The sequence below is a fragment of the Oncorhynchus keta genome, chromosome 27, assembly GCF_023373465.1.
Source record: "Oncorhynchus keta strain PuntledgeMale-10-30-2019 chromosome 27, Oket_V2, whole genome shotgun sequence".
NCBI lineage: Eukaryota > Metazoa > Chordata > Actinopteri > Salmoniformes > Salmonidae > Oncorhynchus > Oncorhynchus keta.
This window is the reverse complement of record NC_068447.1, coordinates 22498554-22567442: the sequence shown is the minus strand read 5'-3', so window position 1 is coordinate 22567442 and position 68889 is coordinate 22498554. Positions and strand designations below refer to the sequence as shown.

Here is a 68889-nt window from a genome sequence, read left to right as displayed (position 1 = left end):
GGTTGTTGGTGTCTGGGCGGTAAGAGGAAGTGAAAGGAGTTGCTTCTTCCCTATACACTGAACACTTTATGTGTCACTGTTTCCCTCCCTCTTATCCTCTATACTCCCTGAAATGCCTTGATGACAAGCTCATGTTGTGTGGGAGAGAGATGGGTTTTGCTTACAAAGACATTTCCAGGGCAATAATATCTTTCATGGTGGACCTGCCACTTGTTTATTGTTTTTAAAACCCTCTCTTTTAACAGTGTAGCTAAATAATGATTCATGTTCTCTCTCTCTCTCTCCCCCTCTGTCTCCCCCTCTCCGTCTCTCTCTTTGTGTCTTTAATAAAGTTTGTTGCTTGCTGAATTCTCTTTGACTAAATTAGACTCCATCCTCTGACATTTGAGCTAACACTTTTTTTCTCATGTTGTTACTCTAAAATCACTCCAACTGTCACTCCTGGACCTTAGAGCTTTTTATGTCTCTATTTTGGTTTGGTCAGGGTGTGATTTGGGTGGGCATTCTATGTTCTTTTTTCTATGTTTTTGTATTTCTTCGTTTTGGCCGGGTATGGTTCTCAATCAGGGACAGCTGTCTATTGTTGTCTCTGATTGGGAACCATACATAGGTAGCTTTTTCCCACATGGTTTTTGTGGGTAGTTATTTTCTGTTCAGTGTTTTGCACCTTACAGGACTGTTTCGGTTATTCAATAAAAAGCATGAACACTTACCTCGCTGCACTTTGGTCCGATTCCTCTTCTTCAGACGACGAAAACCGTTACACCAACTAGCTGAATCAGACAGCCGATCCCCATAAAGCAACACTGATGACGCAAAATACACAACTGTTCCAACAGATGTGCCCATTGCCAATAACATTTATCACAGACATGGCTGAAGTAACACATAAAAAGTACTTGTGTACTTCATTACTAACTCTCCTCTCCACCTCACTACTGTAGTGATAGGAGTGAATGCCAACACAGCAGCTGTGCCCAACTCTCCTCACCACTCATCATATCTGTCTTGCTGGATACCTGGAAGTGTGTGTGTGCGCACATCTATCCGTATGTGTGTACGTGCGTGTGTGTGTGTGTCGGTGCTTGTCAAACATGATCAACATTTTGTTTTGATATCCTACTTTTGTTTGTCTAACGCCACACTAAACGCTTGAAGGTAATGTTTAATGATAACTAAAATAACATCTTGTTCATTCCTGTTTGTCATCCATCAAAAAAATAGAACTTATTGAGACAATGAAACCAGAGGAGCAAGTATTATGTTCTTCATTGAGGGAAAACCCCTCCCACTCCAGAGCTGTGTGTGTACAGTATGCGTGTTGGTATCTGTTTAAGAAAGAGAAAGACCGAAAGAGAGAGCGATTGAGTGTACTGCGTTCGTAAGATTAGACAGTGGGATGGGTAGTTTTGAATAAGCAAAGCTCACACACCTGGGAAATACACTCAACATTTTCAGTTTGGCTGCGTGAAGCCGGTGACAAGAAAGGCTACGGCAAACTGCAGATGACAGCTGATCTTTAGTCTACCTGCGAGATGTACGGTAGCCTACCGTGTGTAACGTATGTAACTATTCTAAACTAGTTTTCATGTGTTGGTTATATCGGTAACCGCAGTTGTCTTGGCCAGCATGGACAGTGAAGCAAGGGCGAATGGGGAGGACATCACTCTCAACAAACTAGACGACATAGAAGTAAGTTAAACATTATATCGTCAAACCTCAGGCTACTGTGGTGGGGTCCTAGCACGTTTTTAACTGTGTCATAAGCAACTAAATAGGATGTTGTACATTTTGACTGAAAATTCGGATTTGGGCTACAAGGAGATAAGTTGCAGTTATGACCCACTGGGCAAAAAAATGGTTGTCCCCGATTTATATTTACTATGTTACGTCTACCCCCGAGTCCAGGTTGTGTTTTCACATAATTTAAATCAATGTGATGACGTTGAATCAACATGGAAAACTGATTCGATTTGATGAAAAATCATCAACGTATGTAGTCTCTTTTCCACCCAACCTTTAACCTAAATCAGATGACATGGTGAATTTTTTGTTGTTGATTTCACATTGAATTCACATTAGTTGACAACAAAATGTACATCAAAATGAACTGACGTCTGTGCCCAGTGGGGACTGTATAACTCCTACTGGTATGGACACTTCACAAAGTATTCCCCCACAATACAATATCATTTACAGCTCGTCGTCTATTAGCTTCATTAAAGAGCATTCATAGCCTATAGTGGAGACATGAAGCGTTCAAACCTTTTGACTACGGAAATCATTTCACTGTCTGGCTCCTCGCCATATTTCTCGCCTCCGCGAAGAGCTGACTATGCCCTTTGTGTTTCGGAGTGTCGCACCCACTTGTGACATCTCGTATTTACCTATATCCGTATTTGACAATTCCCAACCCCACCTCCGTGAGAAGATGTGGACACCCGTGTGTGATGTCGTTGTAGAACACACCCTTCTGCCATGGAGGAAAGGCAGTGCCTTTAGTTAATCCACTGCATTCGTGTGTTTGAGTGTAGCAGTGTGATTTTGTTCTCCTAGATTATACACCGAATTGCACACAAGGACCAATTCAAATAGGCCAGGTCAAGAGGGGATGTTAATAATTTGATAATAATAATAATAATTCAGTTTCTTTAAAAAAAAATGTAATTACAGCTGCATAGCTAATGTTATTCTTTCGTGTACAAGCACTTTTTCATATCAATATTCTACATACATGTGATTGTAAAAGTTGTGTATATTTTGGTTTGGCCCATCGCGGGTTACCTGTATTTCCGTACCCCCTTATTGTTCTCTTTTGCCTGACCTTCGGATAGCAAGGTGCCTGAGAGCTAGGACTGCGCCAAGGGTTAACATAATGTGTGTTGTCTCTTCGTGTGCAGGGCAAATAAAAATAATTCCACTAGCAGACCTTCAGTTGTGGCAGCGTCCTAATTAAAAGTACACAATTCAGAACGAACCACGCTACATGAGCATGTGTGACCTATACGCCTGATGGTCTACCCTCTAACCCACAGGCGAACCACGACCGTCTCGACCCCTCTGGAAAGGTGTACCGAATGATTAACATGAATCACTATGCCACTAGGAAGAGTGTAGCTCAGAGTATGCTTGATGTGGCTCTACTCATGGCTAACTCATCCCAGCTAAAGACTGTTCTATACATGGAGTCACAGTACAGATTCTACAAACCTCTCATAGTACTGCTGTCCATGTCTATTACGCTACAGGTTGTTGTGGGACTACTGCTGGTCTTTATAGGTTAGTAATACACTCTGTCACTCATTCACACATACTAACATATACGCACGCACACACACACACACACACACACACACACACACACACACACACTATATGGCTATCTGTAAACAGAAAGGTGAACATGTTGAATAACCTTCCTACTCTCTCTCTCTCTAGTGAAGTATGATCTGAATGATGTGAGGAAACACTCAAAGCTGAACATGATGAACAACACAGCAACAGTATTTGTTTTCTTCACAGTCATCATCAACATCTTCATCACTGCGCTAGGCTTTGAGGGTGCTGTGATAGGACTTCCAGAACCCCAATCCTTCCTTCTGACCACTGAACAGAACCAGACCGGAGGCCTCTAGACCACAACCTCAAATCATCCTCAGGCAACTGGCAGGTTGTAGAACACAAGCTTAGCACAAGCTGGCCTCAATTTAACCAGAGGCTTGTACAACCTGAACACAACGTCAGCAGAAATCTGGAACCTAACCCCAACCTACAGTACTGTCAATTATCTCTACAGTGACAGGGCAGTGCAGGTGCCAGAGGTCTGCACACTCAAAAAGTTCTACAGCTACACCATCGAGAGCATCCTGACCGGTTGCAGCCCCACCTGGTATGGCAACTGCTCAGCATCTGACAGTAAGGTGCTACAGAGGGTAGTGCGTACGGCACAGTACATCACTGGGGCCAAGATTCCTGCCATCCAGGACCTATATACTAGGCGGTGTCAGAGGAAGGCCCTAAAAATTGTCAAAGACTCCAGTCACCCAATTCATAGACTGTTTTATCTGCTACCACATGGCAAGCGGTACCGGGGCGCCAAGTCTAAGTCCAAAAGGCTCCTAAATAGCTGAACAGTCAATCAAATGGTCACTCAGACTATTTACATTGACCCCCTTTGTTTATACACGCATGCTACTCGCTGTTTATTAACTATGCATATTCACTTTACCCCTACCTACATGTACAAATTACCTTGACTAATTGACTCGGTACTGGTATGCCCTGTATATAGGCTCCTTATTGTTATTTTATTGTGTTACATTTTAGTGTTTGTATCCTGTAAATAGGCCTTTATAAATGTGTTGTTGTTCAGTTGTTTGGTACTCAACAGAACACAACTGCTGTTACCAAATAAACAACTCTGTGAATAAACAGCAGGAATTTCTGGACTTAATACACTACTCTCCCTTGGTCAGAGCAGGAGTGAAAATGAAAAGGCAGTGTGTGTGTGTGTGTGTGTGTGTGTGTGTGTGTGTGTGTGTGTGTGTGTGTGTGTGTGTGTGTGTGTGTGTGTGTGTGTGTGTGTGTGTGTGTGTACCATGTTACGATCACTCACCAGTTCTTTGTCTGTCCGGCATTGAAGAAGTCCTGGTCTCAGATGGGGTCTGATGGGTATGACTGCAGAAGGTTGAAGGTTGAGACCTGTGGGCGACTCGTTGGTCATCTTCTCCCGATTCTGCAGGAGGGCCATTGGGATCTGACACAGGGAAGAGGGTTACAAATGCATGGTAATGCATGGTGCCTACTCTACACTGGTTCACCAGTCTGGACACAGTTTTGGCCTACTGCACCATGCCTTATGCGAGAGGTATCTGCTGAGCGACAGTCTGAAGTATGGATGGCAGGTCTCTAGGCTGACGACCTCACAGATCTTCTCCAAGCTGGACATTCTCACTTCTCTCTCTTCCCTCCTCTCTTCCAGTCCACCATGAATATCTATCCTCACAACTAGTGTTTGTGTGTGTGTGTGTCCAAGAACATGTGCTCCCTCTGATAAATGTATCTCTTCCTGTTATAAAACAGGGCAGTCTGAAGTGAAATCCGGGATCCTTGGGACGTCCATACCCTAAACACTAACCCCTACCTAAACCATTTAAATGTAAACTTCAGTGGGTTAGGGACGTCCCGAGGTTCCCGGATAGCACGGTCGCAGACCTAGGGTCATGGTTCCTTTTGGCTTCAACGTGCTTTTTGTCCATTCTCACTTCCCGTCTCGGCTGTATGCTAATCACATGACGAGACTATTGACGGTACCACCGTACAGTGTGTGACTAGACCGTTTTATTATAGCTCGGTGGACTAGACTGCTAACTTTTCACCCGCGGAGAGAGCGTTGCAGCTGGAGATTAGCAACGAGCTGTCAAATATTCATACATAAACTACACCGTTAGCAGACTTACATTGCGATCTGTAAGTAAATACATCTGTATTGGATTGTTTGTGTCATTGGAAACGGTGTGCGCTTGGTGCTGGCTAAACGTCAGAACCAGAACTATAGCTACCTCGTTAGCCTTTTGCTAACTTAGTCAGCTAGCTGTTTTTTTCCATGGTTGCTTTATGTGTTTGAATTGTTCAGTAGCCAGCCAGCTGCCTGGTTATATTATCTGTCTGTCTGGACTGGATAGTTCTACTCAAGTGATTTCCCTTCCTACTGACAATGTAAACACAGCCTACTGCTCTCGTTGTTAGCTAGCTAACTTTATTATTTCTAACACTATACATTTAGCCATGCATATGATTTACGTGAGTAGTAAGCGTTCAATGATCAAAGACCGTTATGTCCATGTCACCTGACTAGTCGTTGCTGGATGATTTTAGGGTTGTCATTCAGTAAACCATGACTTCCATAAACAACGATCTGGACTTCTTACCTAGGGTGTAATCATTAGTCCAAACAGTGCAACTAAAACGAGAGTTAATATTGGACACGTTCAGGTAGGTCCCTCCCCATTACCTTCCATTTGCTTCCGTTTAAGAAATGTTTTACAACAGAATCGGAGTAATATGCCCCTGTATGTTATTGTCAGAACCCTTGACCCCCTCTACTGCTTCAAGCTGTCCGTTTCTGCCTCAGGCTTTCTCCTGGTGTATAATGAATCTGATGAGGGGTGGGCGTCACACCAAGTTGGGCGTGGCATGAGACAGGGACACACCGTGGGTGTCACTGCTACCACCCTGCACCCCCCCATCAACATGGCCTCCAGCTACCTGCCCCCCTTTGAGGGCACAGGGGAGGTGAAGGAGGGCTTCCTGTGCCCGCTTTGCTTGAAGGACCTGCAGTCATTCTACCAGCTGCAGGAGCACTATGAGGAGGAACACTCTGGGGATGACAGACATGTCAGGGGACAGCTCAAGAGTGAGTCTCTTAATGCTTGTCTTTCCATTTAGGTCAGCTAATAATGCCCCAAGAGTGAGTCTCATAGCCGGGTAGCCTTGCCCAGTTCATTGAAGTAATCACTACTGTCATCCTGTTGTCTGCAGGTCTAGTCCAGAAGGCTAAGAAAGCCAAAGACAAGCTGCTGAAGAGGGATGGAGAGGACAAGCCAGAGATGGACAGCTATGAGTCCTTCTACTACGGTGGAGTAGACCCCTACATGTGGGAGCCTCAGGAGCTGGGTGAGACTGGGAGCAGTATGCAGAGGGGAAACTGGGAGAAGAGCAAAGTGGTGGGGTGGTAAAGGGCTTTACATCTGCTGCTCCAACAATCCACAGTTAACAAGAAATGTATTGGTCTGGTCATTGCATGCTACTGAGTCATCTCACCTGAATTGTAACTAAGAGTGTTGTTTTGTTATGGTCTCTAGTTTTAGAGACTGCTTCCATCCAGTCTGATGGTGTCCCCTCTTCTCCTCCGTAGGAGCCACCAAAAGTCATCTGGACTTCTTCAAGAAGCACAGAGCTGCCAGGATCGACCACTATGTCATCGAGGTCAACAAGCTAATTATCAGGCTGGAGAAAGTGAGCACACAAACAATCACAAGTCGTTTCCCCCTTGGGTTTGTTGATGTGGATTTGACACATACAGTAGCAGTTACACACCCTTTCTGTCTGGACATGACTCACCATGTATCCTGTCTTGTGTTTCAGCTGACCTCATTTGACAGGATGAACATAGATGCAGGCAAGATTAGAGGTGGGTTGAGAGGGGGCCATGTTGCAGTATATTTAGTTTTTTTCATTATCACATTATACAGGACCCACATTTGTTCTTATTGAGTACAGCTCCTCCCTGTGTGAATTTGAACGTCATTTTCTGTGTGAATCCTGAAAATCCACTCCTCTCTCCAGCGATTGAGAAGTCTGTTGTGTCGTGGGTGAGTGACTCTGATGTCCCGTTCTGTCCCGACTGCGGGAACAAGTTCAACCTCCGGAACAGACGACACCACTGCCGTCTCTGTGGCTCCATCATGTGTAAGAAGTGCATGGAGTTTGTGCCCCTGCCTTTGGCTTGTGAGTACACTGTATACACACTTACAGTGATATTACACCCATATTTAACCAGAAAATCAACAGTGACATCAGTGTTTCTCAGAATTAGTTAGTTAGTGACTCACCAACCAGTTCTCTTCTCTCCAGACAAGCTGACCAGTGGGACACGGGAGGCCCTGAGTGTTCCAGGCAGCCCGGGCCAGTCTCAGTCCCCTCCAACAGGGGGTGGTGGGGGCAGCATCAGCGGGATGGGCTCCAGGAGAGGCAGCATCAGCAGCCTGAGCAGTGTCACCTCCATTCTGGAAGAGAAGGATGACGAGAGGATCCGTTGCTGCTGCCACTGCATGGACACCCTGATGAGGAAACAGCAGAAACTGGAGGAGAAGGACCACGTGCCTGACATCGTCAAGCTCTACGAGGTAACACACTGTTGTTCACTGTGTAGTGAGCTTGCTGTCATTCACCATTCATCCTCCTGTCTTCCTTCCAGAGGCTGAGGCTGTGCATGGACAAGGTGGACGAGAGAGCTCCAGAGTACATCAGAATGGCTGAGTCTCTTAAGTAAGACGTAGTCTGTCTGAAATGACACCTCGTTCTCTATATAGTGTGCTACATTTTACGAGAGATGTATGTTGCTGTGGTTCTGTTTGGTCAAACTTTAACTTCTCACAGTGCTGGAGAGACCACCTATAACCTGGACACGGCTGGTGGACTGAGAATGGAAGTCCAGAAATACTACGAACTTATCGATGCACTGAGGTACATACTATATACAGAATGTGTTACGTGTATGTAGGGTTGGCGATATTTGAGGGACACCTCTTCTATGATATGCTACTCTAAATATCACAATATCCTACACTACCATTCAAAAGTTTGGGGTCAAAGAAAAACACGTTTTCTGTCCATTAAAATAACATCAAATTGATCAGAAATACAGTGTAGACATTGATAAAGTTGTAAATTACTAAATTGTGTTAGCTGGCTAGCTAACTAGCTAATAAAAGTACTGAGTCAGAGCAGATGTAGCTAGCTAATACAGCCTGATACCAGTGCTGGTGGAGGCTTAAATCAGCATGTTGTTTGTGTGCAACAGTATCTTCTAAGTCAAAGAGGAACAGGCGAGGCATGAATATGTTGGCTACATGAATAAAGATTTCATGTAGCCAAAGATTATAGGGTCCCCTAGGAAACACTGAACATCACTTTGGTTCCTACCCTGTCACTTTAACTTGTCCATGGCATTTTCATTCGTTGTCATATCAAACAACACTGTATTCAAAGTGTCCACTTATTTATATTCTAACTATAGAATTGGAATAAACATTCTATTTCCATGATTCCAAAAGTTAATCAAAGTGTTTTGATCTGAATTGCAATTGCAATATTTTGTTAAAAATAAGGTCTTGTTTTTTTGCCCATATCGTGGCAGTGTGGAAATGATCTCAAATGAGTGCAGGAAATGTAGAAATTGATGGAAATGCAGGAAATTATTTTAGGTTGAAGTTGAATTGAACAGTATAAAACAATCAGAATGGAGAAAGTCCCATTGAAATAATGTAGAAATAATTTAGAATGTATGTGTTGCCACCCTAGGGTCACGCACTGCTCATGAAGCAAATGTAGGTATTTCATCAATCAAAAACATAAAATACCGTCAACATTTTGAAAAATACCATGATATGATATTTTGGCCATATCGCCCAGCCCTATTATAGTCACATTAAATAACCTTAGTATGGGGATAAAATAAGGCTTAGTTCATTAATTCAGACTTCATTTTCAACATATTGATACAGCCTAACTGATAGCAGTTTGACTTGTAGAGTTCAAATATAGTATAGTCTTGCAGTTCACGATATATCGTCAGTCAAATATCATGATATTCGATTTCATCATACACTATATGTGGACACCTGCTCGTCGAACATCTCATTCCAAAATCATGGGAATTAATATTAAGTTGGTTCCCCCTTTGCTGCTATAACAGCTTCCACTCTTCTACGATGGCTTTCCAATAGATGTTGGGACATTGCTGCATGGACTCCCATTCAGCCACAAGCATTAATGAGGTCGGGCACTGATGTTGGGCGATTAAGCCTGGCTCGCAGTCAGCGTTCCAATTCATCCCAAAGATGTTCGATGGGGTTGAGTTCAGGGCTCTGCACAGGCCAGTCACGTTCTTCCACACCGGTCTTGACAAACCATTTCTTCTTTGTGCATGGTGGCATTGTTTTGCTGAAACAGGAAATGGTCTTCCTCAACTGTTGCCACAAAGTTGGAAGCACAGAATCGTCTAGGGGTGCCCTATCTACTGGTCGATCGCGGCATGCTTGCCAGTCGATTGTGAGATGATTATACATCTACTAAAATCCAGCCACACAAATCAATTCCTATAATCTCTTTCACGCTATTTACATTCGACAGTCCTTCATTCATAGCAATGTCTGAAAAGTCACGTGATTTACATAAAATATGACCAGTCCCTGCCCACTTATTAACGTATGCCTAGTTAGCGTGGTCAGATGCCGCCCTCCAACGCCAAGTCGAGGTAGTGATGCCAGGCAGGGAGCTAGCTAGCTAACTTTGTATTCAGATTCATTCTTAAGTTGTGTGGTAGACAGCAGCAATAATGAGTGAAGGGAACGATACAAAAAAACAGAAAACGTATCATTTCCACAAGAATGGGAGGATGATTCTTTTTTTTATCATGTCAAACTCAAAATGTGTGTCTCATCTGACATAATGGCATCGCTATCCCAAAGAAAGGTAACATAGAACGACATTTAAAACCACACACAAAATCCAGGAAAGAGATTTCCCAGCAAAGACTGAATTACGAAGAGGAAAGGTACAAGAACTAAAAAAATCAACGGGCAGCACAGCAGTCAATTTTCACAAGGCCTGTGACCGAAGGGAAGGCGGCAACCGTAGCATCTTATCGTGTGAGTCACGTTCTTGCTAGGCATAAAAAGTTGTTCAAAGTTTGGGAGATCAAGGAAGCATTTATTGAGGCTACAGCCTCTCTGGGGATTTTAAGAAAAAGACTGAATTGATGGCTTCCATCAATGACATTCAGTTGTCTAGAAATACGGTGACAAGATGTGAGGGAATAGCGGAGAATCAACTGAAGAAGGATATTGCAGTTTGACGAGTCCACAGATATGATGTGGCACAGTTATGCATTTTCATCAGAATGTTTTTTGACAACATGAGTACAAAGGAAAAACTACAAACTACTTGCCATTTTGCCACTGAAAGGACATACAAGGGGCAAATATATTTTTCAAGCTTTTATGGAGTTTGCTAACAAATTCCAGCTGCCCTTTTGTAAGCTTGTTTCCATTACTACCGATGGGGCACCCGCTATGGTAGGCCGCATTATTGGGTTTGTTGCATTGTGCAAACGGGACGATTGTTTCCCGGACTTTCTTAGTTTTCACTGCGTAGTTCATCAGCAAGCTTTGTGCGGGAAGATGTTAAACATGAAAGAGGTGATGGTTGTTGCGATTGTGTGTTCTATTCGAGCAAGAACCCTACGGCGGAGGTTATTTCACGCTCACTTAGAAGAGACCGAAGCGGAACACACAGAACTGCTGCTGCTCACGGATGTGCGGTGGCTGAGCCGAGGTACATTTTTAGGGAGATTCAGTGAGTTGTTGCCTGAAATCAAGGAGTTTCTCAAGGTCTCCAAACATGCAGAATATGCACAGCTAGAGGACACACAGTGCTTCCTGGATTTAGCTTTTCTCACTGACCTAACTTGCATGCTTAATGAACTGAATGTAGAGCTGCAAGGAAAAGGCAAACATGCAATCAACATGACCAGCTCTGTGAACACTTCTAAATGCAAACTACAACTGCTCACAAGAAAGCTGCAACGTAAGGACCTGCACTTCTTTCAACACATGCATTCAGAACTTGAATGTCAGGGCAAGGATACAGCACAGTTTGACAGTGCACGTTACGTGGAGCAAGTTCAGAGTATCTTATCTGAGTTTGGTAGGCGTTTCCCTGATTTGCATCACTTGAGCCTATTGCTACTTATAAACTCAGCAAAAAAAATAAATGTCTCTTTTTCAAGACCCTGCCTTTCTAATATAATTCATAGATCTTCATTGTAAAGGGTTTAAACACTGTTTCCCATGCTTGTTCAATGAACCATAAACAATTAATTAACATGCACCTGTGGAACGGCCATTAGACACTAACAGCTTACAGACGGTAGGCAATTAAGGTCACAGATATGAAAACTTAGGACACTAAAGAGGCCTTTCTACTGACTCTGGAAAAACACCAAATGAAAGATGCCCAGGCTCACAGCTCATCTGAACGTGCCTTAGGCATGCTGCAAGGAGACGCATAAGACAGCTCTACAGGGAGACAAGACGGACAGCTGATCGTCCTCTCAGTGGCAGACCACGTGTAACAACACCTGCACAGGACCGGTACATCTGAACATCACACCTGCGGGACAGGTACAGGATGGCAACAACAACTGCCCGAGTTACACCTGGAATGCACAATCCCTCCATCAGTGCTCAGAATGTCCACAATAGGCTGAGATATTGTGGACCGAGGGCTTGTAGGCCTGTTGTAAGGCAGGCCCTCACCAGACAACACCGGCAACAACGTCGCCTATGGGCACAAACTCACCGTCGCTGGACCAGACAGGACTGGCAAAAGGTGCTCTTCACTGACGAGTCGCGGTTTTGTCTCACAAGGGGTGATGGTTGGATTTGCGTTTATTGTCAAAGGAATGAGGCCTGTACTCTGGAGGGGGATCGATTTGGAGGTGGAGGGTCCGTCATGGTCTGGGGCGGTGTGTCACAGCTTCATCGGACTGAGCTTGTTGTCATTGCAGGCAATCTCAACGCTGTGCGTTACAAGGAAGACATCCTCCTCCCTCATGTGGTACCCTTCCTGCAGGCTCATCCTGACATGACCTTCCGACATGACAATGCCACCAGCCATACTACTTGTTTTGTGCGTGATTTCCTGTAAGACAGGAATGTCAGTGTTCTGCCATGGCCTGCGAAGAGCCCGGATCTCAATCCCATTGAGCATGGCTGGGACCTGTTGGATCGGAGGGTGAGGGCTCAGGCCATTCTCCCCAGAAATGTCCGGGAACTTCCAGGTGCCTCGGGGGAAGAGTGGGGTAACATCTCACAGCAAGAACAGGCAAATCTGGTGCAGTCCATGAGTAGGAGATGCACTACAGTACTTAATGCAGCTGGTGGCCACACCAGATACTGACTGTTACTTTTGATTTTGACCCCCCCACCCCCCTTTGTTCAGGGACACATTATTCCATTCTGTTTGTCACATATCTGGAACTCGTTCTGTTTATGTCTCAGTTGTTGAATCTTATGTTCATCGAAATATTTACACATGTTAAGGTTGCTGAAAATAATCGTCTTGTTTCTTTTTTTGCTGAGTTTGTGCTTTCCGTTTGGCACAGACAAATGTGGAAGTCATTGCCTCCAAAATGGGATCACTTTTTCAGTTGGACACAACTATAGCAGAAACTGAAATTCTCACCCTTCAAAATGACATTAAGCTGAAATCCAGGGCAGCCACTGAGATGAAGGAAGAGTTCTGGGAGCTACTGCTAGAGGAGAAGTATCCCAAATACGACGTGCTTTCAATTTATCAGACCTTTTTGGATCAACCTACCTCTGTGAGTCTGCATTTTCTCACATGAAGATAATTAAGTCCAAGTACAGATCTACTATGACGGATGACCACCGTGTGGCCTGCATGAGACTTGCAACACGCTGCTGCAGCCCTGACTATAAAAAACTACTTGCCTCCACCAATGCCAAAAGTCACACTAAGGTAGGAAATTAAATGAGTTGCACTTATTTGTGTAAAACATGTTATTGGTCCACATTATATTTGGGTATTATAGCAACAGGTTCATACTCAGTGGTGTGTTGCGTTTCATACATTTTGTTGGTTGGTTTAGATTTAGAGACTGGTACATCTCATCAGGCTGGCAAATGAAAAAGTAGATCTCACTTCAAAGAAGGTTGGGCACACCTGGTCTAGAATGCCATTATATGCTGTAGCGTTAAGATTTCCCTTCACTGGAACTAAGGGGCCGGGCCCAAACTAAGAACAACAGCCTCAGGCTATTTCCTTCTCCACTAAACTTTACAGTTGGCACTGCATTGGGGCAGACTGTCAGATGGTGAAGCGTGATTCATTTATCCAAAGAACATGTTTTCACTGCTCCAGGGTCCAATGGCGGCAATGCATGGTGATCTTAGGCACTTGGTGGTCCCGTTCTGTGAGCTGTTGTTGCTCCTAGACATTCCCACTTCACAATAACAGCACTTACAGTTGACCACGGCAGACATTTGACAAACTTATTTGAAAGTCACTGAACTCTTCAGTAAGGCCATTCTACTGCCAATGTCATTCTACTGTTTGTCTATGGAGATTGCATGATCGTGCGCGATTTTATACACCTGTCAGTAGGGTTGCACATTTTGGGGAATATTCAGAGGTGAAAACTTTCCATGGGAATTAACGGAAATAAATGCAAATGGTTATTAATACCATTTTAAATGTAGATGCTTTTTGCATTGGGTAGATTTACCATATATGGAGACAGAAACATAAACCCTATACCATATCATAAGTAGACATAATTTCAAATTATTAAATCCTTCCAATAGAAAAAAAAAGCCTCAAATTTGCCCGGATGGCCACCAATTTTTCAACCTTTGTATTGGTCAGCCTGTTGTGTGTGTGTGGTGTGTGTGTGTTCCCAAACAAGGACCAGTTGCGCTCTGAGTTGGCTGATGAGATATGTTGGCACGACTGCCATATTGCATCTCCATCCCAAAGCCCTTGCTTGGAAGTGTACTTCGCCAGACTGCCAAGAACCTTGCCCTCATCCAGGCCAAGGTGGCGAGACACAGTAGTGACACCATAGGCCTTGTTGATCTCTGCACCATACTTAGGGTCCAACATGTACGCTGCGGCGTGTATGGGCTTCAGGCAGAAGTCTTCACGCTTTTTGATGTATTTCAGAACTGCAGTTTCCTCTGTTAGAACAACAGTGAAGTGGGCAGGGCAGTACAGATTTATTCTCTTACATCTACAAGCAGAGTCTGAACATCAGACAGGATGGCATTGTCTCCCTCAATCCGTGCAATGGCTACTGCTATAGGTTTCAGGCTGCTTACCTCTCTCTCCCAAAATACATCATCCAGGAGGATCCTCTTGATGGGGCTGTCCATATCGGCATATTGTGATATGGCCATTTCTTGGAGAGACTCCTTCCCCTCCAACATGATGACAACAACACCCCAATGGGTTTTGCTGGGCAGCTTCAATGTGGTGCTCTTATTCTTCCCACTTTGCTTGGTGAGGTAGATTGCTACTATAACTTGATGACCCTTCACATACCTAACCATTTCCTTGGCTCTCTTGTAGAGTGTACTGTATCCATTGTTTTCAGTGCCATGATGTCCTTGAGGAGCAGATTCAGTGCATGAGCAGCACAGTCAATGGGTGTGATGTGAGGATAGGATTCCTCCACTTTAGACCAAGCAGCTTTCATGTTCGCAGCATTGTCTGTCACAAGTGCAAATACCTTCTGTGGTCCAAGGTCATTGATGTCTGCCTTCAGCTCATCTGCAATGTAGAGGCCAGTGTGTCTGTTGTCCATTGTGTCTGTGTGCTCTTGTAGAATACTGTTTGAGGGGTGGAGATGATGTAGTTAATTATTCCTTGCCCACGAACATTCAACCACCCATCAGAGATGATTGCAATACAGTCTGCTTTCTCTATGACTTGAACTCTGTTAAACTCTGCATCCAGCAAATGAGTAGATAAAGCATGTCTGGTTGGAGGGGTGTATGCTGGGTGAAGAACATTCAGAAATCTCTTCCAATACACATTGCCAGTGAGCATCTGAGGTGAACCAGTTGCATACACAGCTCGAGCAAGGCGTTCATCAGTGTTTCTCTCACTACGTTCCTGTATTGAGTCAAGAAAACTTCTCATTCCAGGAAGACCATGAGCTGTTTCTATCGATAAGGTGTCTGATTCATCATTTTCACCTCGAATAGAAGTAGAGGGACTTTTGTCAGAGGTTGCTTGTTGTGAGCGCTGAGGGAACTTTATGCACTTGGCTAGATGATTCTGGATTTTTGTTGCATTCTTCACATATGATTTGCCACAGTATTTACAAAAGTACACTTTTCCTTCTACATTAGCTGCAATGAAATGTCTCCACACATCAGATAATGCCCATGGCATTTTCCTGTAAAGATTTGAAAAAAGGAGTAAAGAAATATAATTCCATGTACAGATAAATAGTTAAAGCAGTTAGATTAAACAACTCCTTTGTAAGATAAATGTTTTAAAATGAAACATGTATGGAAACAGGTGAATTAACACTCCTTAGTTAGCAGGCTCAAGAAAGCTGGTAGCAAACATGGTAACAAAAACTAACTAGCATAAATTGTTAACTAGTTAGAAAGGAGTTAAAAACACTTTGCTGTAGGCTACTATTTACTATTTAACAAAAAATAATATGTCATATAAAATATATTCACCCCTGCCAGTATTGTAATCAAAACATACCAGAAAGCATGTAGTCCTTGACTCAGACAGTCTAGTAGTGTGGGCTCAATAGCATCTCATTAGTGTGCAAGATCTTGAGAATCAGCTGCACATGTGAGGGAAGAGTGCACTGCACATGTGATGGAAGAATGCACTGTGCATGTAGAGGATTGCAATTCCATTGAATTGGGGATAGTTCAACCAAAATATGCCACAAGACCTAGAATTGCCTTATGTGTATCCCACAAAAAAGGTTCACTATTATAAGCTAACTTTTTTTAAAAGAATTTAAGCAAGATTCCCAAAGTTCCCGGGCTTTACTTCCCATGGAATATTTTCTGGAAAGCTTTCTGGAAAGCTTCCACTAATTTGAAGGGATGTCCACCTACTTTTGTGTATATATAGTGTATTTTGGCCCAACTGTAGTTTGAATAAAAGTGTCTGCCAAATAACCATATTCTTGTAACATTCTCTATGTATTTCTGTCAGTAAGAGGATCTTAACACTGGGAATGAAGGAGGAGCCACAGCCCCATCCAAAGAATCTCCAGCTGCAGAGGATGGTCAGATACACAGCCACACTGTTCGTCCAGGTGAGACAGAGGGTACACTACTGTACATAAAGAGCAGTTATGGATAAGCTGAATGGTGTGGTGAAGAGTGAATGATTGGTCACTTTCCCCAGAATAATAGCTCATTACACAACACATGCAAACACCTCCCTCTCTTTCTCAACCCTTTTCTCTCTCTTTCTCTGTTTCTCTCCATCTCTCTCCCTATCCCGCCCCCCTCCTGCAGGAGAAGTTACTGGGTCTGATGTCTCTGCCCACTAAGGATAAGTATGAGGAGCTGAAGATGAAGCGGAAGCAGGAGCAGGAGAAGAGGCTCGCCCAGGAAAGACTGGTGAGGAGGCTGCTTATTGTTTAAACTAAAGACCCAATAATGATACTCCAAAAAGGGTCTGATATGTCTTATACCAGGAAAGCTAAAAGCAACTGCTTTTATAAGTAGTGTATTATATAGTAAAGCTGTCTCTAAAAGCGTACCTTCCTATCTTCCTGCCAGGCTGCCCAGAAGAGAAGGCAGGACTCTGAGAAGAACCGCCCAGCCTCTTGCACCAACGGGGAGCCTCCCCAGGCCCCCAGAGTCCCCCGCATGACCAAAGCTGGAGGCTGGCTGCCCTCCTCAGACACCCTCCACACCTACGGGGAGCTGGAAGACCCCATGCTGCAGCAGATAGAGAATATCCGGTCGTTCCTGCGGCAGGCCAAGGCCGCCCATAGACATGACGAGGTGGCCATGCTGGAGGAGAACCTCAGGCAGCTTCAGGTGGGGAAACCTACATAATGTTACAAAATGTAGCTGCGATATGTACTGCGATTACAATGCAATGGACCGTAACAGGGCTCTGGTCAGAAATAGTGCACTGTGTAGGGACTAGTGTGTGATTTGTTGAACTGTGTGTTCTCCAGGATGAGTACGACCAGCAGCAGACCCACCTGGCCATCACTCTGTCCCAGAGACTGGCCCAGGAGGAGCTGCAGCACCTGGAGGACAGGGAGAGGGGGAATATGAAGCACAGGGCTCAGAGCCAAGCCCCAGGATCCACTCAGGCCACATACACCTGGCAGGGCTCACTGAACCTAACTGATACAGGGAGCCTCCATAGGGAGGGGGAGGAAGAGAACAAGGAGGAAGAGTTGACCCCTAAAGCAGAGAGCAGCCCCCCGTCCATGAGGGCCTTCCCTGCCCTGACGGACAAGGATGAGGAGTCGCCCCCGTGGCTGGGGGGAGATGTAGAGGGACAGAACAGCGCCTCCTTCAACCCCTTTGAGGAAGACTCCACCACGGTGGAGGAGGATCCGTCCAACCCGTTCTCCGAGGAGATCCAGAAGGAGCACAAGGAGGTAGCTAACGGGAAGAAGGAGTACAACCCGTTTGAGGAGGAAGAGGAGGGCGGGGTGCAAGGGCAGGTTGATGGCGTCACAGGCAACCCTTTCGAAGAGGAGGAGGAGGAGAATGATGAAGGTAACCCTTTTAAAGAGGCTTCTGGGAATACCCTGCCGGGAGCCTCGACCAATCCCTTTGAAGAGGAGGGTGAGGCGGCAATGCCGGACGTTGACCTGATCGAGGAGGAGTTGCTGCTGCAGCAGATCGATAACATTCGGGCGTACATCTTCGACGCCAAGCTCAACGGGAGGCTGGATGAGGTGGAGCTGCTGTCAGAGAACCTGAGAGAGCTGCAGCGCACCCTGCAGGAACAGAAGCTTAAGACACACTGACAGAGACACTACTTCCGTCTCTACTTTTCTCATCCTCCATGCCATCACCTGATTCTTACAACAGGGATGCCCACCCAGGGCTAGAAGCTAATCCTGCGACTCTACAGTAGTTCCCTTTAAAGCTGGGATCCGCAAAAGGCGAAACATCGCCACTGGTCGCCCCAGGTGCATTTGTTATTGTTTTTCAAACGGAGGAGATGAGCATCCAGTATCATGATAAAAACAGTTTATAGTACATACTCTGCTGTTATATCCAGAGGAGGCTGGTGGGGGAAGCTATTGTAATGGCCGGAATGGAATGATTGGAACGGAGTCAAACGTGGTTTCCATATGTTCTGTGTGTTTGATAACATTCCATTTCAGCAATTACAAAGAGCCCATCCTTCTATAGAACCAGTGGAGGCTGGTGGGAGGAGCTATCTCATGTGCAATGATGTCCGATGAAAAAAGTGTTTTGTCTTTGTTGTTGTAATAACGCAAACAGACATGGCAGTTTCACCGCTAATGATTCCAGCTTTAAATGGCCAATGATCTCATTGATTCTGGGTTGGTTAAGGTCCGTGTTAGGTGGGTTAAAACATTTGTGAAGGAACCACCCACCCCCCCATTCCCCTTGAGTATTAGCCCTCTAGACCAAGGGCTGCGTCTCAATAGTCTATACTCCCTCTCCTTCATCTGTATTGATGTGAATGAACTGCACAGGTGACAGCACCTAGCATTATTTCTTTGCCGATCCTGATCATCCTGCCATGTAAGTGCAGGGTCAATGAGAGGAGACAAGGAGAGAAAGCAAAACTAGTCTATTGAGACCCTGCTCAGTGTTATGCAGCCTAGCACTAAAAGGAGATGCATTTACATTAATTTCTTCACTCTTGTACATACTAATAACACTCACTCTATGAAGGCCTCATTTAGGAGCCCTGTTGTTTTTGTAATTCTATCTGTATGGTAAGAAGAAGCACAAGGGCAGAGTAAGTCATCACTTCCAGACAGTTATGCAGTCAGCCACAGGAGGTAGGATCCAAGGGGTCATATTTGGGCAACAGAGGCCTGACATCATCTGTAGTCCTGCTATTCAATACCGATACTTTATGTAGAACCAGGGTTGCCTTGAAGGTCGCAGTTTTTGGAAACGTTATGGTCTTCTTGAACGAAAACGTTCACTCTGAACTGACAGTTGTCGTCGGCACCTGAATACTAAGCATGACTAACTTGTTACTGCTACATTTTGTCTGTCAGATCTTCACATGCATGTTTGAGTTTGTATGGGAGTGGAACCCCATTGCCGTTAAGACATCTTTTCTCTGTCATCCCTGGGGGTCCAGTGACCGCTAGAAAGAGAATGTTGATGAACAAAACATTAAGCCATGGTGAGCGATACCAACAAAAAAAAAAACGTTTTAAAATCCTGCTTTGCTTTCAGGGACTCGTTCTGTTAGCTGGTTATGTCTATTGAATGACTAAGTTGAAGCGCAGGATAGATTCATTTTTTTTGAGTGTGCATGATATCACTGAGACGCTTCTGCAGTGGTCCAAAGTAGGCTAGTCCTTCAATTATGATTTTGTCCTAGTCTCTCTCCCTGCGCTGTGTTCTCCTCCCAACACAGTGGAGACAAATCCTAACCCTGTGTTTTCTCTTAGTGCACCAATGATGGCAGGATCAGAATCTGTCCTGCTCTGAACTTACGTTCTCACCCTGCAAACATCCAGTGTACTTTCTCATATGCCAACTTAACTTCAGTATGTATTTATGCAACTGGTTCAACCAAGTCTCTCTTAACTGCACTTACCAATTAACACACACCGTTGTTGCACTGGAGACGTTTAAGTCCGAGGCACAGAATAATAGGTTACTTTACCCAGAATGCTCCATCTGTCACAGCATCAGCCTTCTACTCTGTATTCATAAGGTCTTGGCAAAACTTACATCTAGTTTCCCTCTTTGGATTCTTGATTTCTCATTGGTAATGAAAAAACACTAAACCGATTCAATGCTACCTAGTATTATCACATACTGTGGCAAACTGTTTCCTGTTGTACTTTGTATCCAAGTACTAATTTCCTTGCCTTATACAACAGTACTTGATATTAAGTTGAACTAAAGCAGTATTGTTCGCTGTAGTCTCATGCACTCAACTGTGTTGTAGCTAAACAGAACCTTTGGAAACATGCATCATTTATTTGTGGCAAATATTAATGAACTGTTGAGCTTTTTCATAATGTTGCCTGTTTACCTGTCACTGGCTCTGTTTACACAGGCAGCTCAATTCAGATTCCCCCCCACTAAATTGGTCTTTTGACTAATCACATCAGATCTTTTCAGAGCTGATTGACAAAAGACCAATTATTGAAACATCCGAACAGGGCTGCCTGTCTAAACACAGCTATTGAGGCTCCATCACTCAACACTAATTAAAGACATGACCTATGAAAAATTGGAAGGGTGGCATTTTCATTTATCGACATTACAGGATGCGAGTGTGTGTTGAAAATATTATGCATCAACTCCACACATACACACTTGATTTAATTCATCAGTCTCAATTATCCTTATTTACAACCGCTGACATAAAATCAAACTATTTCCTTTAATGTACAAAAACAAATCCACAGTATTTCCAGTGAAACATATTTGATATAGTAGTATTGCTGTCCAGTCTCAGTCCTGTGCGGCTGCCATCTGTGTGCGGTATTTCCCAGTCATCTCCTTGGGCAGCGGCGTGGTGCCCGGGCAGGGAACCTGGCCCTCCACCTCACAGATACACTCCTTCAGACAGTACTTCTTGGGCCCAAAGTTGGCTGGGTTAGCAGCCTCCATCCTGGCTAAAGCCTCAGCCTGCAGGACCTCACTATAAGGGGAGAGAATAGACAATGATGAGAAGACAAATTAACCAGTAATATTGTATTATGCACTTAGACAAGATTAACACCTAACCTTAAAGGGCTAGTGCATTCAAAAACGTGAGTTTCCTGTGTTGTGTATATTTCCACACTGAGGTTGGAATAATTCTGTGAAATTGTGAAAACGATAATGCCCTTTTAGTGTAAGAGCTGTTTGACAAGACTGCCTGAAATATCAGCCTGTTTTGGTGGGAGAGTTTCAAACCTCTAGGGTACTTTAATTGTTACCCAGCAATGATTTTATAAAAATGTCTGCATTGGACCTTAACATTCCTCTTGACATTAGGCTACTGTCAGCGACATTAACTCGTGGCTTATTTACTGGCATTTAGCCTGAGGACTAGTCTGTTTATGCTTTAGCTTAGCCAAATAATTTGTGGTTGTCATGACAAACAGACTGCTGCAACCCAGGGAGGCCTACACATCTACACTTCTGGGATGTATTCATTAGTCAGATTCTGTTGCAAAATTATTTGCATATGAAAAACAAGAGTTTCTATTGGACAGATGCAAGTAGGTCCCACCCCTTTTCGTTCTGTTTGTTTCCATTTGGTTCCTAGAGTAAACCGTTTGTTGCAAAACGTTTTGTGACCGACCAAACGTTTTGCAAAGGAATTCGACTAATGAACACATCCCTGTTATAGAACCAAATCAAGCAGTGGGCTGTGATGAGAATGGGTATCGGAGATTATGGTACTATCAGTACTTACTTGGTCTTGCCAAGAATAGTCTTGACATGTTGGGTGATTTGTTTATGGTCCTTCCCCTCCACATCCACCAACACCTGCTCTCCATCATCTATATGGAAGAGATATACCGAGATCCTTTTCATTTACTAATTATTTTCTAATTCTAAGGATATACCATGTCAGACTTCTAAACAACAAAACAGGCCCAATAGACTTGATAAAATCACAACCACAGACTTTATGCAGTAATGACAGATGCACAAACATGTAAAATAGAGGCATAGTTAAAGGTTCTATCAATCATAGTAAGTACAGAATTGGACTCACCTAGGTAGAACTTTAGGAATGGCGATGGTGTCATGTTCTTAAACATCATAATTTGAACCCAAGGATTTTTGTACTGAATTTGTGGAACATTGAAGAACACAAATTTTCTGCAGAAAAAGAGAAAAGATGCATGGCCAACCAGGCTGTACCAACACACTCATAGATCCTGACCACTGGGTTATAGCTCTGATCCAGGGCGTTACGAGAGTCTTGCAAAACAACACGTTGTCACATGATCCACAGTTTGTACTTTCAGGACAACTGGGAATTCGAAAAGAAACGAGGTCAAGTCATTGACAGCAGTGATCTTCAGGTCGGAATATGGAGTGAGATACATGCCAAAATGTTGAACGTACGTATCAGTAGGATCGTAAGAAAATCCATACGTAAATTGTTAGGATCATAAGAAAAGTCATGCATAAAATCTGTGAACATTCAAAAGCCATGTTACGATTACGGCCTAACATTTTAGACTTGAACAAATCTTGTGCAGCAATTCTGACGTACAATAATAACTTAAGGTTTTGTCAGTTTCATGTTACCAACAAAAACATACACCAAATGGCCTGTGAGGAGTGCTATGCGAACAAGCGAAAGTATGTGTTAACCAGTAGTAACCAGTAGTATCTACCAGGAATAATCAATCATAACCAGTAGTATCTACCAGGAATAATGAAACAGAATAATAATGGCTGTTTTGTGAATCTATTAATTATGTATGAACTCTGAACTCAATTTCTTTTTTTTTATCACTCAAAATCTTGCCAAAGCATATTCGGTAGGAGGGGTTAATATGATTTATATGAATCGGGTCATGAACCTATGGACTTTGAAATTAACAAAGGGAGAGGTTAAGCATAGGCAAAGCCTGCCATAAGCTTATTCCCACACTTTACAATAACTCTGTTGCAGTGGTCTTAGGTAGTCTCTGTATAGGCTATTCCCTCCATCCCGACACTGCTGCCCAGTTGAAGCGCTTGTGATCTCCATGCGCCTTCAGAAAAGCATCCCTCACCCTCAGAAAATGCCGTTCTGGAGGCCTATTTGACTACTAGCCAAAAAAAAGGGTAGAGCATGCATGACGCGTTCAACGCATTCCAACATTTAATTAGTCCTTCATTCAGTTCAGTCAGCATGTCATCCATTTAGTCATTTGTGAATTGCGATAGGAACTAAATCAAAGAGAATAGAACAGTTGTATCCATTTGTTTATTGAAATCCATGTGAGTATTCAAAATTAGCTAAATTCCCAAGTTCTTTAGCCTGCCACTTTAATAATTCAATGTTTAATTTAGGCCTATCCAAATAAAAAAAATAGTCCTTCAACTTGTAGGCATTGCAACTTAGGCTATCATTTTGGATACTGGTGTCTTGCAGAATAATTGTAGAACTCTATTTGTGTATTATAGCTTTTTATTATAAGGCTCTCCTTAAAAAGAGACCCTAGCTAACAGGCCTCTAAATACATTTTAAACAAAATAGTTTGAAGCTGGCTTAACGCTGGGCTGAGGGTGTAAATATTGGCATGGTTGTTGCTGATAGGCTGATAGGGAAAACAGATTTGGCAATAAGAATAGGCTATAGTCAAAACCATTTGGGAACAGCCTAATCATATTAACTTTCTATTTTGCAGCTCAGGTGGTTATTCAAGACAAGGCTCTTCTGTGCCTTTAACAAGTCATTTGCTGAAGGCCAAGCCTTCAGCAACTTCATCTACTGGTATAACATCGTTATTGGGGGCGGCAGGGTAGCCTAGTGGTTAGCGCGTTGTACTAGTAGCCGGAAGGTTGCAAGTTCAAACCCCCGAGCTGACAAGGTACAAATCTGTCGTTCTGCCCCTGAACAGGCAGTTAACCCACTGTTCCTAGGCAGTCATTGAAAATAAGAATTTGTTCTTAACAGACTTAAAAATTGAATGTAGTTCTAAAACAAGCTCTAGACTTTTATTTTGGAAATTAAACTGGGAGCTGCAAAGCAACTGGGCTAGAGGTTTTTACCTTTATTTAACTAGGCAAGTTGCTTGATTGATTAGCTAACTTCGACTAGCTACATTCAGGTCAGTATTATGTAGCTGTGACGAGTAGCCCCAACTATTGCGTAGCTGTGACTAGTAGCCCCAACTATTGCGTAGCTGTGACTAGTAGCCCCAACTATTGCGTAGCTGTGACTAGTAGCCCTAACTATTGCATAGCTGTGACTAGTAGCCCTAACTATTGTGTAGCTGTGACTAGTAGCCCTAACTATTGTGTAGCTGTGACTAGTAGCCCTAACTATTGCATAGCTGTGACTAGTAGCCCTAACTATTGCGTAGCTGTGACTAGTAGCCCTAACTATTGCGTAGCTGTGACTAGTAGCCCTAACTATTGCGTAGCTGTGACTAGTAGCCCTAACTATTGCGTAGCTGTGACTAGTAGCCCTAACTATTGCATAGCTGTGACTAGTAGCCCTAACTATTGCATAGCTGTGACTAGTAGCCCTAACTATTGCGTAGCTGTGACTAGTAGCCCTAACTATTGTAGCTGTGACTAGTAGCCCTAACTATTGCATAGCTGTGACTAGTAGCCCTAACTATTGCATAGCTGTGACTAGTAGCCCTAACTATTGCATAGCTGTGACTAGTAATCCCTAACTATTGCATAGCTGTGACTAGTAGCCTAACTATTGCATAGCTGTGACTAGTAGCCCTAACTATTGCATAGCTGTGACTAGTAGCCCTAACTATTGACATAGCTTACTGACAGCCCTAACTATTGCATAGCTGTGACTAGTAGCCTAACTATTGCATAGCTGTGACTAGTAGCCCTAACTATTGCATAGCTGTGACTAGTAGCCCTAACTATTGCATAGCTGTGACTAGTAGCCCTAACTATTGCATAGCTGTGACTAGTAGCCCTAACTATTGCATAGCTGTGACTAGTAGCCCTAACTATTGCATAGCTGTGACTAGTAGCCCTAACTATTGCATAGCTGTGACTAGTAGCCCTAACTATTGCATAGCTGTGACTAGTAGCCCTAACTATTGCATAGCTGTGACTAGTAGCCCTAACTATTGCATAGCTGTGACTAGTAGCCCTAACTATTGCATAGCTGTGACTAAAGCCCTAACTATTGCATAGCTGTGACTAGTAGCCCTAACTATTGTGTAGCTGTGACTAGTAGCCCTAACTATTGCATAGCTGTGACTAGTAGCCCCAACTATTGCGTAGCTGTGACTAGTAGCCCTAACTATTGCGTAGCTGTGACTAGTAGCCCTAACTATTGCATAGCTGTGACTAGTAGCCCTAACTATTGTGTAGCTGTGACTAGTAGCCCTAACTATTGCATAGCTGTGACTAGTAGCCCTAACTATTGCGTAGCTGTGACTAGTAGCCCTAACTATTGCATAGCTGTGACTAGTAGCCCTAACTATTGCATAGCTGTGACTAGTAGCCCTAACTATTGCATAGCTGTGACTAGTAGCCCTAACTATTGCATAGCTGTGACTAGTAGCCCTAACTATTGCGTAGCTGTGACTAGTAGCCCTAACTATTGCATAGCTGTGACTAGTAGCCCTAACTATTGCATAGCTGTGACTAGTAGCCCTAACTATTGCATAGCTGTGACTAGTAGCCCTAACTATTGCGTAGCTGTGACTAGTAGCCCTAACTATTGCATAGCTGTGACTAGTAGCCCTAACTATTGCATAGCTGTGACTAGTAGCTAGGGTTGCAGAATTACAGGAACCTTCAATAAATTACCTGGGTTTTCCAGAAATCCTAGTTGGAGGGACTCTGATTCTCTATTGGTTTCAGACTTTTGGCCTCTCATCCTATTCTAACCACCTCTCGCCGGCTTTGTATTCATGTTACCTGATGAAGTTGCTGTATAATATGATCTTGTTGCCATCTGATGCACATTCAGATGTCATAATTCAGCACTGCAGAGCTCTCCCTGTCCTCTGCCGTGCCTTGATTGTATTACTGTTGAAAGACATTCAAAGACTCAATCACGGACACTCTTACTGACAGTTGTGGCTGCTTTGCGTGATGTATTGTCTCTACCTTCTTACCCTCTGTGCCCAACAATGTTTGTACCATGTTTTGTGCTGCTACCATGTTGTTGTCATGTTGTGCTGCTACCATGCTGCGTTGCTGCCTTGCTATGTTCTTGTCTTAGGTCTCTCTTTATGTAGTGTTGTCTCTTATCGTGATGTGTATTTTGTCCTATATTTATAGGTTATTTATTTATATTTTTTAAAATCCCAGCCCCTGTCCCCGCAGGTCTTTTGCCTTTTGGTATGCCGCCATTGTAAATAAGAATTTGTTCTTTTTTATTTTATTTTATTTATTTCACCTTTATTTAACCAGGTAGGCTAGTTGAGAACAAGTTCTCATTTGCAACTGCGACCTGGCCAAGATAAAGCATAGCAGTGTGAACAGACAACAGAGTTACACATGGAGTAAAACAATTAGCAAGTCAATAACACAGTAGAACAAAAAAAAATGGGCAGTCTATATACAATGTGTGCAAAAGGCATGAGGAGGTAGGCGAATAATACAATTTTGCAGATTGACACTGGAGTGATAAATGATAGGTAGAGATATTGGTGTGCAAAAGAGCAGAAAAGTAAATAAATAAAAACAGTATAAAAACAGTATGGGAATGAGGTAGGTGAAAAAGGGTGAGCTATTTACCTATAGACTATGTACAGCTGCAGCGATCGGTTAGCTGCTCGGATAGCTGATGTTTGAAGTTGGAGAGGGAGATAAAAGTCTCCAACTTCAGCGATTTTAATTGCCCAGTCACAGGCAGCAGAGTACTGGAACGAAAGGCGGCCAAATGAGGTGTTGGCTTTAGGGATGATCAGTGAGATACACCTGCTGGAGCGCGTGCTACGGATGGGTGTTGCCATCGTGACCAGTGAACTGAGATAAGGCGGAGCTTTACCTAGCATGGACTTGTAGATGACCTGGAGCCAGTGGGTCTGGCGACGAATATGTAGTGAGGGCCAGCCGACTAGAGCATACAAGTCGCAGTGGTGGGTGGTATAAGGTGCTTTAGTGACAAAACGGATGGCACTGTGATAGACTGCATCCAGTTTGCTGAGTAGAGTGTTGGAAGCCATTTTGTAGATGACATCGCCGAAGTCGAGGATCGGTAGGATAGTCAGTTTTACTAGGTAAGCTTGGCAGCGTGAGTGAAGGAGGCTTTGTTGCGGAATAGAAAGCCGACTCTGGATTTGATTTTTGATTGGAGATGTTTGATGTGAGTCTGGAAGGAGAGTTTGCAGTCTAGCCAGACACCTAGGTACTTATAGATGTCCACATATTCAAGGTTGGAACCATCCAGGGTGGTGATGCTAGTCGGGCATGCGGGTGCAGGCAGCGATCGGTTGAAAAGCATGCATTTGGTTTTACTCGCGTTTAAGAGCAGTTGGAGGCCACGGAAGGAGTGCTGTATGGCATTGAAGCTCGTTTGGAGGTTGGATAGCACAGTGTCCAATGACGGGCCGAAAGTATATAGAATGGTGTCGTCTGCGTAGAGGTGGATCAGGGAATCGCCCGCAGCAAGAGCAACATCATTGATATATACAGAGAAAAGAGTCGGCCCGAGAATTGAACCCTGTGGCACCCCCATAGAGACTGCCAGAGGACCGGACAGCATGCCCTCTGATTTGACACACTGAACTCTGTCTGCAAAGTAATTGGTGAACCAGGCAAGGCAGTCATCCGAAAAACCGAGGCTGTTGAGTCTGCCGATAAGAATTTGGTGATTGACAGAGTCGAAAGCCTTGGCGAGGTCGATGAAGACGGCTGCACAGTAATGTCTTTTATCGATGGCGGTTATGATATCATTTAGTACCTTGAGTGTGGCTGAGGTGCACCCGTGACCGGCTCGGAAACCAGATTGCACAGCGGAGAAGGTACGGTGGGATTCGAGATGGTCAGTGACCTGTTTGTTGACTTGGCTTTCGAAGACCTTAGATAGGCAGGGCAGGATGGATATAGGTCTATAGCAGTTTGGGTCCAGGGTGTCTCCCCCTTTGAAGAGGGGGATGACTGCGGCAGCTTTCAATCCTTGGGGATCTCAGACGATATGAAAGAGAGGTTGAACAGGCTGGTAATAGGGGTTGCGACAATGGCGGCAGATAGTTTCAGAAATAGCGGGTCCAGATTGTCAAGCCCAGCTGATTTGTACGGGTCCAGGTTTTGCAGCTCTTTCAGAACATCTGCTATCTGGATTTGGGTAAAGGAGAACCTGGAGAGGCTTGGGTGAGGAACTACGGGGGGGCGGAGCTGTTGGCCGAGGTTGGAGTAGCCAGGCGGAAGGCATGGCCAGCCGTTGAGAAGTGCTTATTGAAGTTTTCGATAATCATGGATTTATCGGTGGAGACCATGTTTCCTAGCCTCAGTGCAGTGGGCAGCTGGGAGGAGGTGCTCTTGTTCTCCATGGACTTCACAGTGTCCCAGAACTTTTTGGAGTTGGAGCTACAGGATGCAAACTTCTGCCTGAAGAAGCTGGCCTTAGCTTTCCTGACTGACTGCGTGTATTGGTTCCTGACTTCCCTGAACAGTTGCATATCACGGGGGCTATTCGATGCTATTGCAGTCCGCCACAGGATGTTTTTGTGCTGGTCGAGGGCAGTCAGGTCTGGAGTGAACCAAGGGCTGTATCTGTTCTTGGTTCTGCATTTTGAACGGAGCATGCTTATCTAAAATGGTGAGGAAGTTAATTTTAAAGAATGACCAGGCATCCTCAACTGACGGGATGAGGTCAATGTCCTTCCAGGATACACGGGCCAGGTCGATTAGAAAGGCCTGCTCACAGAAGTGTTTTAGGGAGCGTTTGACAGTGATGAGGGGTGGTCGTTTGACTGCGGCTCCGTGGCGGATACAGGCGATGAGGCAGTGATCGCTGAGATCCTGGTTGAAGACAGCGGAGGTATATTTGGAGGGCCAGTTGGTCAGGATGACGTCTATGAGGGTGCCCTTGTTTACAGAGTTAGGGTTGTACCTGGTGGGTTCCTTGATGATTTGAGTGAGATTGAGGGCATCTAGCTTAGATTGTAGGACTGCCGGGGTGTTAAGCATATCCCAGTTTAGGTCACCTAACAGAACAAACTCTGAAGCTAGATGGGGGCGATCAATTCACAAATGGTGTCCAGGGCGCAGCTGGGAGCTGACGGGGTCGGTAGCAGGCGGCAACAGTGAGAGACTTGTTTCTGGAGAGAGTAATTTTCAAAATTAGTAGTTCAAACTGTTTGGGTATGGACCTGGAAAGTATGACATTACTTTGCAGGCTATCTCTGCAGTAGACTGCGACTCCGCCCCCTTTGGCAGTTCTATCTTGACGGAAGATGTTATAGTTGGGTATGGAAATCTCTGAATTTTTGGTGCCCTTCCTGAGCCAGGATTCAGACACGGCAAGGACATCAGGGTTAGCAGAGTGTGCTAAAGCAGTGAGTAAAACAAACTTAGGGAGGAGGCTTCTGATGTTGACATGCATAAAACCAAGACTTTTTCGATCACAGAAGTCAACAAATGAGGGTACCTGGGGGCATGCAGGGCCTGGGTTTACCTCCACATCACCCGCGGAACAGAGAAGGAGTAGTATGAGGGTGCGGCTAAAGGCTATCAAAACTGGTCGCCTAGAGCGTTGGGGGCAGAGGATAAGAGGAGCAGGTTTCTGGGCATGGTAGAATATATTCAGGGCATAATGCGCAGACAGGGGTATGGTGGGGTGCGGGTACAGCGGAGGTAAGCCCAGGCACTGGGTGATGATGAGAGAGGTTGTATCTCTGGACATGCTGGTTGTAATGGGTGAGGTCACCGCATGTGTGGGGGTGGGACAAAGGAGGTAACAGGGGTATGCAGAGTGGATCTAGGGGCTCCATTGTGAACTAAAACAATGATAACTAACCTGAACAACAGTATACAAGGCATATTGACATTTGGGAGAGACATACAGCGAGGCATACAGTAATCACAGGTGTTGAATTGGGAAAGCTAGCTAAAAACAGTAGGCGAGGCTAATCAGCTAGCACAACAAACAGCAGGTAAAATGGCGTTGACTAGGCAACTGGGCCGACAGATAAACAAACAAGCAGAATGGGGTACCGTGATTAATGGACAGTCCAGCGTGCGTCAGCTATGTAGCCAAGAGATCAGTGTCCAGGGGGCAGCGGTGGATGGGCAGGGAAGCTGGGCTGGCGAGTGTTATCCAGGTTTTTTTTTAAAAACTAACAATGACTAAATAGCTTGTAGCTAGTTAGCTGGTTAGCGTCTGGAGGTTCTTGAGTGTGTCATAAAAATAAATAAAAATTAAAAGTGATAGCGAATCCGTATCACAGTGGGTGAGGCAGGTTTCCGGAAGGTATAAACAAATAAAAATCAAAGAGAGATAGAAAGTAAATGGGTTCAGAAGTGTTTGGGATGAGGTGAGTCAGATGGTTAGCAGGCCTGTGCTAACAAGCTAACAGTTCGTAGGCCCGGGCTAGACAAGCTAGCCGTTAGCAGGCCGAATAGCAAGTAGGGAGATAGCGAGGGCTAGAGAGCTAACCTTTGGGGGACGTCGCGATGGGGTGAGTCTGTTTATTCCTCTTCTTGCGGTGACATCGACAGACCGGTCGTGGGCCCGGGTAATTGTAGCCCAGGATTATGCTACAGGAGCTCTAGTGCGCTGGGTGAGCTGGAGACACAGCGTTTCAGAAAGCTCGCGGGCCTTGGCCAGCAGATGGATCTTTGGCGATGTCGCAACGAAAAGCCTGTTGAAACCACCTCGGACTGACTTGCCTAGTTAAATAAAGGTTAAATAAAATAAAATGTAAATAAATTCCCAGAATCAAGCAGGAATAAACGGTAAATCCGGTAGCATCCAACCAGGTTTTCTGCAACCTTACTAGTAGCTGTGACTAGTAGCCCTAACTATTATGTCACTGTGACTAGTAAGAAAGAGAGCAACAACCATGCCAATGTTTACACCCTCAGCCCAGCGTTAAGCCAGCTTCAACTTGTGTAAAAACTTCAGACTCCTTAACTCCAATAACTTTAGAGCTACGGTATAATTACTGTCCCCTACAGTGAAGGGAGAGAGAAACAGAGGGAGAGTATTTCAATTCAGTAACTTTAAAAGTTTATTCTACGGTTTGAATCACCATCCCCTCACTTCTTTATACAAATATTGAGACTGATAATACAGGGACTAGTACGAGTATCGGGGGAGGAGGAGAGCTTTGAACTTTAAATGATCACACAGATCTAATTGAACGTTTACGTTTTACGCCTCTTTTTTTTACGACACGTAAATGTAACCTTTTGGCAACTATCTCGTTCCATATCAGAAAGTCGGAGTTCTAGAAAGATCCCCGAGTTTTCGACATGGAATTCAGAGTCGGGTGACCATTTTAAACGATTTTCCCAGTTCCCCCCCCGAGTTCCCAGTTGTCTTGAACGCAGTTAACTCGGCAACTACTGGTTCAATTTCTATTGCATATCTGTACAATTATAACAATGAAACAGAAATAGCATTGCTCTCTGCATTGATAACAGCTAGGTTAACTAGCTAGTATAACAAACTGACCTTGCTCCGTCGCTGAGCTGTCCATGTGTGTTGTAATTTACTGTCAAAATCTTTACTCTGTTTTTCAATACAACTTCTCCCTTCTGGAGATACTCCAGCGTTCGTCTAATGGGGAATCTTCCTTTCATAGGCATTTTTAGTCTTTATTTCCACGTTATAATTTGGAATTGAAAAGGACGCACAACACTCCAGTTGGGCGCTCTTTGATGACGTAAACTATATGCGTAAAGTTTAAGGTCCTTTACTAGTTACCACAACCCTGCCTATTTCTAAACTTTGATTTTAAACCTAACCTTAACCACGCTGCTAACCCTGACCGTGAGACCAAAAGCTAACGTTTGTTTTCACGATTTTTTTGTGACATGGCCAATTTAACTTTGTGGCTGTGATAACTAGTGGAAACCAATATTTATTGTCTTCTTCTTCTTCAGTGGTGTTTAACGGCGGTTGGCAGCCAATGTTTAGGGTGCATTACCGCCACCAACTGTACGGGGGTTAAAAGGGAAACTCAATATGGTGATCTATATTCCAATCCATAATTTTTTCAATCTTCCATAGCTCTCTCCTCGGTGCTCTGGGGCCTGAGAGGGTATCACTGCTTGTGACAGTGCATCATCTAACGCCTACCCTGAAAAATATTTTACTCCCAGGATCTGCTCTGCCGTATCCACAATAATGTCCATCTTCCTAGACTTTCCCTCCAGTTTAGCTGTACCCATTTACATTACATTTAAGTCATTTAGGCGAGCAGGCCAGAGGTGGATGAACGCAGTGCCCTTGTTTGGGTGTAGGGCCTGGTGATCAGAGCCTGGAGTTTGTACTGAGGTTTGGCGAGCAGGCCAGAGGTGGATGAACGCAGTGCCCTTGTTTGGGTGTAGGGCCTGATCAGAGCCTGGAGGTACTGAGGTGCCGTTCCCCTCACAGCTCCGTAGGCAAGCACCATGGTCTTGTAGCAGATGCGAGCTTCAACTGGAAGCCAGTGGAGAGAGCGGAGGAGCGGGGTGACGTGAGAGAACTTGGGAAGGTTGAACACCAGACGGGCTGCGGCGTTCTGGATGAGTTGTAGGGGTTTAATGGCACAGGCAGGGAGCCCAGCCAACAGCGAGTTGCAGTAGTCCAGACGGGAGATGACAAGTGCCTGGATTAGGACCTGCGCCGCTTCCTGTGTGAGGCAGGGTCGTACTCTGCGGATGTTGTAGAGCATGAACCTACAGGAACGGGCCACCGCCTTGATGTTAGTTGAGAACGACAGGGTGTTGTCCAGGATCACGCCAAGGTTCTTAGTGCTCTGGGAGGAGGACACAATGGAGTTGTCAACCGTGATGGCGAGATCATGGAACGGGCAGTCCTTCCCGGGAGGAAGAGCAGCTCCGTCTTGCCGAGGTTCAGATTGAGGTGGTGATCCGTCATCCACACTGATATGTCTGCCAGACATGCAGAGATGCGATTCGCCACCTGGTCATCAGAAGGGGGAAAGGAGAAGATTAATTGTGTGTCGTCTGCATAGCAATGATAGGAGAGACCATGTGAGGTTATGACAGAGCCAAGTGACTTGGTGTATAGCGAGAATAGGAGAGGGCCTAGAACAGAGCCCTGGGGGACACCAGTGGTGAGAGCGCGTGGTGAGGAGACAGATTCTCGCCACGCCACCTGGTAGGAGCGACCTGTCAGGTAGGACGCAATCCAAGCGTGGGCCGCGCCGGAGATGCCCAACTCGGAGAGGGTGGAGAGGAGGATCTGATGGTTCACAGTATCGAAGGCAGCCGATAGGTCTAGAAGGATGAGAGCAGAGGAGAGAGAGTTAGCTTTAGCGGTGCGGAGCGCCTCCGTGATACAGAGAAGAGCAGTCTCAGTTGAATGACTAGTCTTGAAACCTGACTGATTTGGATCAAGAAGGTCATTCAGAGAGAGATAGCGGGAGAGCTGGCCAAGGACGGCACGTTCAAGAGTTTTGGAGAGAAAAGAAAGAAGGGATACTGGTCTGTAGTTGTTGACATCGGAGGGATTGAGTGTAGGTTTTTTCAGAAGGGGTGCAACTCTCGCTCTCTTGAGGACGGAAGGGACGTAGCCAGCGGTCAGGGATGAGTTGATGAGCGAGGTGAGGTAAGGGAGAAGGTCTCCGGAAATGGTCTGGAGAAGAGAGGAGGGGATAGGGTCAAGCGGGCAGGTTGTTGGGCGGCCGGCCGTCACAAGACGCGAGATTTCATCTGGAGAGAGAGGGGAGAAAGAGGTCAGAGCACAGGGCACAGTACCCTTGATCACCATTGCCAAAAAAAAAAAACAAAGTCCACCTTCTTTACAATTAACATCGCCGGATCCTGCTGGTGGGGAGCCAACTATGCAGCATGCATTGAAGGCCTATTCAACACTAGGTGTCTTCTTTCCCATCCCAACTTTGCTTCTTTTCCCATTCTTTTGTACAGAGGTCCATTCTTCCTTCCACCGCCATCCGATCCATGTTCCACATCTGGAGCCGCCATCCTTCCTGCATCCATCCGAGTCTGTACTCTTATCTTCTCCCGGTGTGCTATCAGTTTAAACCAGAACGTCTGCCTTCTTCCTCTCAACTACTCTCATCGTCCCTGGAAAGATATATCCATGAGGGTCCTCTCCTGCTGCGATGGCATCCGTGTTCCGGAGTAGTGTAAAAAAAAGTCATAAAAGCACATACCTTTTAGATATATGAAGATATGTTTATTACACTGATAACTGCAGTTCCAGTGGCCTGAGAGGGAATGATGTGATACAGGAATCAAATTGTTGTATTCACTGTCAAGTTAAGAGGTAGAATATATGTAGGCCTACAATAACCTTCAGAAAACATAAAGTTACTAGGCTCATTGGTTAGTGTGTAAAAGGTGAAGTTCCTCTGGCCATGGAATATGTTTCTTTTTTTCTCCAAATACAATATCACATTTGACAGGAAGACACTTTTTATATGTACTGTATTTAAAAAGCTACAGACATGAAACAAAGGCTTTTACAAACCAAAAACAACACCGTCCATATCCCCCCTATGTAAACAATAGAAAACAGTTTTTGTTGCATTTAGTAGTTAATGCATTGAAATTTCTCAGGCTGATAACATTTGTAAGCCACAACATTAAAACTCCACATTTTTCGTACAGCATTTACTAAAATGCATAAGCAATTGCATGCACAGCAATGCACTATACAAAAACAATAACAATGCTCATTTTCTTCAGGTCAAATACTGGCAAGTTGCAATATTATAAAACTCTGATTAAAAAAAAGGACATGCACTCATTTGAATGATAATACATGTAGTATAGAGCTCAGTTCACAGAATAGTCAAAATAACAGTCTTTTCAGGTTTTAAAACCAGCTATTACAACAGTACACCTATCATTTTAGAGTACAACCTACTTCTTTACATGTTATAAGTTAGTGTTACTGGTTATGTTGCTGTTGGACAATGTACACATATTTTGATGTGGTACTAGAGGTGTGGTACTTTAAGTACACTTATTAACATGGAACAAATACATTTGTTCACAACAAACCACGTTTTTACATTTTGGAAACTATTATATCACAGAACGATATACTGTGCAAGAATACAAAAGGAAAATACCTGCTTAATGTTCATTCAACAGTGAAACTATAGATAAATCATGCTAATATTAAAGGGAAAACATATTTTGTCTTGAGAACTCAAAATATATATTTTTCCTATGGTGTGAATACCTGCATATGAATAAAAAAAGACACTGTAAAGTAAGTCTGGAAGTGGACTGAGATCACTACAGTATGCAGTGTGTTACTGCACTCAGTGCACTGTATAATACCAGCTGGATGGGAATAAATAAACAGAAAAGAGAAATACTGGACACAGAACAGGACATCATGTCACACAAGGCTTGATTGTCATGACAGCAAAACAAAATGGTGGCCATAAAGTTGCCCCTAACCACTGATGTTAGACTTTATTTTACCTCTCTAACAGTAAAGGTTAGAACTACCAGGATAATCTAATCTTATATCTATGGGTAAGGGCAACTTTTACCTGGAGCCAGGGTCATGTGGTGATTGAACAAACAACATCTTCAACACATTACTAAATGGTTCAAGTTAAACCATATAATGAATGTGCATTTGCTTTAGGCAGACATACTAACAAGACGGTTATTAAACTCCTTCTCTGTAGGATCGATGACCCTCCCCAGCAACAGGCTGTCATCATATGGACTGGTTTAGGGAAAGTTCCATAACAATTGCAGTGAATTGAACCCCCCAAAATTGAAATCTAACCTTTCTAACTGTTCTCCTGTTCGGTTTGAAACAAATAATAGATTTGATGTTCTATCTGAAGTGGAGAACAGATGTCATATTATCCTGAATGAAGTGGCTCAGTACACAAATTTGCTTGTCCATCGTCGTATACTCTGTAGATTAAGGATCCAGGTTAGCTGCTATTAAACTGTGAACTAAGTCATATTCCTGATTAGAGGAATTGGTCATCTTTTCAACCAAAACATTTCAGGGACAGACAGAGCTTGAGGCATGAACCAGCATCATAACATAGGCTATTTATACATTTAAATGTTTCTTTTTTTTACATTGTAATACCTGGTGAAAAGTTCAAAGTACAAAAACACAACAAACCTTTACACCAATTCATGTCTCAGTTTACTCATCTAACGACATTCAGGCAAGCGTCGCTCATTCTTAGTCTATGTCGGCGAAGTGTTAAATACAGATTATCGAGATTAGAGGCAGAAGCAAGCGGTAACTCAATCAATATACTTTTTGTTGAGCATGAATGTACAGTAAGGCCTGCATAAGATAAAACCATGTTGAAAGGCTTGAGCGAAAAGGTCAACTTTACAGTACTTTGAAGCCATTTTGCTGAAGCAGTAGAGGTGACAGTGACGTGTTAGCCACAGTAGCGCTCCCTCTCCAGGGGGTTAAGTGCTCTGAATCACGGAATCTGGACAAGAGACTCACAGTCCTATCATGCATCTCTTTCAGAGAACCATCAAACCCTCATCCAGGGGTCCCCATGGTTACGACCCATAATCACAAAGGATGAGGAGCGGACATTCTGGGAAGAAAGAGATTTCTCCATGACTTTGCATCTTTGCGAAGAGTATTTTAATTACATCAAATGTTTGCAGGACAAAAGATGGGGGTTTCAGAACTAGTGTGTTGTTTGGGTGGTACGTGGTACAAGTCTAGAGATGGGCTGGAGAGGTTTGGGGGTGGATAGAGGTGGTGGCGGGGGGTCACGCTGTGGGACCGGTGATCTGGGTGTTGTAGTCGGCGGTCTCCATCTTGAGGATGTAAGGGATGATGCTGTCGATGGGCACGTTGCCGATCAGGCCGGTGAAGAATAGCTCCTCTGTGATGCTGGAGCTCATCAGACGCAGCGCAGGGAGTCGCATCAGGATACGCGTCAACCTAGGACAACCAATCAGAGAGAGACAAGTTAATACGTGATTTATGGATCCAATCAGAAAAAAAGCAGATTCACATATGAATTTATGGGACCTGTGGGGAGGGTTTAAGGATATATCAAGATCCTGATTGGCATCGGGCGGCAGGGTAGCCTAGTGGTTAGAGCGTTAGACTAGTAACCGGAAGGTTGCAAGTTCAAACCCCCGAGCTGACAAGGTACAAATCTGTCCTTCTGCCCCTGAACAGGCAGTTAACCCACTGTTCCTAGGCCGTCATTGAAAATAAGAATTTGTTCTTAACTGACTTGCCTAGTTAAATGAAGCTAAAATAAATAAAAAATACAGCATACCTGTATGTGTCATCTGGATAAGTCTTCTGCACATAGTCCTGTAGTTCCATCTGGGCTTTCTCCTGGAACTTCACTATCTGGCTGCAACTGTTCAGGCCTGGATGGTCTGATTAGTGAGACACACAATAGCTGTTTCCTAACAATACACTACGAGGTAAATATGGAAACGTTATCATGATGTTAAGCTTATCTACTCATCTAGTTGATATACTGTACACTATGTGGGTTGTTCCACCAATTAGGTGCCTTTTACATTTTTAGTTTTTATTTAACCTTTATTTGACCTGATAAAGCAAAGCAGTGCGACCTGCACCAGAATGAATCTGCAATAGGTAAGCAGCTTGGTTTGAAGAAATCAACTGTGGGAGCAATTATTAGGAAATGGAAGACACACTGATAATCTCCCTCGATCTGGGGCTCCACGCAAGATCTCACCCCGTGGCGTCAAAATGATCACAAGAACGGTGAGCAAAAATCCCAGAACCACACGGGGGGGCCTAGTAAATGATCTGTAGAGAGCTGGGACCAAAGTAACAAAGCCTACCATCAGTAACACAGTACGCCGCCAGGGACTCAAATCCTGCAGTGCCAAACGTGTCCCCCTGCTTAAGCCAGTACATGTCCAGGCCCGTCTGAAGTTTGCTAGAGAGCATTTGGATGATCCAGAAGAAGATTGGGAGAATGTCATACGGTCAGATGAAACCAAAATATTATTTTTTGGTAAAAACTCAACTCGTCGTGTTTGGAGGACAAAGAATGCTGAGTTGCATCCAAAGAACACCATACCTACTGTGAAGCATGGGGGTGGAAACATCATGCTTTGGGGCTGTTTTTCTGCAAAGAGACCAGGACGACTGATCCATGTAAAGGAAAGAATGAATGGGGCCATGTATCGTGAGATTTTGAGTGAAAACCTCCTTCCATCAGCAAGGGCATTGAAGATGAAATGTGGCTGGGTATACCGTGTTTGTAAGTCGCTCTGGATAAGAGCGTCTGCTAAATGACTTAAATGTAATGTAATGGGTCTTTCAGCATGACAATGATCCCAAACACACCGCCCGGGCAACAAAGGAGTGGCTTCGTAAGAAGCATTTCAAGGTCCTGGAATGGCCTAGCCAGTCTCCAGATCTCAACCTCATAGAAAATCTTTGGAGGGAGTTGAAAGTCCGTGTTGCCCAGCAACAGCCCCAAAACATCACTGCTCTAGAGGAGATCTGCATGGAGGAATGGGTCAAAATACCAGCAACAGTGTGTGAAAACCTTGTGAAGACTTACAGAAAACGTTTGACCTCTGTCATTGCCAACAAAGGGTATATAACAAAGTATTGAGATAAACTTTTGTTATTGACCAAATACTTATTTTCCACCATAATTTGCAAATAAATTAATTAAAAATTCTACAATGTGATTTTCTTTCTCATTTTATCTGTCATAGTTGAAGTGTACCTATGATGAAAATTACAGGCCTCTCTCATCTTTTTAAGTGGGAGAACTTGCACAATTGGTGGTTGACTAAATACATTTTTGCCCCACTGTATATGATTTATTTTCCATTTGGTCTATATTAAAATGGGCACTTCATTTAATATAACAAGCTTTGAAAATTGTATTATTGTGCACAATTTCTACTTAAAATATCAAAGTGACGCAAAATGCACTCATTTCGTGGAATGACCCATGTACTGTATATGTCAAATATCATTTATCGGAGTAAATTTACTCTAATAAGTCCGATGTTTCTCATAACTAGGGAATTTATATTGTCTCGACCATGTGACCTGACCAGGAGAAACTTGGGTCCCCTGTGATTTATGATGCATTTCTAACATAATGTGTGATGTTAATCGGACCATGCTCACCAGGGCTGAAGAGCACTATGGCCTTCAGGTAAGCATACTCATAGCTGTCTGTCTCCATCTTAGCCATGCTGTTACAGAACTCCTGCAGCTTCCAGATGTGTTCCATCACCAGCTTCACTCTCTCCGCAGACACCTTATCTACAGGGGAACAGCAGACAAAACCTTATAACAGAAATAATTAGAAAGTAACTTATTTTCTGGGGACTGTATGTCTGATTGTATCAGGGTGTGCGTTTTGTGAATTTAGTGCGTTCATTGTTTTGTATGGAGATCTGGAGGTTTGATGGTGTACCGTCCTGGATGCTGTTCTGGAGGTGGTTGATGATGGCTTCCAGGATGGTGGAGAGACTCATGATCTGAGCACACTGAGCCAGCCCCAGAGTGAATAGCTCATTCCAACAGGCACGTACCAGGCTGGTGTTACTCTCCTGACTGAGACACACACACTGTTACAGGACTGAATCATGATTGGTTAAGATGATGCACACAAACACAGACAATTCAAGTTACACACATAAATACCAAAAGCGTAATAACACTTTGATATGAGTGTTCTTACCCAAGAGCGGAGAATGCAGGGATGGAGCTTGCCCAGTGCATGGAGAGGAAGAGGAGGCGGGACGCTGACTCACAGATGTAGTGAACATTCAGATAGTCTGGCATGGGGCTGGGCATGGTCAGCTACAGGAGGGACAGATTAGGACCGAGATAGATAGAGATGTCAGATTATTGAAATCTCAAAGGTATGGTTGAACACCAGCAAAATGTGAATACATTTAAAAGTTTAAAGTTTAGATCCACCACCTTGAAGCTGACGTGTGTGTCTGTGAGCAGTGGGCCCTCCACCTCAATGAGGGGGGTCACCTGGTCCCGGCTGATCACTTGGATGGTGGCTCCGCCCACACACTCCCCACCCTCCGCCAGGTTCTGGCCCAACCCTGACTCAGATGGGTTCAGGGCTTTGGCCAGGGTGTCGAAGGCACTGAAGACACATACACAATACAGGAGCAATTACACACACACACACAGACAGACATATTCAAACAGAGCCACTGCATGCGTACCGTGTTATCTCGCTGGCAGACTGCTCCTCCTGCTGGTCATCTGAGGTATCACTGTTGTTCAGGGACTCACTGAGGGAGTCTGTCAGGTTGGCCAGAGAAGTCACCACACTGGCCAGGGTCCCCAAGTCCCCCTGCCCCGACTCAGACTGTCGAGGGGGGTACATCCAGTGAGCCAGTGGTGAGAACAACAACACACTTTGATTCCAATGACCGGTCCCATTCACAGCATGTTAGGACAGGTATTACACTGAGAATGTTGAGGAATAACAGAGTTTCTACCTTGGTGTCTGTGGCCAGCAGTAGAGTCCCGTCAGCCTGGATCAGAGGCTGCTGAATGTTCACCAGCATACCTGGGTCTAGCAGACTGGATCTGAACACAACACCAGTCAGACACCAAACTCTAACCCACAGGACCAATCAGAGCTCCTAGGGGCCGGGGTCTTTAATGCAGGCAAACTTAAATCCATTTTACCTCATTTCTACCAGCATGTCACATGTGCAACCAGAGGAAAAACAACTTAGACCACCTTTACTCTCCCTTGCCCTCCATTTGGCAAATCTGACCATAATTATATGGTCCTGATTCCTGCTTACAAGCAAAAACTAAAGCAGGGAGTACCAGTGACTCGCTCAATACGAAGTGGTCAGATGACGCGGATGCTACGCTATAGGACTGTTTTGCTAGCACAGACTGGAACATTTTCCAGGATTCAATGGCATTGAGGAGTATACCACCTCAGTCACCGGCTTCATCAATAAGTGCATTGACGACATTGTCTCCACAGTGTCCGTACGTACATTTCCCAGCCAGAAACCATGGATTACAGGCAACATCCACAACGAGCTAAAGGCTAGAGCTACCATTTTCAAGGAGCGGAACACTAATCTGGACGCTTACAAGAAATCCAGCTATGCCTTTAGACGAGCCATCAAACAGGCAAAGCGTCAGCGCAGGACTAAGATTGAATCTTACTACATCGGCTCTGACGCTTGTCGGACATGGCAGGGCTTGAAAAACATTCCGGACTACAAAGGGAAACCCAGCCACGAGCTGACCAGTGACGCGAGCCTGCCAGACGAGCTAAATGCCTTTTATGCTCGCTTCGAGGCAAGCAACACTGAAGCATGCATGAGAGCACCAGCTGTTCCAGACGACTGTGTGATCAAGCTTTCTGTAGCCGATGTGAGCAAGACCTTTAACAGGTCAACATTCACAAAGCCGCAAGGCCAGACGGATTACCAGGACGTGTACTCAAGAGCATGCGCGGACCAACTGGCAACTGTTTTCACTGACATTTTTAACCTCTCCCTGACCGAGTCTGTAATACCTACAGGTTTCAAACAGACCACCATAGTCCCTGTGCCCAAGAAAGTGAAGGTAACCTGCCTAAATGATTACCACCCCATAACACTCACCTCGGTATGTGATGTGAGCCATGACCAAAGGCTGGCCATGGCTCACATCCACACCATCATGCCGTAGACCACACCATCATGCCCTAGACCCACTCCAATTTGCATACCGCCCCAACAGATCCACAGATGATGCAATCTCAATTGCACTCCACACTGCCCTTTCCCAGCTGGACAAAAGGAACACCTATGTGAGAATGCTGTTCAATGACTACAGCTCAGCATTCAACACCATAGTGCCCACATCACTGAGCTAAGGATCCTGGGATTAAACACCTCCCTCTGCAACTGGATCCTGGACTTCCTGACGGGCCGCCCCCAGGTGGTAAGGGTAGGTAACAACACATCTGCCACACTGATCCTCAACACTGGGGCCCCTCAGGGGTGTGTGCTTAGTCCCCTCCTGTACTCCCTGTTCACCCACGACTGCATGGCCAAGCACGACTGCAGCACCATCATTAAGTTTGTTGACGACACAACAGTGGTAGGCCTGATCACCGACAACGATGAGACAGCCTATAGGGAGGAGATCAGAGACCTGGCAGTGTGGTGCCAGGACAACAACCTCTCCCTCAATATGAGCAAGACAAACGAGCTGACCGTGGACTATAGGAAAAAGAGGGCTGAACAGGCCCCCATTAACATCGACTGGGCTGAAGTGGAGCGGGTTCGAGAGTTAATGTCCTTGGTGTCCACATCACCAACGAACTAACATGGTCCAAACACACCAAGACAGTTGTGAAGAGGGCACGACAACACCTTTTCCCCCTCAGCCGACTGAAAAGATTTGGCATGGGTCCACGGATCCTCAAAAAGTTCTACAGCTGCACCATCAACAGCATCCTGACCGGTTGCATCACCGCCTGGTATGACAACTCCTCGGCATCTGACCACAAGGCGCTACAGAGGGTAGTGTGTGCGGCCCAGTACATCACTGGGGCCAAGCTTCCTGCCATCCAGGATATACTGTATATACTAGGCAGCGTCAGAGGAAGCCCCCCCTTTACAATGCTTCTACTCGCTGTATATTATCTATGCATAGTCACTTTACAAATGACCTCGACTAACCTGTACCCCTGCACACTGACTCGGTACCGGTACCCCCTGTATATAGCCCCGTTATTGTTATGTAATTTTCTTGTGTTAATTTTTTACTTTAGTTTATTTCGTAAATATTTTCTTAACTCTATTTCTTGAACTGCATTGTTGGTTAAGGGCTTGTAAGTAAGCATTTTACTGTAAGGTCTACTACACCTGTTGTATTCGGCACATGTGACAAATAACATTTGATTTGATTTGATCCCAAATTACCAATCAAAGTAGTAATCTCAGTCTCTGACCTGGAGCCATCACTGTCGGTGATGAAGGTTGGCGTGGCGATGAGTGGGCTCATCAGGTTCTTCCTAATGTAGATCTTCTCTGTGGACGCAGCACAGTTAACAGGCCTCTCTCTGGGCAGGTCAATGGGCTTCCTTTCACTCTGCACGGCTGAGGACACACAGGACAGAAACACCATCAACAACACTAAAACCCTACAGCAGGGGTCGGCAACAGTCAGGTTGATTTTTTTCGGAACCCCAAAAGTTCTTAGCAAAAAAAAAAAAAAATGAAATTCAGCTAAAATTTAGTGGAACTTAGGAAATCTGTTCCCAACCAAGTATTCCCACAAATATAAAATATACATATCCCACTGGGCATTCTATTCCACATTGGTACAATGAAATTACGTGGAAACAACGTTGATTCAACCAGTGTGTGCCCAGTGGGATATGACAATGTCTCAATGTAATCAAGGAATTAATTATTGTTATCTTCAAATATAATCTCTTTTTGGGCTTAGTTCTGGTCAATTTGCAGTAGTATTGAGCGATTAGTGCTTTTTGAAGTCGGTTCGGTTTTGGTAAAAAATATTTAAAAGTTTTTACATTAAATGCACTATTGTTGAATGCTGTAACAACACTGAATACAACTATTAATACAAGTCCATGATGGTTGTGACTGCCCATTACTGCTTATCACTGTTATTAACCATAATTTATTCACATTACTTCACTTTAATAAAATGTTTATTTTATTTGATGACTTTACGATTTAATTCCCATAATCTCAAAAGATTTCTCAGATGCACTATTGTAAAGTGGCTGTTCCACTGGATGTCATAAGGTGAATGCACCAATTTGTAAGTCACTCTGGATAAGAGCGTCTGCTAAATGACTTAAATGTAAATGTTAAATGTCTATAGAGCTGCTGCCTATACTGTCTGACAAAATCCCTATTTTGTAGTTCTTCAAAGTCAATAAGGCATACTTTTATGACTGCTGAATACCAACTGTCAATCACTTTAGATAATTTATTTTCAGACTCGCGAATCAACTGCTTTCTATCCCTTTCTCTCTTCTCTCAATATCTATCTGTGTCTGCTCCGCACAGACCTGACAAGTGGGTGCGCAATGGATTACGGTCATTGTAGTTGATTACCACGTTTTCTGCACTAAGCTATGTAGAATATTGACCTGTTGGAAACTACAACTAATACATTGCACAGTTCAGGCCTCATTTGATTTATCTCTACAGAAACTGCACATCGAGCTCACAGGAAGAAAATGAACGAAATGGAATTCAAATAATTTAACAGACATTGGTCAATTAGTTGTTTAAAAAATGAAAAATAACCAAAATGTTGGTTAATCGCTCAGCACTAATTTGCAGTGTACAAATTATTATAATTATGTTCCGACCTTCCACTCTTGACAAAAATCTGCCTGCGGCTAAATGTAGTTGCCTCCCCCTGCCCTACTGGTACCTTGTGAGCAGACATGACTGATGTTGGGATGATGTTGAGATGGGAAGAAAAACAATTCTTCACATCTTCATGTACGTGCATTGGTGTGACTCACACTCCATCTTCATGCCCATGTCCAGGCATTTCCTCAGCCGGCAGAATTGACAGCGGTTACGGTGGTGCTTGTTGACAACACAGTCCTGGTTACTCCGGCAACTGTAAGTCAGGTTCTTTCTCACACTCCTCTTGAAGAAGCCTTTACAGCCTTCACAGCTGACAGCCCCATAGTGACGCCCTGACAACAGAACAAAGAGGAGGGGTTAGTGGTATGAATGGACCAATGTCCTGTGAGTGTGTGTGCGGTGTGCATGCATACCTGAAGCCTTGTCTCCACACACCACGCAATACTCTACAGGTTGAGGCCGGCCCACGTCCCCTGCCTTCCCCAATAACTGCTCCACCGACGCTGCATCTGTCACAATCTAGAACACCAGGAGTAGAAGTCGTTGAGGGGTCACTGAGGGGGTCAAAGGTTACACAGTGTGTCATCTAATGCTGTGGTTTAGATGTGGTGTTATGGCTACTTCAGTACCTGTATTCTGCCGGGTACCAGGCTGTCTGCGGTTGTGAAAATTATCTGCTTGGTGCCCTGGTTTTCTGGGGAGGTCAGGATGACTTTGCCCGTTCCTGAGCCATCAGCCGCTGCCAGGATAAACTGCTGCTTGGGACCGCTGAAGGGATCCATGGTCGTGACTATCTGGATCTTCTGACCCGTCTGCTGGTCCGTTACAATCTGAGAGGGAGGGAGGGGTCATAATCCCACATCCATCCACCCATCCAAACAACTGCTATCCCTTTAATTGAAGCACTTGCAATTATTTAAGCTGTATCCAAATAGTTTTTAAAACAATATTTTGTTTTTAGTGGGATTTGTCTGAATCTGTGTATATTAGAAATGTTCACTATGGTGCAGTGTGTGTAGGCTATCAATAGGTGGCAGTGACTTCAAGCAGTAGCATGTCAATAATGTAGGGTATTGTTACCTGAATGTGCTGCGGTGTGGCTGAGGGCTCAGTGGAGATGATCTGAAAGCGTTGTGGAGAGCCACTCATCACTGACAAGTCAGCGGGAGAGGTCTGTACCTGAAACACACAATACAAACACATTAACAGTCAAATCCTAAGAATTATGTGCAACAAAGCGCACACACACACCCACACACAAAATACATGTGGGAGCAGCAGGGAAGCCAACAGCAGCTAGTCAGAGGGAGGGGCTTGACTGTGCCCTCAGAGTGACCCCTCTCTTCTGAAGGTTAAGAGTGGCCTCTGTCTCCACGGCAACCAAGGAGTCAGAAGGACCTGCCGGGCCACACAGAGCAGCAGCGTCAAAGATGGTGGATTAATTAAGACAGTTCACTCAGGCCGTTTACTATTGAAAATGGTCAGTTCCGGTCTACATAACTGGTGTCTCCCATAGACACGAATTCAATAGCAGCTGGGTCTGGTCTACTTAGTTCATTGAACCAGACAAAAACAGGGGTGTCTGGAAGTGTATCGCCTTTGTCTCACAAAGTAAATAATCTTTGAACAGGAAGCGTGGGATGGGTTAGGGTCAGGGTCCCCTTTCACATACACAGTACAGACACACACAGAAAACCAGCATGCAAACACAATTTACCTCCTTATAGCACACAAACACATCCTCTCCCATAATAACAAAATAACCACACACACAAACACAGAAAACCAACATGCAAGCACAATTTACCTTACAATTTACCGTACAGTACACAAACATAAACACATGCTCTCCCATAATTAACACAACCACACACACACACAGTCACTCACCTCTGTCACCTTCTCAGACGCCACTATCTGCTGAGAAAGCACCTCCACATTGGTCATCATGGTGATATAAGGTCATTAGAGGGGCCTGTCTGGAGCTAGGCCAAAGACATCTGTCAACTGCAGTGTGCAACCTCTCTTATATCAGCAGGCAGGGTTACGTTCAATAAGAACAAACCTAAGCAAATGTTTTCAAAAGGAAAACAAACGTGAGCATTGTCATTGACCAAGTTCAGGTAATACCTCATTTGCTTTGTACATAATATTTGGATCGTAACAAGAGTGTGCGGCAACAGCCACAAAATATAGCAGCTTTAAGATGAATAAGTGCTTTTATCATAGAATTCTCCCCTTGACTTCATGCAATTCAGCACCAAGGCCAGCGCCCTCATTCTCCTTTTTCGACTTTGATTTGATGGTGTGGATTGGAGGCCCCTTGCTGCTCAGTATCCCAGTGATATGCCAGGCGAGGGTTATGCTCCGCCAGAGATACCGTTGGTATCATCTTGCCTATTTCCCAGGTATTCTATTTTCATTGTTCCATTTTCTCAAAGAGAAATGTGATAGTCTCTTCGCATGCAAAGCCATCTCATCAGAGATGCACAATCATGACCGATTTGTCCTGAAGGAGAATGTAATGTCTGTCTGAGGACAATTCATCCAGGGGAGGGCATCTTATTCCGTGATTTGATTAAGGAGTGGAGGGCATAAGGCTGTAAGTGTACACAATTACACATCACACTTTCCATTTCTGGATTTTACCAATCATATTGTGTGTGTTTGAAAGAGTGAGTCTCTCTCGCTCTCTCTCATTAAAGGAAGAAAAGGCTATGATTTGAACCGCGGTGAGGACTGTCATTGGCTAAAGGATGGGGGAAGGCCATGGGTTCGTTCGCTCACTAGCCAAATGACAAGTCTATCAAAAACGAATTTCTTCCGACATTCAAAACGAACAAAATGGAGAACCTGGCATTTCGCCAACAATACGGCAGGCAGCCATTCATTAAATGTAAATATATATATGTTTATATCGATTAAATACCCGTTATTTAACATATTATTGCAATGATAAAACCCTGACATTAAAAAAGCGCCTGCATATGATTACGCAATCAAAGCAAAATTCCTTGTCCCCGAGATGGCAAAGGTAAAAGGGTCGGGTTCATCTGCGCGGTAGTACTAGCCGGCTAGCTAGCTAACATTCTAGCTACTTGGCTGCACTGACAGCTACAGCTCATCTTTTGTCCTCGGCGTTAGAGCTTTATTTTGGCACGTTTATATCTCCGTTGATATCAAAAGTTTGACACTGGGGACATGGTTTTCAAAGGCGTTTATCACTGAATGGATATTTTAATTGCCTGACGTAATAAGTTTAACGTTGGAATAAGATGAGAGATGACAGCACTGCCCACGATTGTCAACCATCCAGACCCAAGCCCACCACCGGCTAGAGCTCTCCCTCGAACCGCACAGCATCAAGCTACAACAAAATATCCAGTTTTTTTTGTCTCGACTATGCCTTCACTAGCATTAAACCACTTAAATATTTTGGGTGAAGACTTACCACCGGATGAAAGATTGCAGATTTAGGTCTTGGTCTTCTATTTAAAAAAAATATTTGTTTTTGTTTTTCTTCTGTAAAAGGTCATAGTTCGTGACCCCATTCTGCCAGCATGCTTGGAGTTTTTTCTTCTTCCTCCTCGCGCGTTCTGCGCTTTTCTCCCTCCTAGCGCGCGGCGCGAGCCAGACAGACTGACGTCAGCCTGTCTGCCTTCTTCGAAGGGGAGCTGATTGGTAGATTTTGTTGTCAATATTATAGGCCTAATCCTTGCGTACATTCTTTGTAATATAATATTCCGTAGAATAAGGAGAGAGGTGAGTATGGTGTGTAAATCTGACCATTTATTAAATCTGACTGTAATAAGCCTAATAATTCCACCTAAGGGGGAATTCGGATAGAATGGGACATCTTGTAAAATAGATTTGTAAGTAGCCAGCCCGCATATCAACAACATTCTCAGTAATGGTTACAGAACCGTTTTACTTGCTATGACTGTGACATGTAGTTGTTTATCTACCTTAGTTGAACGCACTGACTGTAAATCACTCTGGATACGAGTGTGAATTAAATGACCAAAATGTAAATGTATGTGAAAATTAAAATGTCTAGTAGTCATGTCTAACCTAGTTCTTCTAACCTGCTACATTAATTATCCTAACCTGCTGCATAGTTCTCCTAAACCTGCTATGAAAAGTCAAATTTGACTGAAGCTGTATCCCTTCTAGACAACCTTATTTCGCGTTTTACAGAAATACTGCCCATCTCTGAATCCTGAGGCTATTGTTTACATTTTGTAATTCTGTATTTTTTTCTTCTGCTTTACCAACCATAGCTAGCTAAAGTAGGACAGCATGGAGTAGATAACGTGGGACCGTCTTAAAGGCTTCTCCAATGGAGGAAAGAGATCCAGTTTAGCCCAACACGATACATTTCTGAAATCCTCAGATGTTTCTCAATCACACAAAATTGAATATAATTGTCATTGGGGTACAATTAGGACTATAATAATGGTGTCCCAGTTGATCTAACCTGCTGTCCCAGTCTACCAAATGCGAACTGAAAATATGGATTTGACTCAGTGTCAACAAATGCCTCCTGTGAATATGATATCACATTTTTTGGTGTGTGTGTGGGTGATTAGGAAACATCTTGAGGATTTCAGAAATGTATCATGTGTTGGGCTAATATGTTGGATAGATGTCGAAAAAGGTTACAGAAGATGGAAATACTAAAAGTGTCCAACTTATTCCAAATTCACCCTATATGGTTCTTGCTATAAGCCCTAGTTCATGTATGGTGCATATATATATTTAAACTGGCTTTACATCGCTTTTCCAGGCTTCATTGCTTATTATTGTTGAAATAAAAATTTGTGTCCGAAGAATTTGGCAGAACATCATTCATGGCACTTTGTTTTTCTTGTGTTTTCTGAATATGTATTCCCCAAAACAGGTTGGTGGTTGTGGCGGGAGAATCAGAATTAGTTCGGCTACATAGATAATTAAGATGTCTTATCTGCTTAAAATGCTTATATGATTAAAACTGTTGAACTCTTGTTATTAGATTATATCCCTTTGGACTCTGGTGTTGGCAGTTGCACTTCCTTCCCCATATGGGCCTCAGTCACCTGGGGCCCAGAGAAGGGAGAAGTCAGGCTTGCCTATCACATGTCCCTGTTGCTATGCAGAATATCAGAAAGAGAAGAGGACATTAGGGAACATTGTCTTCATGTGTGTATATGTATCTTTACCTATTACAAACCATGGGAAGGGATGGTGTGATTAATGGGGAACCAATTACTTGTCTCCACAATGTCTGTGCCCAGTCATTCCCTCCTTCGGCTTTGGGGGAGATAAGGTCTGAGACAGGATGTGTGGGGTAGTGTCTGGGAACCATTGTATGTCATCTCTGATGTTGCACCTATCCTGGGATAGTGCATGACTTGGGCACACTCCCTCAGTGAGCTCATCTAGGCGTGTGGTCAAGTACATTGGTTTTAATTGAGTTAGGGGTATCTGGAGTTGACAATTAATGTATGCCATAGAATGGTGTTTCTGTAATATGAAGTACCAGGAATGAAATCGGAGCCTTGTTTTAGGTGCCAAACTCTGTACAGTAAGAACAGTCTTCATAGTAAATGCTATCCGGCTGGGTGATACTACTTTCTCACCTTGTATCTTTGCTATAAAATATATTTGTATTCAGGGCTCTCAACAAATCATCTCAGGGTGTTTCGTCGACCAGCCATCGCTATTGCAGAGCTCTCACTATTCAGTTTAAGTATAACTCTGAATTGTCTCATAAGTTTGTCTCTCCTCATTGATAATACAGAAATTGACCACCACATGGTCTCATACATGCCTGTTATTCTACTGTTACACTGTGTGGACTGTGTAATCTGACTGTAATTTAAGGAGTTTTATTTACATACTATAATCTAAAAGCACATGCTAGGTAAAGGCAATATGGTGGGGTGGCTGGCTTGTAGGAGAGTTTGGCGAGTAACCAAAAGGTGGCTGGATCAAATCCTCGAGCTGACAAGGTAAAAATCTGCCATTCTGCCCCAAAGCAAGGCAGTTAACCCACTGTTCCCCAGGCACCGATGACGTGGATGCTGATTAAGGTAGCCCCCGCATCTCTGATTCAGAGGGGTTGGGTTAAATGTGGAAGACACATTTAAGTTGAATGCATTCAGTTGTACCGCTGTATAGGTATCCCCCTTTCCCCATATCGTACACAAACATTTTGAACTCGGAAGAGGTGGATAGACACTAAGTGGCCAGTTTATTAGTTACACCCATCTCGTACGGTTCGGAGCCTCCTTTGCCTCCAGAACAGCCTGAATTATTTTGGACATGAAAAGGTTGCTCAATTGCAGACCATCTCTTCTTGTAAAAGCTTATGTCACATACACAGCTTTAGCACTGATTAGCACTAAAATGTAGTAGGGCAGGGTTTCCCAAACTCGGTCATCGGGACCCCAATGGCTGCACATTTGTTTTTTTGCCCAAGCACTACACAGCTGTTTCACATAATCAAGAAATTTTCAAGCTTTGGTCATTTTAATCAGTTTTGTAGTGTTAGGGCAAAAACCAAAACGTGCACCCCTTGGTGTCCCGAGGACTATGTTTGGGAAACACTTTAGTAGGGCTCATAAAGAAATATTGGCCACATTATGATTACATTTACATTACATTTAAGTCATTTAGCAGACGCTCTTATCCAGAGCGACTTACAAATTGGTGCATTCACCTTATGACATCCAGTGGAACAGCCACTTTACAATAGTGCATCTAAATCTTTTAAGGGGGGATGAGAAGGATTACTTTATCCTATCCTAGGTATTCCTTAAAGAGGTGGGGTTTCAGGTGTCTCCGGAAGGTGGTGATTGACTCCGCTGTCCTGGCGTCGTGAGGGAGTTTGTTCCACCATTGGGGGGCCAGAGCAGCGAACAGTTTTGACTGGGCTGCGCGGGAACTGTACTTCCTCAGTGGTAGGGAGGCGAGCAGGCCAGAGGTGGATGAACGCAGTCTCAAGTAATAAGTTGAGATTCTGATGGTCATCAAAAAGCAATAATTATAGGCATACAAGTAGTGTAGCATAACCCTTACTGTGTGATAATGCTCAGAAGGGTCAAAGATACTTGACAAGATAGGCTACATTTACAAACATGTCCACAAGATGTCATGCAACTATCAAGAACAGAAGAATTGTCAAATGCAATAATATATTCTAAATCTATCTTCTTGTAATATCTTCTCAACTAGGCCTATAGCTTACGAAAAGTCCTACATTAAAAAGAGAAACGCACGACCACAAGCAGTCTTATGTCGAATACGTATATTTGCATGAATTGACTTTGTCAATCTGTCTTCAACATTAAATGCATGATACAGCCTGCATCCGGATGTGACGAGATGGTTACTGCATTATGCTCAGTGGGGAATATTTGAAGCCACACAATATTGCGGAGGATTACGGAACCATGGACCGGATGTGTTGACATGGTCGTCTTCATTGGATTCAAGGTTTGATGTTATTGCGTTTTTATTTTATAGAGTGGGCACCATTTATAATAATAATAACAATGCAATAATGCATATATTCAAAGTTCCAAATTCGCTGGAGCCTACAGTTGATTACTACAGAACGATGATAAAGCAATAGGCATCCGATATGTATCAATTTCTTTGGAGCCTAATATAAGATCAGGATTGGGGTGTCTTCAATCATACTAACTTCATATATACATTTTAATACAAATACATGTAGTATATTTCAATGTTGCGTGCGTAACGCTCTTGTTGCCAAAACGCTCATGACAACTGTAGGCTAGTATCTAGTAGCCTATCAGTACCAAATCATGGTATACTGTTAAACTGCAATATTTATACGTATGGGGAAGTTCTGTAGTGTAAGCCTTATTGTTTTCCCTGTAAGTGTTTGGGTGGAGTTTTCAAGATTAGGTTAATCATTAACAGACTGCACGATGTCTCAGTTGGTGGTGGATGTGTAGTTGGATGTGTCGCCTATACGTGTAGCCTATGGGTTAGTGTGATGTTTATGATCAGGATATTTATATAGCAGGAATCAACTGCTACACATCTTGTATATTTTTAGAGGATCGGTCTAAGCGACAAAGGATACCGCTCATTCAGAAGCTTTGCCAGGGTCCTCCTTTAGGAAATACGTTATCTCTTTTGTTTTCATTTGCCCTGAGAATAACGACAACGCTTTGACGCACAGTGTTGTGGGATATGAAGCCATTGACAGCTCCAGGCAATGTGTGTGTGTGTTAACCCGATTCTATTTGCCTCTATAACGCGCAGCTTCCCTGTCCTGCTCTGGATACAATGATGCAGCACTGAATGGACGTATCGTGCCACCAGCAGAGTGACAGCATCCAAGAAACACCCACCAACAATCTGGAGAGTTATCTGAGGGTTGAGAAAGACATACAAGAGACAGCAAGAAAGTAAAACGAGGAAAGAAAATAATTCAGAGTTATAGAGCTGGAGTGAAAGAAGACAGGAGGATAAAGAGAGAAGGGTTGAGTTGTGGAGCTGCCTGTGTGCTGCAGTGTGGAGGTTGGAGGTCATGGTGGGGTGGGGCCTGTGGGTGTGTAAGCCCCGCTTTGGTAAGCGGGGGCGGTTCGGGGTGGTGCCTGCTCTCTGTGTGCTGATAGTCAGTGCTGCCCTGCTAGCTCTGCTCTTCGTGGACTCCATTGAGTCATGGGCCACCTCCATGAACATGAACACAATGGTAGAGGCGCAGGGGGGGATCATACCCCCACAAAGTGTCCCCCCAACCAGACCCGAGGAGTACCTCCTTATGCCCAGCCCTCTCGTCTGCCAGCGTGCCAAACCCTACCTCATCGCCATGGTGGCCTCCGCCCCAGCCAATCAGATGGCCCGCCAGGCCATCCGGGACACGTGGGGTGGGGAGGTGGAGGTCAGGGGTCATAGGGTCATGACCTTATTCATGGTCGGGGTGGCCTCTGACCCCGGGCTAGCCAAGCTGCTGATAGAGGAGGCCCGGGAACGAGGGGACCTGATCCAAGGGCGCTTCTGGGACTCCTACTCTAACCTGACCCTGAAGACCCTCTCCATGCTGAACTGGGCCCGACGCTTCTGCCCCCAGGCCCACTTTCTGGCCAAGGTGGACGATGACGTCCTGTTCAACCCCGGGGCCCTGCTGCGCTACCTGAACAGGAGCACCGTGACCAACACCTACGAGCATGGGGACCTGTACCTTGGCCGGGTCCACCTTCACGTGGCTCCAGACCGAGACCCAGACAGTAAGCACTACCTCCCTAGAGGGGCGTACCCTGCATCTGTCTTCCCTGACTACTGCAGTGGCACTGCCTACATCCTCTCTCGCTCCTCCCTGCTCAAGATCTCCTTGATGGCCGCTTCCTCACCTCTGCCCACCCCTCTGCCACCCGAGGACGTTTTTGTGGGTCTGTGTGCCCGTGCTGCTGGAGTGCTGCCCTCCCACTGCCCGCTGTTCTCTGGTGGGCCCGCAGTGCCCTATGGGCGCTGCTGCTACCAGGCCATGGTGTCCATCCACCACATCTCCCCCAGAGAGATGCTCCGGTTTTGGGCTGACATCCACTCCCCTCCCCCCTGCTCCTGGCTGGGCCTACGTGCCTCTCTGGGGGTCTGTAAAGTCCGGGCCATGCTGGGGACCTTTCTGGGGGTGGATCAGGGGCTGTGAGGGGGGTGTTGCCCTCATGGATAGGAAACTATTGTGTTTTGGGGGCTGTGCCTCTGCCAGGATTTCAATACTGTGATTAGCTCAAGCGCTCTATTTCATTGGGAATGGTAAGGAATCACTGTGCACTATGAAAATGTGCTTTTATTTTTATAGCTTTTTAGGAATATTTGAATGCATTTTATGTTATGTAATAATGCTGGCATTTTGTCAAAGCTGGAGGAATATGAATCAGTAGTTGAAGGGAATTAGTGTGAAGATATATTTAAGACTGTTAGAACACACACACAGACACATACTGTAGGCCAGTGTTGCCCAACTCCAGTCTTCCAGTATCTCCAACAGTACGCATTTTAGTTGTAGCCCTGGACAAGCACACCTGATTCAACTTGTCAACTAATCATCAAGCCCTCATTGAGTTGAATCAGGGAGTTTGTCCGGGGCTACAACAAAAATGTGTGCTGTTGGGGATACTGGAGGACTGGAGTTGAGAAACACTGCTGTAGATATGTAAATATTACTGACCAGGAAACGCATAACCATAAGGATATTTGCCATTAATGTAAGAATTTAGAGTAATGTTATTCATGCATAATGGAATGTTTTTTTCTAATTAAAATCTAATTTTATTTTTCACATCCGCTTAATACAACCGGTATAGACCTTACAGTAAAATGCTTACTTACAAGCCCTTAACCAACAATGCAGTTTTAAGAAAAACGCGTGTTAAGTATAAAATAGATAAGTAAAATATAAGAAATAAAAGTAATAATTAAAGAGCAGCAGTAAATAACAATAGTGAGGCTATATACAGGGGGTACCGGTACAGAGTCAATGGTTAGTCGAGGTAATTGAGGTAATATGTACATGTAGGTAGAGTTAAAGTGACTATGCATAAATAATAAACAGAGTAGCAGCAGTGTAAAAGGGGGGCAATGCGAATAGTTTGGGTAGCCATTTGATAAGCTGTTCAGGAGTCTTACGGCTTAGGGGTAGAAGCTGTTGAGAAACCTTTTGGACCTAGACTTGGCGCTCCGGTACCGCTTGCCTTGCGGTAGCAGAGAGAACAGTCTATCACTAGGGTGGCTGGAGTCTATACCACTACCTGGTATAGAGGTCCTGGATGTCAGGAAGCTTGGTCCCAGTGATGTACTGGGCCGTGCGCACTACCCTCTGTAGTGCCTTGCGGTTGAAGGTGAAGCAGTTGCCATACCAGGCAGTGATGTAATCAGTCAGGATGCTCTCGATGGTGAGAAGTCCAGGATCCAGTTGCAGAGGGAGGTGTTTAGTCCCAGGGTCCTTAGCTTAGTGATGAGCTTTGAGGGCACTACGGTGTTGAACGCTGAGCTGTAGTCAATGAATAGCATTCTCACATATGTGTTCCTTTTGCCCAGGTTGGAAAGGGCAGTGTGGAGTGTAATAGAGATTGCATCATCTGTGGATCTGTTGGAGCGGTATTTTCAAATTGGAGTGGATCTAGGGTTTCTGGGATAATGGTGTTGATGTGGGCCATGACTAGCCTTTCAAAGTACTTTATGGCTACAGACGTGAGTGCTACAAGTCGGTAGTCATTTAGGCAGGTTGCCTTTGTGTTCTTGGGCACAGGCACTATGGTGTTCTGCTTGAGACATGTTGGTATTACAGACTCGGCCAGGGACAGGTTGAAGATGTCAGTGAAGACACTTGCCAGTTGGTCAGCGCATGCTCGGATTACACGTCCTGGTAATCTGTCCGGGCCTGCGGTCTTGTGAATGTTGACCTGTTTAAAGGTATTACTCACATCGGCTACAGAGAGCGTGATCACACAGTCGTCCGGAACACCAGTGTTGCTTGCTTCGAAACGAGCGTAGCAGTAATTTAGCTCGTCTGGTAGGCTTGTGTAACTGGGCAGCTTGCGGCTGTGCTTCCCTTTGTAGTTTGTAATAGTTTACAAGCCCTGCCACAAGACAAGCATAAGGTAATCAGCTTACTGTAAGACTGAAACAACTGGCAAAAAGGACTTAGTACATAGTCTCTTCTGTATAGCTACTATTTAAGATTACTTACTGCCTAAGTAGACTCAGGCTGCTTTCACCTGTTTTAAAAACAATAGCACTAAAGATGCATGAAGTTGCCAAAATGCAACTAACTCTTGCTTCCACTTTAATAATATGGTTAAACATGTAAATGATAGTTTCTCTCTTCGCCCACCCAGTCCAGATCACTCCAGTAGTACCAAGCATTTTCTCTATTATGTATTCAGCTGAAATGTCAATCAAAACAAGTGGTTTTGTTTCATTGTTTCCTCTCATCGACTCATGACCTTCATCTGAACTGAATTCTGAATAGATGATTTGCTTTCATCTGTGCAGTTCTATAGATAAACTTGAAGGAACAAAGGAAGAAACCGCGGCAAAGGGAGCACCTCAGTACACAGTCAGCCCATCTTCCTTGGTGGTTCAAACGCTATGGTCAGTCAACAGCACTCAAGACATGAAGAAGACCAGATGAGATGGACTGCCATAGGCGAACACATATACACACACACAGATGCAGTATTTATAACCCCGCTTCAATAACTTATGTAACTGTCATGTTTTGCAAGTAGAGTGTGAATAAAAGACATGCATTGGTTTTTCTGGGCTGGGAGGGTAATGATTTGTCTGACCCAGAGAGGGATTCAGTCCACTGTTGCAGAGGGCTCTTCTGTAGTCAAGAGGGTTGCGTTTACACAGGCAGCCTAATTCTGATATTTTTCCCACTAATTGGTCTTTTGACCAAATGTATATCTTTTTACGTCAGATCTTTTTCAGCGTGTATCTGATTAGTCCAAAAAACAATTGGTGAGAGAAAAAAATCAGAATTGGTCTGCCTGCGTAAATGCAGCTGAGGAGATCCAATACAAGTTCAAATGCAGTTTACAACATTATGTATGATGTATGTTGTAGACGAAGGGACATCTCTTGGATTTTATGGAGGGGGGGGGGGTTATTGGGGAGTGTTTCCAATAACCTTTTCAATACTAACGTGGTGCGAAGTGAACTGAGACATTGTAATTTGCATTGTTTGAACAGAGACAGTTCCAGGTAGCCATGTATGTTCTTCCTCCTCCCTCTCCTAGAATGAATATTGAGTACTCTATTCTGTGAAAATTAGTATGAAGTATTAGTGTGAAGGATGTGTGAATGTACTCAGAAAATGTGTGTGTGCAAGAATGGATGGATCACTAATAAACTCCTCAATCATACCCTTTCTCAGACTGAATATCTTTGGAACTGCAATAACAGTCACTCTCACCAATTAAACTACTCGCTCTCTATTTATCTTTCCCATTTACTCACTCAACTCTCTCTCTCACACTCACACCTTCTCACAATCTTTAACAGTTGACTTTGCCCCCTCTGATTTTCTGTCCAACTATGAAACCTTTGTATCAGGATAAGATAAGGATAGGACAATTACAGCTGGGTGTGAGTAGAGGCTTGCGGTTAGATGTATATAGGTGATGACAAAAGGAATGCAAAAAGTGAGCCGGAAAGATAATTAAGCAAAACAAAGTTTGTCCTCGGGTATAACCTTACCTCGTGGTTGCCTAGCTACCATGGGACAGGTATCTTATTCTACCCATTACATGCTTAACCAGTTCTAGTAATATTCTCTGTCATTTGTGACAACAAACACTTGATTATAAGTGGTCAGCTGGAAAGCAGGCTTGAAGCAAGACCTGCATGCAATTAATCAACCAATGTCAATGAGCATTGATAAAAACATTACTGAGGGAGGTAAACCTCAGTTTACTGAGGGAGTTAAACCACACCACGGTCTGCTGAGGAATGTTAACAAAAACCCAAAGAGACACACATTTCATGCTTAATTCTGTTGCAATTGTATTATTCAGAGGTGGTGTTACCCTCACATAGGGAGGAGTAGAAAGCCAGTAAAGGTGTTGTGGTTGCCTTGAATATCAGTGAGCCCTTGGCCTTCAGTGAGATGCAGGTAGACCACATCCCCCTTCCCCAGCTCCAAAGCCTCTAGTCACAAATTCATTACTCCCATTGTGGTTGATCCATTCCAAATCATTGACTGGACATTCTTATATAACCTTACACCCATTACAGCAGAAGCATGCCGATCGCAGGCTGTGAATCTGAGGTAAGACTCCTTTCACTCGTGATGATACCTGTAGTTGGGTTGTAGGCTGTGCCTATGTTGGCGAAGACTCTGCTGCAGACCAGTGATGTCTCAATGTTGAAGGGGCTTACAATGCTGTCACCCAAGCCAGCAGAGAATGCCACGTGTGATCTGTGTTCACTCTTCAGCTCTTCCACCTGGCTCTCACTGGCTGTCACTCTGGCCTCCCAGGTGGTCTTTTCTTTCTTCAGTTCTTCCACCTGGCTCTCACTGGCTGTCACTCTGGCCTCCCAGGTGGTCTTTTCTTTCTTCAGTTCTTCCCCCTGGCTCTCACTGGCTGTCACTCTGGCCTCCCAGGTGGTCTTTTCTTTCTTCAGTTCTTCCCCCTGGCTCTCACTGGCTGTCACTCTGGCCTCCCAGGTGGTCTTTTCTTTCTTCAGCTCTTCCACCTGGCTGTCACTCTGGCCTCCCAGGTGGTCTTTTCTTTCTTCAGTTCTTCCCCCTGGCTCTCACTGGCTGTCACTCTGGCCTCCCAGGTGGTCTTTTCTTTCTTCAGCTCTTCCCCCTGGCTGTCACTCTGGCCTCCCAGGTGGTCTTTTCTTTCTTCAGTTCTTCCACCTGGCTCTCACTGGCTGTCACTCTGGCCTCCCAGGTGGTCTTTTCTTTCTTCAGCTCTTCCGCCTGGCTCTCACTGGCTGTCACTCTGGCCTCCCAGGTAGTCTTTTCTTTCTTCAGCTCTTCCACCTGGCTGTCACTCTGGCCTCCCAGGTGGTCTTTTCTTTCTTCAGTTCTTCCACCTGGCTCTCACTGGCTGTCACTCTGGCCTCCCAGGTGGTCTTTTCTTTCTTCAGCTCTTCCGCCTGGCTCTCACTGGCTGTCACTCTGGCCTCCCAGGTGGTCTTTTCTTTCTTCAGCCCTTCCGCCTGGCTCTCACTGGCTGTCACTCTGGCCTCCCAGGTGGTCTTTTCTTTCTTCAGCTCTTCCAGCTGTCTGTCACTCTGGCCTCCCAGGTGGTCTTTTCTTTCTTCAGCTCTTCCACCTGGCTGTCACTCTGGCCTCCCAGGTGGTCTTTTCTTTCTTCAGCTCTTCCACCAGGCTGTCACTCTGGCCTCTGAGGGTATTTCTTCAGCTCCTCTACATCATTCTCACTGTCACCCAGTCCAAGGCTGCATTCTCTCGTTCCTCCACCTTGTTCGTATGGCACTGCAGTACGGTCTTAGCAGCACTCAGCTCCACCACCTGGCTTTCACTTACATTCAGTCAGAACTCTATGGCTGACAGGTGTGCTGATGGGCTGCATTGTTTCTCTTCAGCTCCTCCACTGTCCCAGTCTGACCTCCATGTTCCTCAGCTCCACTCTCTATTCCACCACTGTGATTCCCTGGTTGTGCACCAAGTCTATCAGCTCTTTACAGTCAGTCAACTTGAATTGTTGTAGTAGTTTCATTCTCACCCTGAGCCTGTGCTCCAGACACAGAATAGCAACACCAGCACAACTACAGCACCCATCATTCTGAGACGATGCCCCTTCCCAAATTATGTACTCGACAGGGATCAGTCCCCCTCGTTATACACACGTTTTAGTAAACCCGTATGAGAGAGTTGGCGTGGAAAGTAAAAAAATAACTAAAAACTATCAAGGCGTAATAAGAATGTTCACGTTCACATCAGAACATTTTATCCCAATGTTCTAAGACTGTGGAAGAATCTAAATATCAATAAGTATGCATTTTGTTTAGTGATTTCTAAAAAAAAACATTAGTAAAGCTGTGCTAGTATGCCGCACTGATATGACATGCTGGTAGTAGTCAGTCGTAGTAGTGTTTGTGTAGATAAAACTGATGGTTGGTTTTTGCTTTCCAGCAGACCGAAAGAGAGCAACGGGGATAGACGACATTTCATCCTACTTTTGACTTCCCGGTCTGTAGCATTACATTAAAGTAAATTGAAACATTATAGAGGTAGAATATGGAATCTTTTGCCACTGATGGAAAAGGACTGGTCAATACAACACACATTGTTTTGTGAACAAATGTTTTTTATTTCACAAATGACATGTTTTTAAAAAATATAGAAACAGTATTAAACTGTGCTGAAAACCCCCATCATAATTGTCACAATAGAGAAGGTGATATGACTTAATGACAGCCTTTCCAACTGGCATAAATACACTGACAGCATTTTACTGCATCCGCAATAACAACTGCTGACTATGTGTATGTGACCAATAAAATTAGATTTTGATATGAAATACACTGACAGTTTATAAATGTCACAGAATGAGCTCAGAGCACCGATTATGATGCAGTTCCAAGTCATCTCATACAGTTTGGTATGCATGTTCTGTGTGTCTGCAGTGGCTGTTGGAGCCTGCTGGCTGGGCTTCGGAGGAACATGTCCCATACTCAGAATGTGCCCTTTATCTGAAAGGTCAACGCTCATTCCCACAGAGGCGTCTACACACACACAGGTCCCTCGGTCTTACTTCCTGAATCTGTCCAGAGCAGACTTCTGACCAGCTGCTGCTGCCTTTTTCTTCTCTTTCTCCTTCCTCTCTTTATCCATCTTCATCCTGTCTTCTACTGTTTGCCTGATCACATCCTGAGTGGAGGAAAGCCACCAAGAGAGGGTAGGAAGCAGAAAGACCAAGGGAGATGCACATAATTAGTAAAATATCAAAAGATGAAATAATGAAGACATAATTCCATATAAATTGCATGGTGTTTTTGTAGTAATAGACCTCACCCTCTGGTCCTCATGTGCCACTTGCTTCTTGCGCTTTTCCACTTTTCCACTTGAACTCCGACCTTTGGTCTTTAACCTTGGTGTAAACTTCTCCTTGGCCAGCGGGTCAAAGCCCTGAAATCAAACCACACACACAACAACAATGCATGATTTATGAAAAAGTTCAGATTTGTCACCATCTTAATTCTCAATATGCAATATCCCTCTGATAAACTGCTTCCATCCCTTGGTAGTACTCACCAGTACTTGGACCCTGTCCTCATGTTTCTGTTCCCAGGTGGAGTGGTCCACCTGGCTGAGCTGGCTAGGGTCCAGGCCAATCAGTTCTGGCTGGATCTTCTCTAGTAGGGCTTTGACCTCCCACTCCTGCCTCTGCTTGGCACTGCGGTACGGGTTGGCATCCAGACCGTCAAAGTTGGGCTCGCCAGCACCTAATGGCAGAGAGAGAGCATGGAGTTAGAGACTGTTCACCAGGGTTGGGGTCACTCAGAATGTAGATCAATTGTACATGCCACACAGGAAGGTGAATATGGATTGAATTTGAATCCGAATTTCATTCTGACCTGGTACGACCATGCTAGTGAAGCCCTCTCCATGGCCCACCCCTAGGACATCCTCAAAGGGGCAGAAGTGCACACCCCACACCGAGCCCTTTGCCCTGTGGGCCATGTAGGGCTTGGTCACTGGGATGCCCCACACATCTCTGTACACCTACACACAGACAACGTGACCACAGAGATATCAACATGAGCACAGAGGTTCCAACAGAGAAACACTCAAGACAGACATTAAAGGAAAGGTTCACCCATTTTGAATGTTATATTGTTTTTGTGCATCTCTGAGGGATGTTCTATCGATTCTCTGGGTCATTTCACGTTTTCATGTGTATCTGAGTTATTGGCGTTCAAGCCGGTGTGACGTAGCACTGTGATAAAGTCGCTCTCACTACACTGGAAGTTAATAGGAATGCGACTTTTAGATCACAAAAACATATCATACATGTCAGATTTAAACACAGGTCGCTGTCATAACACGGGAGGTTGTCTTCTCTTGAATGTGGCATTGATCGTATTTTTGCGATATTCCTACCCCGAGAAATGATTTATTTAACGGAGGGTCTCGCACATTTTTGCCTATTTGTCTGCCTCTAGTCCAGTGTGCATTGCATGGTGCCGTTGCCAGAGATATTATAGAAAGGAGATAGGAATCCAATGAATGAAGGAACTTATAACACCCCACCCAGCATACTGTCGACCAACCGCGTTCATGTTGTTGTCACGAGGTTGCTTAACTAATCGTCACGCAATCCCTTCTCAAAGTCAGTGTATATGTCAAGAAACGTCCCTATTTTCCTCAAGTGGGGCGGCAGCGTAGCCTAGTGGTTAGAGCGTTGGACTAGTAACCGGAAGGTTGTGAGTTCAAACCCCCGAGCTGACAAGGTACAAATCTGTCGTTCTGCCCCTGAACAGGCAGTTAACCCACTGTTCCCAGGCCGTCATTGAAAATAAGAATATGTTCTTAACTGACTTGCCTGGTTAAATAAAGGTCAAATTAAAACAATTAAAAAGTATGTGATGCCACGATTCTAAAGCTATACAATACTACAGGTATCAAGTTCATTGTGGTGAGATTCGTGCTAATGTTTTTTTTTTGTGCTATCGCCCAATAGACTCCCATTCACTCCTTGATAACTAGCTACGTTACATGCTGATATTGTCTTTGGTATTATTGTGTGTAGCAACGTTTTTCTTGATAGATAGCTAGGCGGTGTTGTAGAAAATTACATAATTTTCTACATGTTTTACTGCTTAGTCGCTTGTTATCTGCTAGTGTTTTTTTCTAACCTGATACACAAAGACACGTTTGTGACTGGGCGTATAGCTACGATCCATTTAGGTGGGACTGCAGTATGCGAGACATCCCGTGGGTTTACTATCTGCATGAAGTCAGCTGTGTGGAACCTTGCAGGAAGGAGCACATTATAGTGTGAACTGCAACAAATGCAGTTATCTGAAAAGACAAACCAATCGCCTTTTACACAATGTTCCACACATCTGCTAAACTGCCACTGAGACAAAAGTGGTTGTACTTTTCTATAAAAGTAGAGACCCGATTATGTTTGTTAAGCTTTCAACTCTGTACCATTCGTGGTGCTAAAATCTTTGCAGTCTCTCTTCCTATAGAATTTCTCAAGACAGCAGCCCAAAGAGAGAGCATTGTGGATTTTGTCTTCGACTTGAGCTGCAGATTCGCGCAATGTTCCATGTTGCTAACAACCTTATAACACCAAAATTAAACATTTGTTCACAAAAAAAGATTCTCCTCAGTGTTATTTAACACTGTAAATTAAAAGGAATGAGTGGTTTTGGGAAATTTTTTCATTTAAAGAGTACTCAGTGTAAAAAAAAAACTGGGTCAGGAAAAGTACAGAGAGTTTGGACAGCGTTAGAGCTGGGCACCATATTGCTGCCTCAGAGCAATCCATTCTCTCCACGAGTAATGAGTATTTGTGTTCCGGTTCCAGTTCTGTCAATTCCATTAGTATGCTTGGTTCAAGATTCAGTGGACAATATAGGTCAATATAGTTCTGAGGTGTTACCATGGCTTGCTGGAATGGAACTATGGAATAGCAGTGTCAAGAAGACCACAGTGAAATACAAAAGGCATGGGACAAAAACATAGGCAAAATTAGAAGCACATGTATGACCTGGACTATGTCTCCTGTGGCGGCGGACAGCAGACCCCTCTGACTCAGAGACAGGCAGGAAGCTCCCGCAGGCAGGAAGTAGGATTGCAGGGGCCGGTAGGCTCTGATGTCATACACCTTCAGCTTCTTGTCCATGCCAGAGGTCACCATGTACCTGCACAGACAGAAGAGTGTTACAGGACAGCCCCCTGCTGGACATTTTAGGGAAGTACACGAGCAAAGACCAATCACAAAACACTGACCCAAATGTGGATATCATATTGAATACAACAGCTACACTGCACAACATAACCACCTTTTCAATGGCCGAGAGACCAAATCCACTCATAACAAAACCAGAGCTATATTATGTCTTTGACTAGGACTCACGTGCCAGTCTTGTCAACGGCGACAGAGCGCACACCCCCCTGGTGGCAGAGCATCTTGACAAGTGGCTCTCTCTGGTTTGGCGTCCAGAGGGTGACAGTGCCGTTGGAGTGGCCCAGGTGGATGATGGCATTGTGAGGGTTATGGGCCATCACATCCAGCCGGCCAGCCTTGGTGCAGATGGCCACCACCTCCTTACCCACTGACACGTCCAAGTACTGCAGGAAGCCTGTCGCACTCTGGAGGAGGAGAGGTAGCAAGACAGGGGGGTAGAGAGAGACAGGATGAGTTCACGGGTGAGACTACACTCACCTGTTGTGTCGAGTAATCCGAGACAAGTAACCTGAGACCTGAAGACTTGTGTAACCCCCAGAGCTTACCTACATCTTGATTCACAAATCACTAATTTCACAATTGATTCCAATGACACACACACATATTGCAACGTTAGTATAAGTTTACACACTGCTGTAGCCAGCAGGAAGTGGTAGGGGAGAAACTGCATGCGGAGAACATCGTTGAACTTGCGGATGCAGTGGAGCTCGATGCCCTTGTTGTCATAGATATACAGCCACTTCTTCTGAGCCACTGCAAACAAAGCCTCACTGTGGAGCCACCTAGTGGACACAGAAAATTACAGATAAGGATGAGTCAATGGGAGGAGGAAAGTATGCCTAAAATTGAATGTAAATGAGTGTGTGAATGTAAGTGTGTGTACTCACTTTACGTCATTGACTGTCTCCATCACATTCATCTCACACATCAACTGTTTGGACTGCCAGTCCAGGCAGGTCACATGACCTCTCCTGCCACCAAGCAGCAGGTGTCTGGAATAGAGGGAACACACACATACAAAACATCAGACTTCGCAGGACTAAAACAACTAATCACAATGAATTTACCCAGAAAATCCAGCTCTAACAATAAAAGCACAAACAGAATATCTGACCTGCTTGCACAGAACACTCAACAAACAGAACATGAAACTGACCGCCCAGTCTTGCTGTAATCCAGTCGGTAAGGCCCAAACTGAGACAGGGTCAGGCTAAAGTACTGTGGAGGGAGAGAGTGACAGAGTTAGAAAACAATAATAATACTACTTGATTTATTGGTCCATTTGCATGGATATTCATTATTTTTTAACATCACAGTACCCTACCTGACACAGACACACAGGGAGCAGCACAGGGGTTGTGGCAGAGCAGCGCCTCTGGAGCACTTAGGGGTAAAGTGCGTTGCTCAATGGTGGTAGAATACAGGGATATTGAAGCCAACTGACATTTACTCCTGAGGTGCTGACTTGCTGCACCCTTGACAACTACTGTGATTATTATTATTAACCCGTGCTGGTCATCTATGAACATTTGAATATCTTGGCCAGGTTCTCTGTTATAATCTCCTCCCGGCACAGCCAGAAGAGGACTGGCCACCCCTCATAGCCTGGTTCCTCTAGGTTTCTTCCTAGGTTGTGGCCTTTCTAGGGAGTTTTTCCTAGCCACTGTGCTTCTATACCTGTATTGTTTGCTGTTTGGGGGGGGGTTAGGCTGGGTTTCTGTACAGCACTTTGTGACATCAGCTGATGCACAAAAGGCTTTATAAATACCTTTGATTGATTGGTGATGAGCTCGATGCTCCAATAAATATCAAGGGTCTTATTCTGGTGACATTGTCGATGTTTGACTGCCGTTTCACAAATAAGAATATTCTCGCTGTGTGACAAAACTATTAGTTGAGTTGAAAATACGATGGAAACATTGAAATCTAGACTTTTATTCGGTACATGAAAAGTGAAAAAGTAAACTGTGCGCACACAACATCATCACGCACTGATTTTTATCTGCAACAAGTCTGTTTAGTGGAAACACAGCACTGCTGCGAAAATATGCATATTTGCATGAAAATCTGTCGCCAATTGGATGGAAACCTAGCTATTGCCCCCTCAGAGTCTCACCTTTGCCCCTGCGGTAATATCCACAGCATCAACGATGTCATCCTGTGAGATGGTGCATGTGTCCTCATCTTCGTCTCCCTCCAGGAACCTAAGACGAGAGAAAAACAGAAAGTTGCAGAGAATATAGCGGGACAGCCATTTTTGTCTACTAAACTTGGCCCTGCAAATATATTGACATTACCCAGCATCCTCTGGGAGCATAAGGTCATATCGTGCATTTTGCTTCTGGGCCAGGTCGGAGGCAGCCTCTGATCGAATGACCACATCTCTGAGCTTGTACTGTGGCCGAGGGGGCTGGGGAGAGAGGGATGGGGAAAAACCTTGCAACTTACTGAAGTTACAGTACATGTACAAAACAATGGTATATTTTCAAAATTAGTAAGTGACATTATTCTGGCAGAATGTCTTGGTGAATGTGTATTCAAAAATGCCTCACCAGTTCTCCCTTCACTCCCCTCTTGAATTTTTTCAACTTCTCTTCAGGGACAGGTGCTGAGCCTGGGAATGGATCTGATTTCTGTGGGATTGAATTAAACATTCATGAAAAACGCATTCTGAAAGGATAGGGTGAAACATTTCAAGAATCTTCAGTGCTACAGATTGACCTACCACTTACCCCTGATATGACCTTTTTTCCTGCTCCTCCTCGCTTTCCTCCTCGCTTTCCTCCTTTCTTTGTCCTAGTGTTATTTTGTTGCGGAGTCTGTTCATTGTTGTCCCCTTCTTTCTGTTTCTTTCCATCATTCTTCCCATCTTCCTCTGTGCCCTCCCAGTATCTCGTTGGAGGCTGATTGCAGAACAAACAGATATCGATCATTAAGTCAAATAACACATTAATTGGAGCAGGCTGGATTTTTTTACATGCTGTCCATTATACATATTACGAACATCCTTCAAATCTTACAGAGAAGTAACTTTTTCAGATGCCTTTTCACCAGTTTCAGTGGTAGCTAGACAGTAGCGTCATCGACGCTTACATTACTAACGTTAGCCCTCAAGAAGACAGAGTAGCTAGCTAAAAGTAAAGGGATTTCAGTTGTATACTCTTTATCCCAAACAATTGAAAACGTATCAACAAAATGGCAAGCAAGCAACGAGTTTTGAGAAACTGCTGCAGTCACTAAATCGTTAGCAGTGTAATGTTACTGAAAGCGTTGAGAAAATTGGATAGGGGATCAGAGCTACAATCAGTGTGTAGCCTTTAATCAGAGTTGCGGGATCAAAAAAGTAGGACCGAGAGTAGAATATAGCTACATTAGCTGATCTGGCGTAAGTAATCTATTTGTAAACGTGGTGTCGTAAATGTAGACCTTTACCTTTCTCTTTTTCCCCACGTGTGGTTTTTTCAACATTGTCTCGCTGGACGCCGCCATCTATGTTGTGTATTTTTTAACTTCCGGTAAGAACTGTTACGTCATACGAACCGGCTGACTTCTTCTTCGATGAGGTTTATAAGGGCGGTTGGCATCCAATATGTGTTGCATTACCTACACCTACTGGACTGGAGTACAACTCCCGTATACTTTGCTTAAAAAAATAAATAAACAAATACCCTACCATCTAACTCGCCCAAAATTGACATTTAAAAAATATTTAAATTAAATACCACCCTACATATCAAGGGCTCCCGAGTGGCGCAACAGTCTAAGGCACTGCATCTCAGTGCTAGATGCATCACTATAGACCGTGTTTCAATTTCAGGCTGTATGACAACCAGCCATGATTGGGAGTCCCATAGGATGGCGCACAATTGGCCCACCATCGCCCGGGTTAGGGTTTGGCTGGATAGGCCGTCATTGTAAATAAGAATTTGTTCTTAACTGACTGCGTAGTTAAATACAAAACACTCTACTTTTTAAATATATTTAGTCCTACCTCATGCCAACAACCTGAAAGGATGGGACATCACCACTTAACACCCCCTGTAACTCTTCTGATGTCAAGTCTCGCACAACCAAATACCTCTCTGCAGCTGCCACCACAACCTACATTTTCCAACTGGACTATAGTATAAATCTGAGCTGACAAGGTAAAAATATGTCCTTCTGCCCCTGAGCAAGGCAGTTAACCCACTGTTCCCCGGGCACTGAAGATGTGGATGTCAATTAAGGCAGCCCCCCACACCTCTCTGATACCGAGGGGTTGGGTTAAATGCGGAAGACACATTACATCTGAAGACATTCAGTTGTACAACTGGCTAGGTTCCCTTTCCCTTTTTAGCCGATCTGCTCCTGCACAATGCCAACAGCCTGGGAGGATGAGACACCACCACTCAACACATCCTGGAACTCTTCTGAAGTCCAATCTCGTACACCCAAATACTTCTCTGCAGCTGCCATCACAACATCAATTTTCAATGATTTCCATTCTATTTATGCAGAACAGTTGAGGACCGTTGCTATGAACACTAAGAAGCCAACCTTAATGAAGCATATATCACTCGTAGGCATATCCCTCTGTGCTGGTAGAGATCTACTACTAAAAGCGATCCTCTCAGGATCCCTCAACCATTACCCACGCTCCTCTACTTTCTTCACTGCCTCAGCATACAACACCTTCTGCACGACTCTGACTCTGGTCACCTCAAACTGCTTCTCTCGCACCGGAGACTTCAGATCCCCAGCAATATGGGTACCCTTACAGTTGACAAACAGTACTATTTCCACCAAGACTATAC

At 44.4% G+C, this 68889-nt stretch overlaps 6 protein-coding genes across 13 annotated transcripts; 3 read left to right on the top strand and 3 right to left on the bottom strand.

Annotated features, from left to right (window-relative positions):
• Positions 1-1292: 1292 nt before the first annotated feature.
• LOC118370693 (ninjurin-1-like) lies at positions 1293-4431 on the top strand. 2 transcript variants are annotated; one of them, XM_035755759.2, is made up of 3 exons: positions 1293-1692; positions 3036-3279; positions 3523-4431. In XM_035755759.2, the coding sequence occupies exons 1-3, from the start codon at positions 1630-1632 to the stop codon at positions 3633-3635; spliced, it is 420 nt and encodes a 139-aa protein (XP_035611652.1). In that variant the 5' UTR covers positions 1293-1629; the 3' UTR covers positions 3636-4431. The 2 variants fall into 2 exon arrangements, with proteins under 2 accessions (XP_035611652.1, XP_035611651.1); XM_035755758.2 differs by having other exon boundaries at positions 1296-1692; positions 3439-4431.
• Positions 4432-5201: 770 nt separating this feature from the next.
• On the top strand, positions 5202-20786 carry LOC118370694 (rabenosyn-5). Of its 4 annotated transcripts, none has more exons than XM_035755761.2 (14): positions 5205-5469; positions 5935-5994; positions 6134-6415; positions 6541-6675; positions 6917-7017; positions 7147-7192; positions 7348-7509; positions 7636-7907; positions 7979-8049; positions 8161-8247; positions 16558-16660; positions 16866-16970; positions 17133-17396; positions 17540-20786. In XM_035755761.2, the coding sequence occupies exons 3-14, from the start codon at positions 6196-6198 to the stop codon at positions 18347-18349; spliced, it is 2376 nt and encodes a 791-aa protein (XP_035611654.2). In that variant the 5' UTR covers positions 5205-5469; positions 5935-5994; positions 6134-6195; the 3' UTR covers positions 18350-20786. The 4 variants fall into 4 exon arrangements, with proteins under 4 accessions (XP_052337918.1, XP_035611654.2, XP_035611656.2 ...); XM_035755763.2 differs by having other exon boundaries at positions 5878-5994; XM_052481958.1 differs by lacking the exon at positions 5935-5994 and having other exon boundaries at positions 5202-5469; positions 7348-7470.
• Positions 20787-20855: 69 nt separating this feature from the next.
• On the bottom strand, positions 20856-32129 carry mrps25 (mitochondrial ribosomal protein S25). Its single transcript, XM_035755764.2, has 4 exons — positions 31825-32129; positions 22267-22373; positions 21961-22048; positions 20856-21198 (listed from the first exon to the last, which is right to left on the bottom strand). The coding sequence occupies exons 1-4, from the start codon at positions 31956-31958 to the stop codon at positions 21009-21011; spliced, it is 519 nt and encodes a 172-aa protein (XP_035611657.1). The 5' UTR covers positions 31959-32129; the 3' UTR covers positions 20856-21008.
• A 2623-nt stretch (positions 32130-34752) lies between these two features.
• nr2c2 (nuclear receptor subfamily 2, group C, member 2) lies at positions 34753-48292 on the bottom strand. Of its 3 annotated transcripts, none has more exons than XM_035755765.2 (15): positions 48124-48292; positions 46563-46737; positions 45753-45851; positions 45302-45502; positions 45086-45191; positions 44825-45004; positions 43268-43415; positions 40794-40884; positions 40515-40660; positions 40255-40432; positions 40010-40131; positions 39743-39882; positions 39451-39588; positions 37592-37697; positions 34753-37245 (listed from the first exon to the last, which is right to left on the bottom strand). In XM_035755765.2, the coding sequence occupies exons 2-15, from the start codon at positions 46620-46622 to the stop codon at positions 37071-37073; spliced, it is 1890 nt and encodes a 629-aa protein (XP_035611658.1). In that variant the 5' UTR covers positions 46623-46737; positions 48124-48292; the 3' UTR covers positions 34753-37070. The 3 variants fall into 3 exon arrangements, with proteins under 3 accessions (XP_035611658.1, XP_035611660.1, XP_035611659.1); XM_035755767.2 differs by having other exon boundaries at positions 37592-37688; XM_035755766.2 differs by having other exon boundaries at positions 46563-46657; positions 48124-48287.
• Positions 48293-51996: 3704 nt separating this feature from the next.
• On the top strand, positions 51997-57559 carry b3galt4 (UDP-Gal:betaGlcNAc beta 1,3-galactosyltransferase, polypeptide 4). 2 transcript variants are annotated; one of them, XR_004822855.2, is made up of 3 exons: positions 51997-52148; positions 52950-54443; positions 56685-57559. XR_004822855.2 is itself a non-coding variant. In XM_035755768.2 (2 exons), the coding sequence occupies exon 2, from the start codon at positions 53218-53220 to the stop codon at positions 54334-54336; it is 1119 nt and encodes a 372-aa protein (XP_035611661.1). In that variant the 5' UTR covers positions 51997-52148; positions 52950-53217; the 3' UTR covers positions 54337-55260. The 2 variants fall into 2 exon arrangements, 1 of the variants encoding a protein (XP_035611661.1); XM_035755768.2 differs by lacking the exon at positions 56685-57559 and having other exon boundaries at positions 52950-55260.
• A 2901-nt stretch (positions 57560-60460) lies between these two features.
• On the bottom strand, positions 60461-67631 carry wdr46 (WD repeat domain 46). The gene is made up of 14 exons (XM_035755769.1): positions 67529-67631; positions 66829-66999; positions 66649-66729; positions 66394-66506; positions 66213-66300; positions 65253-65314; positions 64984-65088; positions 64728-64878; positions 64265-64500; positions 63896-64049; positions 61752-61899; positions 61429-61619; positions 61189-61302; positions 60461-61044 (listed from the first exon to the last, which is right to left on the bottom strand). The coding sequence occupies exons 1-14, from the start codon at positions 67583-67585 to the stop codon at positions 60925-60927; spliced, it is 1791 nt and encodes a 596-aa protein (XP_035611662.1). The 5' UTR covers positions 67586-67631; the 3' UTR covers positions 60461-60924.
• Positions 67632-68889: the final 1258 nt, after the last annotated feature.

Bases quoted from the DNA above. Each gene is read 5' to 3' on its own strand.
- LOC118370693 (XM_035755758.2), top strand. From the start codon at position 1,630: ATGGACAGTGAAGCAAGGGCGAATGGGGAGGACATCACTCTCAACAAA. The intron at 1,693-3,035 runs GTAAGTTAAACA...TCTAACCCACAG, and splicing joins ACAAACTAGACGACATAGAA to GCGAACCACGACCGTCTCGA. The intron at 3,280-3,438 runs GTTAGTAATACA...CTCTCTCTCTAG, and splicing joins ACTACTGCTGGTCTTTATAG to TGAAGTATGATCTGAATGAT.
- LOC118370694 (XM_035755760.2), top strand. From the start codon at position 6,196: ATGAGACAGGGACACACCGTGGGTGTCACTGCTACCACCCTGCACCCC. The intron at 6,676-6,916 runs GTGAGACTGGGA...TCTCCTCCGTAG, and splicing joins GTGGGAGCCTCAGGAGCTGG to GAGCCACCAAAAGTCATCTG. The intron at 7,510-7,635 runs GTGAGTACACTG...TCTTCTCTCCAG, and splicing joins TGTGCCCCTGCCTTTGGCTT to ACAAGCTGACCAGTGGGACA.
- mrps25 (XM_035755764.2), bottom strand. From the start codon at position 31,958: ATGCCTATGAAAGGAAGATTCCCCATTAGACGAACGCTGGAGTATCTC. The intron at 22,374-31,824 runs GTCAGTTTGTTA...CTTTTTCTGCAG, and splicing joins CAGCTCAGCGACGGAGCAAG to AAAATTTGTGTTCTTCAATG. The intron at 21,199-21,960 runs GTAAGTACTGAT...CTCCCCTTATAG, and splicing joins ACTATTCTTGGCAAGACCAA to TGAGGTCCTGCAGGCTGAGG.
- nr2c2 (XM_035755765.2), bottom strand. From the start codon at position 46,622: ATGATGACCAATGTGGAGGTGCTTTCTCAGCAGATAGTGGCGTCTGAG. The intron at 45,852-46,562 runs GTGAGTGACTGT...TGTGTGTTTCAG, and splicing joins CGTCTGAGAAGGTGACAGAG to GTACAGACCTCTCCCGCTGA. The intron at 40,661-40,793 runs GTAGAAACTCTG...CCCCCTCGACAG, and splicing joins TGCTGGCCACAGACACCAAG to TCTGAGTCGGGGCAGGGGGA.
- b3galt4 (XM_035755768.2), top strand. From the start codon at position 53,218: ATGGTGGGGTGGGGCCTGTGGGTGTGTAAGCCCCGCTTTGGTAAGCGG.
- wdr46 (XM_035755769.1), bottom strand. From the start codon at position 67,585: ATGGCGGCGTCCAGCGAGACAATGTTGAAAAAACCACACGTGGGGAAA. The intron at 66,507-66,648 runs GTGAGGCATTTT...CTCTCTCCCCAG, and splicing joins GGGGAGTGAAGGGAGAACTG to CCCCCTCGGCCACAGTACAA. The intron at 66,301-66,393 runs GTAATGTCAATA...CTCTCGTCTTAG, and splicing joins ATGCTCCCAGAGGATGCTGG to GTTCCTGGAGGGAGACGAAG.